This window comes from Colius striatus, chromosome 1, assembly GCF_028858725.1.
Source record: "Colius striatus isolate bColStr4 chromosome 1, bColStr4.1.hap1, whole genome shotgun sequence".
NCBI lineage: Eukaryota > Metazoa > Chordata > Aves > Coliiformes > Coliidae > Colius > Colius striatus.
The window spans coordinates 152,460,705-152,529,903 of NC_084759.1; the positions used below are offsets into that span (position 1 = coordinate 152,460,705).

General features: G+C 53.1%; 3 protein-coding genes across 5 annotated transcripts in view; 1 reads left to right on the forward strand and 2 right to left on the reverse strand.

Moving 5' to 3' along the window:
- Positions 1–18,126: 18,126 nt before the first annotated feature.
- Positions 18,127–31,452, reverse strand: MFNG (MFNG O-fucosylpeptide 3-beta-N-acetylglucosaminyltransferase). Of its 3 annotated transcripts, XR_009820095.1 has the most exons (9): positions 30,589–31,452; positions 25,451–25,499; positions 24,829–24,931; positions 24,583–24,736; positions 24,106–24,191; positions 22,544–22,709; positions 21,962–22,047; positions 20,971–21,093; positions 18,127–19,677 (listed from the first exon to the last, which is right to left on the reverse strand). XR_009820095.1 is itself a non-coding variant. In XM_010205240.2 (8 exons), the coding sequence occupies exons 1-8, from the start codon at positions 30,925–30,927 to the stop codon at positions 21,024–21,026; spliced, it is 1,050 nt and encodes a 349-aa protein (XP_010203542.2). In that variant the 5' UTR covers positions 30,928–31,452; the 3' UTR covers positions 18,127–21,023. The 3 variants fall into 3 exon arrangements, 2 of the variants coding, with proteins under 2 accessions (XP_010203542.2, XP_061868104.1); XM_010205240.2 differs by having other exon boundaries at positions 18,127–21,090; XM_062012120.1 differs by having other exon boundaries at positions 18,127–21,093.
- Positions 31,453–34,323: 2,871 nt separating this feature from the next.
- Positions 34,324–54,152, reverse strand: CARD10 (caspase recruitment domain family member 10). The gene is made up of 23 exons (XM_062014634.1): positions 54,079–54,152; positions 53,420–53,575; positions 53,313–53,368; positions 50,772–50,993; positions 50,265–50,402; positions 49,621–49,946; positions 47,236–47,418; positions 46,770–46,925; positions 46,516–46,641; positions 46,153–46,347; positions 45,565–45,702; positions 44,682–44,797; positions 44,386–44,426; positions 43,559–43,679; positions 42,924–43,104; positions 42,013–42,136; positions 41,417–41,657; positions 40,837–40,906; positions 40,412–40,511; positions 39,791–39,949; positions 37,454–37,575; positions 36,735–36,850; positions 34,324–36,516 (listed from the first exon to the last, which is right to left on the reverse strand). The coding sequence occupies exons 1-23, from the start codon at positions 54,150–54,152 to the stop codon at positions 36,309–36,311; spliced, it is 3,369 nt and encodes a 1,122-aa protein (XP_061870618.1). The 3' UTR covers positions 34,324–36,308.
- A 13,664-nt stretch (positions 54,153–67,816) lies between these two features.
- CDC42EP1 (CDC42 effector protein 1) overlaps positions 67,817–69,199 on the forward strand; it is a 7,612-nt gene continuing 6,229 nt past the window's right edge. The window contains exon 1 of the mRNA XM_062012144.1: positions 67,817–68,100. The gene's annotated coding sequence lies outside the window, so the exon portion shown is untranslated. The remainder of the gene's footprint in view (positions 68,101–69,199) is intronic.

Genomic DNA, 69,199 nt, shown 5'->3' on the forward strand with positions numbered 1-69,199 from the left:
CTCTGAAAGCCCCACTTACAGCTGAATCAAGACACCATCCGCACCCCTGCCTCACACAAACACGCATACACACGACAGCTGGGGGAAAGCATTCCCTTCAGCATAAATATCACCATGCTTGCAACAGCTTCTAGGAAAGCAGGCACCTACCCTTGCCACCCACTGCACTCACAGGCACAGATATGAAAACATGCGTAACCTCTGATGGGAAACTAATGACATTCTTCATGCAGTCCCAGAGGAATTACTATTACTAAATGCATTGCACTATGTCCAGTGGCATCTAAAGAAGCCTGTGCAGCCCACCTCCCCATCCTGCTAGTTATTGTAGAAGTACAGAGCAACGTGATTACCCCATCTATCTCACACCTTGCAGATCTGTAGGAGAGTGCACAGCTTCTCTGACCCTCCCTGCACTTTATTTTTTCTCTCTTGGGAGAGAAATAACCTCATGCAAATCAAGCAAGTACAGGACTGCCCCTAGTCTTAATGGTGGGCTTGGCAGCTTGAGGTTAGTGGTTAGACTCGATGATCTTAAAGATCTTTTCCAACCATAATGATTCTGTGATTCTCATGGACATACAACAGCCTGAGAGGGCACCAAACCCTCAGCAAGACTCCGGGCACTAATCAGCAGCCCTACAAGAATGAACTGCTTCCCTCAAAACACTGGCAACAAGTGCAAAGGGCCTATGTACAACAAGTGCAAACTAGCCCCAGACATCACACACACCACCTAGATGGTACGAAGAAATAAGTGGTTCCACCAGGTACAAAAACACACAAGCTCTGTTGAAAACAACACATAGAAGCTTGTTGTAGCTTCTTTTGCTCCAAAGCTGGAAATCTAAGTGGGAAAAAACACATAGACATGCGCAAACACACACACTCCTCAGACAGACAGGAGGTGAGCAGCTCTGAAGACACTTTTAGATGTTCCCTAGACCATCTGTAGACATCTGTTCCCAGTGGATTAAATGCCAAAGCTACTCACTCCACATGGAATGAGAGGAGAATGAAGTTTGTCTTGGCAACTACAGACTCCAACGTCCTTGCCTTTGTCACTTAGGGGAGTTATGACTGTGGGGTTTTATCTCCAAACTGTTTTGAAGCTAAAAGCTAAAGAAACAGAGTCTTGTCTCCATCTTGACCTACCTCTTCCAGGGACAGACATTATCTTATCTGTGAGGCATTGAAGTAGGAGAAAAGTTTTCCAGCCCCAAATGAATGCAGGATTGGCTCCTGCTTTTGCTCCCCCAGGATAATCATGCAGTCTGTTTGAGATGAGTCTCATAGAGGCTCTCCTTCCAGCACAGGTCCATTCCAGAGTCAGAGAATCAGCACAGATCCCTGTGCTGCCAGGGCCCATGAGGGGTCAAACGGTACTTACTCATACTCCCACTGACCCAGGAACAACATCTAAATCCAGCAGCACAGAACTGTCCCTGGGAGACAAGCAGAAGCAAGAATCGCATTCCCAGCAGTGTGGAGCATTTGGGTCCTCAATCTGTTTTGAAGCCAGGCCCCCAATGCTTATTCATCCCATTGCAGATGATCACCCAGAGGGCACAGAAGCACACCCCCAGGTTTACTTTGCAGAGGCTCTGACCTTGTCAAAAGCTCTGGAAAGACTATGCTGTTTCTTACTTCACAAGTAAAAAAAAACCAAATCAAAACCAAACCAAAAATAAAACCTTCATCAAGGAAAAAAAAACCTGCAGAGGCACCTCACTCTGTATGTCCAGCAGTACAGAAGAACCACCTTCTTTTTTGCTGATGTCTCTGAGACATGGAGATGTCTCTCCAGCCAGGCCTGGCCTCTGTGCTCCCTTAATGGGAGCCTTGAGGACCACCTTGATTTACACCTTTCTGCTCAGCTGAAGAACTCTGTGGGGCTGCTAAGAGTGGAGATGCTGTTAGGGGTGAACAAGGGAGCTGATCTTACTAGAGCAATTCCCCACTGTTATCCCAACATATGCCAGTGAGTTGTTAAGTCCCAGAATAGCCCAGAATCTGGGAGTCACAAAGGTGATGATACCCTCATTTTTTTTAACCCTCTCTGCCCAGGCTGTTCAACGTGGACAGCACCTCTAAGGGAGCAGGGGCTGGGAGTGCGGGCAGCCATCCCTCCTCCTCTCCCTCATCACCTGGTCCTTGTTTTCCTGCACGAGGAGGGAAGAGCCAGGAAGGGAAGGCAGCCGTGCAGCCTGCCTGCACTGCCTCCAGTGTATGCTGCCACGGAAGGGAGGCTCACTGGGAGCATTTCCAGCTCCTGGACCTGATGCATCAACCCTCCTCCCTCGCTGCTTTTTCCTCTGCCCGTCTGCCCAGCTCTCCCAGGGGTGCAAGTTGGTCCCACGGCTGGGGAAAACGGGCCCCGGGAGGAGGCTGGGCTCTGCTCTCGCTGCAGTCAGAATCTCTCCACTGATCTATACTGCGGTGAGCAGTGACAGATTGATTTTACAGCTCTGCTTGGAGCCAGCCGCTGGCCCTGGGCTGTGGATGAATCAGCTTTCTCTGGGCCTTGGCTTTTATTTCATTATTTTCCCGCACCTTCCCTCACAGGCAGCTAAAGAGAGAGTGAGAGGGAGAAAGATGAAGTTGGCAGACATCCTTCCCTGCTCATGTGCTCCCAGCCTCCCAGCTTGGCTTTGGGACTCCAGGAGGAGGAAGGGAAGGGATTGTTTTCCAAGGACTGACAGCTGTCAGGTATGAAGACATGAGGCTCCTTCTACACATTACAATGTGTTGCCTGCACATTGCAATGGCTGTGGGAGATGGTAAGTACTGCATAAGTGCTGTGTGGCATAAGCGGTTCCTGCACGGTTATGCCGATGCCTCAGTCTTTACTGAATGGAGGGAGGTGGCATTTTTTTTCATTACAAGGGGCAGCACCTTTGCAAGTAACATCTCATGAGTGCATTGGACATGAACCTGCTGACAGCCTCCTGAGTGGAAGCATTTGCAGCTTCTCCCCTAATAGCTGTGGACCTAGATGAGAGGGCAAGGGCTGTACGCTGCTGTCTCCAGCAGGCTGAGGGGTGTCTGAGCATGCCACAGCTAAGACATTCTCCTGGGACAAAGTGGCACCTCTCAGCATGGAATCAACCATCTTGCCTCTCCTGGATGTGGATTTTCCCAGAAGGAGCCAGGCTGACCCCTAACTCTGTTGGTGATTGTGCCACCAAGAAGAGCAACAGTGAACTCAGTTGAGGAGAGAAGGGAAATTAAAAGGCACAAGGCACTGGGTTTTCCAGTCCTGGCCTGGAACCACATGTGAGATAGTTATAGCCCTCAAAGGTCCCACTAGCAGAAGGCAATCTGGAGCAATTGGTGTCCCAAGGAAGAGCAGAGAATGGAGGAATCAACCCAAAGTGCAATAAATAGACATGTTTTCCTCCACACTTCCAACACCTTGGGAGTGAAAAGGAGCAAATCTGCTCTATTGAACTTGCTGCTGAAAAATCCCTTTGTCAGATAAGAAGATCTACTCAGAGATTCGCTGACCTGTGCCAGCACCTGCCCTGCAAGAGAAGGAATAGCCAAGGGAACCCACAGCCAGTTTGGTCTGCTCCAGCCTTCTTCCCACAGGCTCACCTCCCAAGAGGGGCTTCACATCACTGTGAGTGGTACACATTCATCACAATTGGTTCAGGATGCCTTGGAGCTTTTTGCTGCCTTGTCACAGAGCTCTCCAACAATACAGACTGCCTAGGGAAAGGAGGGTTCCTCAGAGAGGAATTGCTAGATTTACTGGAGATGGACAGCTAGGACATTATGTCAGTGGCTCCCCCAGGCTCACACATATCTTTTCTCTCTCTCCACTTGCCCTTGAGCAGGGATCAGAGAGTGGCCTTGAAGATGGCCAGGATGTCTCAAACCATCAGAAGGCAAGGGCTTTTTCATCTGTAAAGATCAAGGAGTGGGATGAAAAAAGGAGGGGAAGGGAAGGAAGATAGGAAAATCACTAGCCAGAGGTCTGTCCCAGCAAGAGGGAGGGAGGGAGGCAGCAAAGTCCATCTTATCCACTTTGTATAATCTTTTAATCTCTTGGGTTTAATCTTTTACATCAGGAATGAGAGACATCATTAGGAGTAGAAAAATCCCAGTTGGAAGGGAGATGGGGGTGATGAAGGAGACAAAAACGCCTCTTACTTCTTGGCCTTGTACTTTGTTCCTTTGCTCTAAGTCTCTCTCTCTCTCCCCTCCACCTTCCTCTTTCCTCTCTGTTTATGAGCAGTGATATAGGTAGTGACCTGACAGACTGAAATGCACTGGGGACCTCAGCACCCAGAGAAAGGTCAGTGCCATGGTCTCTGTCCTATGTAGGCTGAGCCCTCCCATGGTGACAGTCTACAGCAGCATGGTGGCACAAGGCTCAGTGCCCCAAGTCATCTTGAAAAGCTCTTTTGGAGACAGAGGAGAACAGAAAAATTGCAAGACTCTTTTTCTTAGCTTGACATGAAGAAGCCAACCTAGAGAAGAGAGACAAGTTTTTGGAGGGTGAAGGAGGACCTAGTAGCATCTGACTGGGTCACATCCTAGCCTCATGCTGGGCACTCAGCATCACCTCAGCTTCCCTCCTCTGTCCAATCCTGTGGATAATAATCCTCACCTGGGAGGGTGATTGTGAGAGGTTAATGAATTAACAATTGTAAAAGCTTTAGATAAAGGGCTAAGGATTATTACTGTTGTTGTGCATGGAAATGGCTCCTAACGAGCATTTCACACCTCCTCCCTCCATCGAGCCTGAGGGACCATCTGACACAGATCCTGCTGCACAGGAACTCCCCCAGAGATGGAATTACAGGGAGAGAAAGGGAGAGGGTTGCAGGCTGACACAGACACTAATAAGGGGAAGACAAACTGCAGACACTCCATCAGTCAGCAACCCACGATGGGCTGTGGGGCTGAGAGCTTGTCCACTCACTCTCTAACCAACGGCAGCAGGTCCATCCCACTCCCATCAAAGCTCAGCAGAAAACAAGCTGTTGGCTTTTGACCACGGCAAGCCAGCCCTTCCTCTTGCCCTTGCAAGGCTGTCGACTGACCTCATACAGTTGTGCAACATACATTTGCTTTAAGGAAAGCTTAATCCCAAAAGGAAGCTTCTATGCTGCTGGCATAGGGCAAGATTTAGAGACAACCCAGACAGACACTCCCTTCATAGGTATAGAAGGAGGCTAGCTGGTATCAGATTTTGGTGTCTTAAATCTCGTGCAAAATGTTTTCCAGGCTGTGGATGGGAACTAATTCAAAGCAGGAGTCTTAATGTTACACATCTTTTCCTTACACACGAGCATAACCTCGAGAGAGAAAAGCCCTCCTGAACTCGCCTACTATAAATACACCAAACCACTTTAAATGGCCACGTTAAAAGAGAGCTGGTAATTTGATAGTGGTCTCCACTTAATTAGATTAGGCTCTTCTTGAACTGAAGGGCTGCAAGCAGCTGATCCTCCTTTCTTTCTTAATATTATCAGCTGCCATGCTGACATGACCACTGAGCCTCCCTCCATGCTTAGTCCTTAAGGGATGCTGACAGGGAAACCCTGGGGGACCAAAAATTGTTATCAGGCAGTGACCGAGCCTGGCATTTAAGTATGTGCCCCTAACCCTGCACTGAAGAACGGGCAAAGTGTTCTCTAAGTCAGGGAGAAGTTTCAAAGCCTGCCCTACAACTGAGGTCCAGAGGATGCAACTGGAGTGAGTTTTCTGCTGAGACAACAGCTCTCATTCAATGGCCAAGCAACTGTCTTCCTGGCTTCCCTTGCCATGTTCATATGTCTTTTTGCCTTCACTTTCCAAAACCTGTTTATCCATGGCAAGGAAAAACAACCTGAGCACAACATTGACTATGAAGGTCATGAGCAGACTGGGACCAACCAGTTTTTGGCCAAGGTGACTGGCTGAGGATCTTGACAGAACCACATTTGAATGTACATTTCCATGATATCCCACAGTAATGAAGAGAACATGGACACATTAAGGGTGAATTATGTGGTCATCGATGACTGGAGATGAAACCATGATCCTCATCCATGCTCTGGGAAGTGGGATCACCAACACTGCCATGGATCACCAACCTGTGCCATACCCATGGCACAGGGCTCCAGATCCCAGAGCAGAGTAGTTCCAACCCTACAGTACCCTGCCTGAGCTGCTTAGCACTGCTGAAGATAAACAGTGCTGTGTATAGCCTGGGGACAAAGTTTTTCAATCACATCTGGGGTAAAAATCCACCTCTCTACAGTGCAATGTGTGGGAATTTGAACTTGAGATAGGCAAATAGCAAACAGCACAATTAATCCCTCCTGCAATAAGAGACCAGAGGATAGCAGTGCCTTGGACTTCTCCTCAAGAGACTCAAGCAGATGTTTAACAAACCACACATACAGCCAGAAGCTTTTTCAAAATATCTTGGGTTTCCTGATTTCTCGTCTGGGGTGAAATACATTACTTGTTTTTAGGTTACTGGGGCCAGCTGGCAGAATCGATAACCTGAGCATCATCGATAACAAGACAGAAAGTCACCTTGAAAGAAGAGATTAAGTTGTTCTGGCCTTAGGGCAGGGGACAGACTTGGTCAACTCTTGAGGGTCACGAGCACTGCAAGTACTGGTCTCCTGGGGCCTGATCCATTTCTCACTCAAATCCAGGCTAACTGTGTCACCACTCTTAAAGTACTGGATTGGACTGACACCCTCTCTACTCAGGTCATTCAATTCCTGCCCAGTGAACTTTTTTCTGTCCCTGGCAGGGCCATGTTCTGCACAAGTTGCCCCTTCCACAAAACACTCCCGGATCTGGAGAATTAAAATTCCCAGACCTTTTGCTCTCCATCAACAATGGCGAAAGTTGGCTTTAACAACAGATTATTCGCTATTCAATATGTTCTTAATTAATATTAAAATCTGTGTCAGGTTGTGGTTTTCAGTTTTATAAAATCCTCTGTCTCTCTGTTATTTATTCGTTTCGATTTTTTATTTTACCTCGTTAATGTACTGGTGATTTAGATGCAGTTTCCTCTCTCTGCTGCACTTAATGAGTCGTCAGCTTTATTCACTCTCACCCGCGTCCTCATGGGAGCATGCTTTGATTTTCTAGTGGGTGCATGAAAACACAGATTAAAGCAATTAGACAGAAATAATCTTAGGGAAAGGGGAGAGAGATCCAGAGCGCCTAATTATACCATTTTAATCAAGACACAATTATGCAGAGACTTTTATAGATTATAAATTAACCAAACTCCAAAGGCAGAAAAAAATATCATTTTAAATATGGTTCATTATGCTTGTTGTTTCTGCCTTATGATCTCTCCCACACTGGACGTCAGGGTTCATTTAGAAAAAAAGAAAAACAGAGTTCTGGATGAGGCTTTGCAGAAATGGAGGAGAAATAGACTCGGGAGACCCTGCTTACTAGGACCAGGGTCTGGAAATGGCCTCTGGGAGAAGGCAGGGAACCACAGACACATTTCTCACTCGCTGATCTCACCGGTTTGTTTTTCCCAGTGAACCAAGTGGGCCTGCTGCTAAGCCAGGCTTGACTGAAGACCTGCAGCTGCCTGCATGGGTCAGGTAAGGAGAGACCCAGCTCAGAGATCTGGGTTTTGCTTTGCCCAAACAGGCTATGCCAAGCTGCCAGTGAGGGACTGTGGGTACTGTAGTCTAAGAAGCAATTTCCCAAGCTGCAAACATTCCAATTAGAAACACAGTGAGTGGGCAAACAAAACACATCAGGCTGGATGTGTTTTCTTCTGAACCCTGGAGGAACTTAAGCCAGCTGCTCTAGATTTATAGCTGCTCCAGATTTATTGCAGCAAAACCGCAAGACACTCAGGCTGTCAGAGCACGTAGGAAGGTGCTCTGCCCCTGCTCTCTCTTCCCCCTCTCCAAGAGCTCCAGGAAATCCCCTGCAGCTCTGATACTACTTCATGATGAGGAAGGTGTCCAGAGCTCACACAGAAACAGGCAGGCTAGTTCAGGCACCTCTAATTTTGTGGCTGCAGTCCAGAGATGTCTGTGAGGCATCCCATTGCTCCTTTTTGCTGTGAGTGCAGCACTAGAGAACCCTCCTGCACTGGCATGTGGCACTCCCTGAGCAGATCACAAAGAGCTTGCAGGTGTTCAGGAGACAGGAGAGGCCTCATTGCAGCAATCCTCAGCTTCCTGGGAGGTTTGGCAGCAAGTCTCCTGAAAGGTTGTGCTGCATCATGGCCTCTCTTCTCCAAGAAGAGTCTGCTGCCAGGCATCTCTTAGAAGGATGTCTGAAGCCATGAGGGTTTCACCAGGCCCCTCTCCATTGCCTTGGCCACCCCGTTCAGCAGCAGTGCTGAAGCGACCGCTATCCTCTCCATTAAGGGCAATCCTCTCACCTGCCAAAGGACCAGCCTCAATCATCTTCCACCTGCAAGCCAGTCCTGGTGACGCTCATGCAGGCCCCCTGCACGGTGGGGATGGCTGGGATATGCCCAGGTCTGGTCTATCCAAGCAACAGGGACACCACCAGGATTTGCAGCTGGGGAAGGGGATATGCTCAGGCTCAGCAGTCCTTCCAAGCAGTGAAAGGCAGTGTCCTCCCTCAGCTGCCCTGTGCCAGAGCCATGCACCTGAGGCACTCATTGCCTCGGAGGGTTTCTGTACACTGTACCGACCACCCATGTCCAAGTGCTGGGACTGCTGTGAGCTGACGGAGGCAGGCACGGACAGTGGGGAGATTCCCGGGACATCCCTCTCTCCTCACTCGTTGTCTCCTTCCCGCGCTGAACATCCCGGGGCTGCAGGTGGCCGCCCTCGATCCCGGTTGCCTCCGACGCCGGGGGCAAAGCCGGGAAGTGCTGCAGGGCTTTGAGGGTGGCTCCGTTCCCCGTGGCAGGGCCAGGGCCGGAGGGCGAGCGGTGGTACCGGAGTGCCCTCTGCTGGCCCCGTGTGCGGACTCTTTGTGATGTCCGAGCCTCGCACACACCCCAGCACCCCTACGAATGTGAGTCTCGGCTTGCCCTCGACGGGCTCTGCCCCTCCCGCCGTGGTGAGCACCGCTCCAGCAGCGACGGGAGCCATCCCAAAAGCAGCGCGGGGGTCCTGTCAGTGGTAGGCCGCAGCCCCACAGGATGGAGGAGCACGATGGAGGAGCCGGAACCAGAAGCCACTGCAAGCCAGCGTTCCGCTCTGCCTGTGTGTGGGGGTGAGTGTGAGAGAGCAGGCATTGCTCTCGGCTTTACCAAGGGTTACTGGAGGCACTCCCGGGGGGGCTTTTTTGGATATCTCCCCGGTTCCATGGGAGGAAAAGTCCATCCTCTGCTCTGCTGCTCCAAGAGGTAAGAAAATTGGAGGTTTGGTGAAAGGGGACAAGGAGGAGCATGCTCCCTCCCTTTAAGCTTTGTGCCATTCACGTAGTTGGCCTTGTGATGGGAGAGGGTGGTCTGGCCACTTTGAACGAGTCTCCACAGAACGGAGGTAAAACACCCTGGCCACCCCAGCCACCTGCTCCAGGTGCCCGGGAGCCTCTGTCACACTGGGATGTGTGTGCCTTCACTCTTCACGCCAAAGTTTCCTCCAGAGCTCCCCTTAGATGTTTTTACTACCCAATCCTGCCATGATGAAACCAGCAGGGAAAGCTGGGATCACTCTGCCTGGACCAAGGACAGCTGGGTTCAGACCTAGCAGTGGATTCCCAGGTTGTGCTAAGAGATCTCCCAACACTAGGCACACAGAGTGGGGATCTGATGTCTTGGTGGATTTATGCTGATTTACACCAGCAGAAAACCTGACACACTGTCCCTCCAGAACCACAGAGATGACCCTCTATTGCTATCAGCAGAGGAGAGAGGAGAGAGCGAGATTACAATCCGAGGAGTTCAGGTCTCTCTGCAGAGCTGGTCACTTTGTGCTTTGGTATCTAAGTCATTCAAGCAGGAATAACACTGACCTGACAGATAAGATGTGAGCTAATTAGCAGTGCTTTCTTCAAGCTCCTTCCAAGCTCAAGTGCTGCAGAAATGCTGAATGCCAGATCTGGTTACTGTTCAAGGCAGTTGTTAGTTGGAAGGAGGAAGTGGAAACTGGATTAGCCAGGGAGATGGCTTGGGTTTGAGACTGGGGTGCTGTGTTGAAATGTTTGGGGGCCTATGAGGGAGAGATGCAATGAGGTGGGGCCTGATGGAGCAGAGAAGAGTCCCAGGAGAGCCCAGGAGGAGAATCCCTGAGGAAAAAATATCCTCCCACAGGTCACGGATAGGCAGCTGAGGCCTGCAAGCACTTCCATCAGGAACTGCCTTTTGTAAATATTACAAAACAGTGACAGAAAAAAAAACCCCTCAGACATATGCAGGGGAAGGACTGGGTTTTTTTTTTTTAAGCAGCAAAGGTGTCCTGCAGCCTCAGCAAGTGGAATACTGCCATGTTCTCTGATGAAATTGCTTGGACATGTAGTCCATCAAAAGCCTTCAGCATGGGACTAACACATCATGTAGCCACCCTCACTGGGACTGCTTGTGGTCTTGAAATGCTGTGCATGGCAGCTGTCTGCCATGAATGGATATCCTTCTTCCCTTGCCTTCATCAGAGTGATGCAAAAAGTAAGCTGATTGCATCCAAGGTGGAGTGAAAACTTCCCTTTCCCTCACCTTTTCATTAAGCACTGCTGGAACCACTGCCCTCTGACAGTCATCTAAATGTCGAGCCACAGACAATATGGAGCCAGCCTCTGCTCCTATTAACCCAAAGTGCTGGAAGAATCTCAGGCCTGAAAAACTTTGTCTGGTAAAAATGTAAATGTCACTTTACAGAAGACAACTCCACCTTGACAGAAAATCCATTCTGTCTTTCAAGCAGTTTGTTAGCTGTTCTGGATGCCATGCTGCAGCTTGTTGAGCAAGCAAGGTCAAACACAACTACTGTTTTTTGAGATCCATCTACTCAGTTTCCAGCTGCTGCAGTCCATTTACCTGTGGATGGGCCTGTCACCACCACAAGATCTCCCATCTTAAAAGGCACCAAAAAAAGGGAAAGGCAGGCAAGACTTTCTCCTCACTACTCAAATCCAGATGCCAAAGGTGTTGGCATGGATCTCATTCTCCATGGTCCCCTGGCTAAATCCAAACCAAAGTGGTGTCAGACTGGGAGTTCCCTGGGCTCCTGTAAATGAAGATTGTTTTCTGCAACTGAAATTGGGGTCACATTATCCAAAACGGAATCACTTCCAAGTAGCACTGACGCCCTCAGCCTTTTTTCTTGCCCACCAAGTACCAGGTCCTACCATATAAGTCCATCCATGGTATCCTGAAACAGTGTTGGAGACTTGCTTCATGGACATCTCAGGGTTTGCAAAGCTCCCAGGGGGAAGCCAGGGATGATTCCTGGGCCACCCAGACTGGACTCCGAGGTCAAGAGTAGAGAGAGAGAAATCCACACTGGATTCTCTGACTATAGATCTCTGCAAGCTTCTTCCCCTCGAGGGAAAGAATGCCTTCTGCCCCACTCCTAAGCCAGCTGTTCTGTGTGAGCACAGATCATGAGGAAAAGACCAGAGTTCTTCTGAGATATGGGAAATGTTTTTATTAGAGTCCTAGCCAATCCACCCATCCACCAGCCAGTGACTACAACTGTCTCCCAGGCTGTCTGTAGCTTTAATTCCTTCTCTGGGATTGCTTTCTGTCTCCACCACCCTGAAAGTTCATCCTCAGATCAACTGGAAGGCAAAGGGTAGTGTGTGAAACAGTTAAGTCCCTTGCAGAGGATGCCAAACTCCATCAGCTGTCCCAAAAAACAAGCCCATACAAGATATTTTGCACCTGATCTTAACACACAGGACTCCAGGGCAGAGAGGGCTCTCTGATAATCTCACAGAACTGTGGAAATGACCACAGAGAAACAACCAGGAGAGGGAGTGAGGAAAGGAGATTAAAAAGGAAAGCAAGTAAAATACATACATTTGGATCTTAAAGGTCTTTTCCAATGAAAACAATTCTATGAGTCGATGATTTGAGGGCAGCAGAGACACAGAGAGTAATGTGGAGGTGCATAGCAGCAGAAAGTGAGCAGATAGCATTATATTCACAGAGAGCTGGCAGTAGAGAAAAGGGGAGGGAGGCATATAGAGGGAAGAGCACAGATGCAAGGAAAGAGACCACGGGGCAGGGAAGAGGGGAGTCAGTCAGGGAGAAAGGGAGGGATCTGGAGAGATTGCCTGATGTCAAATCTGATAGAAAAGAGGATTTATCTGCAAAAAATAACCCAGATCTAAGCTACAGCTTCAGAGCAGCTGCTTGCAGAGCCACAGCAGTGTGTATTTGTTCTTTAAGCAAGAGCAAAAAAGGGCTGGTGCAGTTTGCAAGCCAAAGCTGGGTCATGCCATAAACAGGAGGCTGCCCACCAGCCTGGACCAAGACGAAAGGAAGGCAAGGGAAGGGAAGGAAGGAAAGGCAAGGGAGGGGAAGACAAGGCCGGGGGAAGGTAAAGGGAGGCAGAGAGAGGCAGGGACAGGCAGGAGGAGATAGGGACAGGGAGAGACAGGCAGAGAGAGGCAGGGACTGGCAGAAGGAGCTAGGGAGAGGCAGAGGAAGGTAGGGAGAGACATTGGAAAGGCAGGCCCGGTGGGTCGGGCCCGTCCCTGTCCAGGGTGCTGACCAGCTCCTGCCGCCTCCAGCCCCACAGCCCCTCTCCCCCTCCTGCCCCCTTCCCGGCACAGAGGGAAGGGCACATGCCGGGGGCTTCCAGCCATTACAAAAGCAGCACACTTCCTGGAGTGAGTTGAGCGAGGGAAAAAGAAACATACAGTCAACTAGATGCAAAATAGTGGTCTTTCCCCTTCCTCACTCCTGCCAAAAATCACAGCAGTGGGGCAGGGCTGGAGGACTGGTAATGAAGTGTGTGTCCATGGATGGGGAGCTGAATGAACATAAGGCATCTCTAAAGCTGCATTTCAGACCTGTCTGGATAAGCCATTGTAAAGATCAGCCATCCTCTTAGGCTCTCTGTGCAGGACAGAAGTCACTCCTCCTCGGGCTAGGTTCTCAGTATTCCTAGCCTGTGTTGCCCTGGATGTGCCTGGGTGCACTTTGTCATTGCTGATAGATTCCAGGCTCTCACCATTCACACTGGAAAAGCAGAGATGGACATGAGATGGTGGACTCAGTTGTCTCATCCGCACCTAATCCATCCAGATTGTATGACCATGAACTGCCATTCACACAAGTACTGTGTGAATTGGGCCATATTTGTCACCAGGGAGCTTTTGGTGTGGAGATTTTTCTCCACGGCCTTGAGGTGTACAAAAGTGGTCTTAAAACTATGGTCTACCCACAGGGTGCTCTGTCTCCACAGCTGCTCAAGTCCCTAACATAGACTAGCAGGTAATTTTACAAGGTGAAAGGGCTAAAAAATAACTGACCTCTTCTGTCCTCACCTCTAGTATGCATCTCTGTCTCTTTCCAAACATGTCCTGGCCTCACTAGGCTTTTCTTTCCTTCCAGAATTGCAAATCATCTGCTCTGCAGAGGAGAAAGCAATACCCAAGAGCCTAACAGAGTCACTCCATGGGCAGCTACAATTTGCTGTCAGCAGAGAGTTGTAGAACAAACCCATCTTTCAAAGACCATCCAAGAACCAGCGCTTTGTTACCAGCAACCTGGTTTTCTAACCTGCTGCCAATAGTCTGAACCAGAACCACATGTTTCAAGAGTGAGTTGCAAAAACGTCTGACAGGAGTGTAATGGGCCTCGCTCTACTGCAGGACTAGATATTCTCAGTAACACCAACTCTTACTCTCAGTGGTTGCAATATGTCACCAAGTCAGTGTGCAAACTCTCTAGTCATGCAGATCATTGTTTTGCCAGACTAATAACAGCACCAACGTTTCTTTCCAACACAGAAATCACGCTCACAATCACCATGCAGCAGGAACCCATAGTGATTCCTGCCATGACTATATGACAGCAAGCAAAACTTTATAATCGCCATTCTCCAGGTCACCATGAAAGGCAAAAATGTCCTTCAGGGATGTAGATACAATGCACTGTCTAGGCCCGAGCTTTCCTGTCAACAGAGAAAATCAGGTTCATGGGAATGTGCTGCTTAGCAGCACACCAGCCTCATCTTTTGGGATGACTGAAGCAAGGAAAATGCACCAGGAAGAGTCGGGAGAGAACAGAACAGTCCCAGGTCAGCACCTGCCTTGTGGCATCTCCCCCAGTCCTGCTCTCCTTGGCTGTGCTGTGCCAGAACAGAACAGTCCCAGGCCAGCCAGGATGAACTACCTGCCTTGTGGCATCTCCTCCAGTCCTGCCCTCCTCGGCTGTGCTGTGCCCAGCAGCTGGCTGGCTGCATAGCTGTCCCTCTCCTGTGGGCCAGTGCCACACGTCTAAGTTGGAACATTATTCTCCAGTTCTGGGAAATTGGATTAAGGGTCAGAGAATACCGACTGTTATTTACCTTTGATTAAAACCAGCCCTCCTCCCTCCCGGGCTGGAGAGGCTAATGTTGCTGTTATTTACTCTGCTGCCAAACCTGGAGCTCAATCCCTGCCCTGCGGCACTTGATAAAAGCCAACGCGGAGGGGGAGTGTACGGCTGTGTGGGTGGGAGGAAAGGGAGTGATTATCCAGGCCACTATGACCAGTTTCTTTTGCCATCAGGCTCTGGCTCAGCAATGGCAGAGGTGCTGGAGGTGCCTGCCCCTGCAGACAGGGATCCAGCCAGGGTGATCCCAGGCAAGCCCCATTTGTCCCCATGCCTGTCTCTGGTCCTCTCCCCTCACCACATCCACACTTTCACAGTTTGGTTTTTTTCTTTACTTCCTTCTCTGTGTCTCTCCCCACAGTCTCCACTCTCCTCTCCCCACAAGGCCTTCCCTGCTTCTCCTTTCTGCCTTTTCCCCTCACACTCCCCCTCCTTCCCACCCTCTGTCCCTACCTCCGTTTCTCATTCCCCTCATTCTCCTCCTTCCCTCTCCCCCCCACCCCCGCTCCAAGCCGCTATTCCAGGACAATAGAGCAGATGGCAGGCTGTTTGTTTTATATGTCCCTTTGGAAAATCAGCTCAGCTGTTGAATCTGCGACTTTGGCTAAAAACAGACCCCGTCCAACGCTAGCTGAATGCTGGGGGAAAGGGAGGGGGGTATGGAGGAGCCCTGCCCTCCCTACCAGCTGCACTGAGACTTTGTCTGTCTGTACCCAACACCATGCCTTTGGGAAACTAGCCTCTCTGAGAGCCCCTGCACAATTAAAGAAACACCATCATAAGCAGAGAGAGCTTGGCCAGCTTCTGCAGTCAGTTTTGCTCCAGCCAAGGCTGATGGTAACATGGGAAAGGTGGAGCAGTGAGGAAAGGGCAGATTCTTTTCAGCACATCCATCCTGCTCACTGCCTCTGCTGCCTCTCTGGGTGTTAACAAAAGTAGAGTTACCCCAGGCAGAAGACACACAGCACAGAGTAGAGGCTGATGCTCTTTCCAAGCCCCGCACCTCCTCCTATGCTATTGGGGTAGCCAGGAGTGAGAAGCCACAGGCCAGCGTTGAGTGTGTGCATAGGTGAAGACAGTCCTTGCTTTTTTTCTCTCCAGCTTTCCCCTCTTCTTGTTGAACCCCTAAGCCCCAAGGTTTCCTGTCCCTCAGGACAGCATTCATCAGTTGCCAAAACAGCCATGAAAAGGACGTAGATTTTGTTCTGGTTCTTTTTCTTATCCAAATCACTTTCTCCATCCCTCACCTGTCCCAAGGGTTTGTATCAGCGACCCTTCAGATGTATTTGTTAATGCTATTCCTGAGTGAAGAGATCTTTGCTCCTGAACTCTGCCCCTCCCTGTCCCAAAGACCATCTTGTTCCTCCTCCTTAGATGTGACAATAGTGTCTCATCAATCCTGTAAGCCCTCCACTCCTTCCCCATCCTGTCTCTAGCCGTAGGCGCTTCAGGGTAGGCATCATTTTTCTCTCTGTCCAGCACGAAGCACAAGCTGTCCTTGGCTTACAACCAGGGCTGCTGGACTCTCTGCAGCGCAAATGCTGCGTATTACATGGCATATCCCCCACCTGATACACCCTGGCTAAAGGCCTCAGCTGCAAGTTCTCTCCGTGCCCCACTTCTGGAGCTGGAATGGGGGGAGCAGGGCTTCAGAGGGGCACCATGTCTCCAGCCAAGCACCCCATTTAGTTGTGCTTCTTTTTCCTACATTGCTAAGATCAACACTGTCTTCCTCTCAAGCAGTGGCAGAAGGGTCAGGGCCAGCAAATCCGTGTACAAAGCACTCAGTTTAATTTGTTCTAAAAGTTCACTGTGAATCAGACTCAGCTCCCAGCAAAACTAAGGGAGGCTTGACCGAGGCACAGTGAGATGTAACATCTGAAGAGGCTCCTTAGCCTCGCAAAATCCTGGAAGGCAATTTAAACATGAGAGACAGGTGAGGAGCCCATTCTTGGGGTCTGTAATTAATCACATACAGTTCAAACAGGGAGAGAGATGAGTTCCCAGCTTTCTTGGAGTCCAAGCTGGATCAAACAAGAAGCGACAAAAATCTCAGGCTGTCAAGGAACATCCCTAAGGAGGCAATGGCTGCTGAACAACAGCTCAGCCCTGCACTTCTTTAACCTCCCAGGTAATTGGGCTGCAAGATTAGAAGGAAAAAAATCCTGTATCAGCTGGTGAGCACAGACACAGTTATTTGTAATTTTGTGGTGCTATTCTTCTTCCTGGGCTTGGTAACACTCGTAACACTCGTATGCTCTGCAGTGGACTCATAAGCTGAAAAGTATTTGGGACAGAAGAAAGCCCCAGTTAGCATGAGATCCCATCTCTGGCACCACCTGCTAGCGAGTGTCTTGAATGAGTGTAAGGATGGTCCCTGCCTCTGTGCCCATGCAGCTACCAAATGGAGCGGTGACCACCTTCCTTCATCTTTACATCCACCTCTGAATTGTGCTCAGGTGTGTAGAGTCTTGGTGGCTTGTGGTGCAACAGGGCAAGCCAGATGTCTATTGGGTTTTTCAGGGATTGAAGACAAAAAGGAAATTACATAAATGAATAAAAATAGCTGCTGATCCCACCCCTGGACTGTCTGAAGAGCCTGCATCGTTCAGGCAGAGGAAATATCAAAATTAAGAGGCCAAATCTGCTGTAAAGAATTAAATACAACTGTCAGATGAAAAGACATGGACTTATCTGGTGTGTTATGTTAAAATTTATATATAAATAAAAACTAAGAGGTTGGGGGCCAACCAACCTCATCTCATGTCTTCTGCGGTGAACTCTGACTCACAGGCTGGCACACTCTGTGGCACTGGTGGGATACAATTGTCCTGATTACAAAAACATCCAGAGCTGGAGGTCTAGGCAAGAGTCCCTTCCCCACTATTGCTGCGCAGCTCCCAGTCAGCACTTCTAATGCACAGCTGAAATTCCCAAGATCTCCTCCATGGCCTCACTCAATGGTTTCTTTCCCTCCAACCTCCTTTCCTCCCATTTCTCTTTCGCACCTCACGGCTTCTGCTTAATAAACTGCACGTCTTTTGAAGGCTGCGTCTGGGGAGAGAGCTGAAAGCTGCTATCCGGGTATGGTTGGGTAAATCCCAGAGTGGTGGATTAGAAATCCATTTTTCTCTGGCAGCAGAGCTGTTAAGAGAAGTGGGCACCGGAGACAGAAGCATTGCCTAGCATTGCTTTTCTCTCTCCTCTTCAGGTCTTTAGCAACAACTGCAGTTTCCCACCTATTTCAACTAACTTGTCTTTTCCCCCTGAAGAAAGGCTAGTCATTAGCATTTTTCTCACTGTCAAACAGGGGTTTCCTTATAAAAATTCTTCACAGCTAAGGGGAAAGTGAAAGAAGGATATTGTTAACATGAAAGCCTCACTTAATACTTTACATTTCAAATAATGTAACTGCTTCCTCCCCTCCCCCCTTCTCCTTTTTCTGACTCTTCAGTATACAGCTTAAACACCACTAATAGTGCCGGTTGCTATGGTGTTGGGCAGGTGGAGGTCTGAGTGCTTGAAACCTTGAGCTACACTTAATGTTGTACAACAGCAGGGTCATGCCAACACCTTTGACTTTGACCCCATTTTTTCCCCAGTAAAATATAAAGACCACATCTCCATCCCTTTTAATTCTTGAGAGAGTTATATTTTTTTTTTCTTCCTTGCAATGAGAAAAGGGAGCATGAGATGGAGGAAGGGAAAGAGAGAGAGGGGGGAAAAAACAAGGAGAAAAATCACATTAGACCCAGTGGAACCTTTCCAAAAACTTTAAATGTTACATCAGAAAACCATGAAGGAGAATAAAAAAAGACAGCCCTGTGAAAAGTTTCACGTGAGATTGTTTCTCATCTTCCCAAGCAGCTAAACATTTCAATAAACCAGGAAAACGAGACTGTAAAACCACAGCATCTGACAGCAAGCCCCAGGGGCAGGAACCATTCCTGAAACTAATTTTAACTCGGGTTTTAACGTTGATCAGATTTCATGTGGTGAATGTCCCCTTAAGCTGTCTCTCTGTTCTTAGAGAAAACCTGGTTTCTTTTGTCAGCTCCGAGAAGCTATTTTCTTCCCAGCGCATTGGCGTCACAGGCATGAGAGGACTCTTCTGTCATCCGTTTCTCTACAGCCCAAGAGATGTCCTGCCCCAGACATTTTCTCATCTGTTCTTGGTTTCCTTATGGGACAAGACATTTTCCACAGAAGTGGCACTGCTCCAGCAACAAAGCCCAGTCTTAAACTGGTCCCCATGCAGCCGCTCAAGGACTCAACCCATTTAAACATCCGATCTTCAGCCATGCAGAAGGTACCAGGTGAATTCTGACCAGCTGAGGCCAGGATCCAAAGTGGACTTCCAGTTTCTCTGCTTTGCTTTTTCCCAGGGAAATGAAGCTGCTTGTACTTGTTTCTCTAGGCTTTGCTTCTCCAGGCACATGACTCATGTTTTGCTTTGACTGCCACCAGAACATCTACAACATGGCTTTCTAACTCAAAGTCTCGATTAACAATAGCTGAAAGTTTGAATGAGGAAAAAAAGGAGATACCCAGGTAGCGTAGAAGTCTCTTGAAGACTCTTGTTTCTTCTCATACAAGCACTTTTCGTCTGGTGGAAGTCAAACCAAACCATTTGCCCTTTAGGGCAGGGTTTCTTCATGCTGTATCTGTCTTCCAATAGTTGAGTGTCTCTGTTTTGTGCTGCATGGTTCATAGGTTCAGTCTCTGGAGCTGCACGTTTCCTAGGTTCACGTAGCTGTGTGAGCCAAGCGTTTTGCACAACTCAAGAATGGTCATTGACATCAGCTAGCCCCTGTCCCTGCTCAGGATGAATTTCCAGTTCAAAGGCATGTTGTGAAAGAGAAGGAAGCAGGGTTCTCTGCTGCTTCACAGGCTGGTTAAATGCTGATAAGAATGATCAAGCTGGAAAACCGATCAACAGGCTCCTGCTCTCTGCTTCTCCAGAAACTAAAGTGCTCATTCATTTCTAGATCCCCTTTTGCAGAGGTGGAAGGATGCCTCCTTTAAACCCCGTGTGTGCTGTGTAGGAGGTGCTGGTGCTTGGAAGGGTGGGAGGAGGCAACAGGGTGGCCGGTTTTCAAAATGGTAGAGGCAGAGTGATAGTCACCTTTGGCTCTTCCAGCCCACCAGCAGCGGGCTTAGTAACATCAGCAGCATCAAAGCTGAGCAGCTCTTCACAGAAAAGGCATTTGTCCTTTCATCTGGAGATTACAGGAATCATTCACAGATCCCAGCAGTGTGTTTTCAAATGCTCTTTAAAGAGCAATACCTATTTGTGGCATCACCTGCCATTTAAAACCACCCCTTTGCCTTCCAGTTCTCCCTGCAACGCTCTCCCCCAGCCATTTAACCGTGCGTACAAGCACAAAATGGTGCCAAAGTTTATTGCCCAGCTTTCGTGCCAGGCTCTGTACAGAGAAAACGACTCTCCACAAACATGCCAGAAAGCTCTGCAACCTATTTGGGCCTGCTCCTTCCCCCTGTTGCGTCCAGCAGAGGCAGCAGGAAGGCAGAAAGCTGCTCTTAGCATCTGGAGGAAAGAAATGCAGAGATAAAAAGCTCTTTGCCTTGCTATTTCCATTCCTCCATGACTTTTTTTTTTGGTCAGGGCACAAGGAAGATTATAAAGTTGTAACCTCTAATCCGCTCCTGAGCACTCCTTCTCCATCTCTTCCTTTCTCCTCTCTTTCAGCTGGTTCTAATCCTTTATGTCTCCTCTCTCACAGGTAGGAGCTGGAGTCTAATCTCAGACGACAGGTTGGTAATTAGAGCAAGAGATTATCCTGACCCCATATCAAGAAGGTAAAAAGAGAGGAATAATGCAGGGCCATACAAGATCAAGCCTTCAATGTTCAGTGCAGGAATTATCCTCATCTCGGTCTGTCTCCTCCTGGCTCCCCTACCCCACACTCTCTTCTCTCTCCAGCCCGAGTGTCTTTGTATTTCCTGCTCATCTCCCCTCTGACAAGCAAGGACTACCCTTTTCCAGTGCTCATTCGGCACAGAAATGGGCATATTTTCCATTTCTATAGACCTCAACTGAGCAGAGACTCAGCCAAGGGCCTGCATCTAAGGAGAGCAGGTTGTGGGGGAAGCACAGGCAGATATAGAGGAAGAGGGCTTTCTCAGAGAGGATGAAGCCACAACACATTATCAGTTATCCTCAGTTGGGGACTGGTTACCCATACCCAGGGCCTTTCTAGCCCACCAAGATGAATCAAGGAGCAAGGAGCAGCAGCAGGACTCTGTCTCTACCCAGATGCCCAGCAGTCACTACACAATCCTTGATCTGCCCAGGCAGGCACATTGCACCCATCCCTTGTACATAGCCCAGACTATCCAAGTGTCCAGCCCACGTTATCCATCTTTGGGACAGATCTTGTCTCTTGTCCTGTGTCACTGGTATTCAGCAAGGACCAAAGAAGCCATCACACAGTCAACACAGAAAAGAGGAAATGGGGATCACCAAGTTTCTTCAGTGTCCCACTCCTTACATGAACAAGGTGAATGGATGTCCTCAGGCCTCAGTGCAGCTGAGGCTCAGCCATCACCAGCCAGCAGCCTGCAGGCACCAGGAGGTGTCTGGATAGAGATGGCAGTGGAGCGATCGAAACCTGCTGGGGAGAAAGCGAGGGAAGGTCAGGTGACACTTTTTACACCAGCACACAGCTGGAGAATAGAAGACCTCTCCTTCACCATCCCATCCCACATGAGGAGCCCACCCTCACACTACAGAGCTCCAGGACTGGTTGTTCACCTCAAAATGTCTTTTCTCAGCAAAGCCAAGCAGTCAAGTCTCCCCAAAACAATGGAATCCAGCTCCAGACCAGGTAGCTCAAGCCTACGGCTCACCCTGATCACAGACAGGGAGCCAGGCACTGCACCAGCCCCCACTACATGCTTCTGTTGATTGCTCTTTTCATTACCCATCTGCTTCCCACCCCTGCTATCTCCAGCCAGCAGCTTCCTACCCATGCTCTGCAAATAACAACTTTAGGTTTGTTCACTCAAAGCAGAGAAGGTAAATCAAAGAACGCTTTTGTTTGCAGTCAGCCTGAAGTGCACCTTCTTCTTTTTTTTTTTTCTCCCCTTCAGTTTTCTCAGCAAAACAAAGCACAAAAAAAATGACAAAAAGGGAGCAGAATTTCCTCTCCTGAGTTTAAAAGAACATTTCTGTTCCCGTCCCAGAGGTAAAAGGTTAGCGTGACCAGTCTCAAAATGTGAAATGAACAGCAATATTTTTGGCTCAGGAATTGTCCAAATAAAATGTCCAAATAATCCCTTTCTTCCCACTCATTCAAAAAAGGTTTGCAAAGTCTGTAAGCAGTCACAAACAGCTCAATGCTGGTATACCCCTCTCTCAATAAGCCACGTGACTGCAAGGTTTTCGTCACCTCCTGCACCCCTTTTGGCTGCCTTCACCCTTCCAGACTTCTGTCTGAGGGCTCCCACTGCTGCAACACCCAGAGCACTGGTGGCTCGTACCTTGAGGGATCCTCTTGGGGTGAGAAGGGGCCACTGAGTTCAATAACATTGAGCTTGTTCTCAAAGACACCGTAGCTGAGGGTGACCTGCAAAGAAAGATGGTGAGAAAGGACCAGGGAGGATGAGGTGAGTTCAGGAGCAAGGAACTTGCCTTGGGCAACAGAAGCTCCCATTCTGTTTCCTTCTCTACCTCTGCTTTCCACATCTCTCCTGTCTTCCTTTCCATGACAGTCCACTGTGCTAGTCTTTTGCCTCTCCAAGGTCCCTACACCCCTTGTTATCTCCCACACTAGGCAGATGTACCATGTCAAAGCCCCTTCCCCAATTCCCCATTCCTGCTTGTCCTTGTGCCACGTTCCCTCAGGGATGCCCTCAATCCTCCTCCCATCACTCCCCACACACGTGCTCCCCACCCCAGGGACACTGTGACTGTGTCATCTGGGCTGCAGGCAACATCTGCTCCTTATTTCAAAGGTGCATTTGTCAGAAAAGCCTCTCCTAAAGAGCAGGCAACTGGCGCAACGCTCCCTTCCACTTCCCCTTCCTCACCCACTTCTCTCTTGCTCTTTTTCCCCTCCTCACCTGCTGTGTGAGCTGAGACGGGGGGATGAGCTGCAGGTTCTCCAGGTGGGAATGGAAGAGGGCATTGGGCAGGAGATGCCCGCCAACCTTACACTCAATGATGTAACCCACGGTGCAGTCATCTGGCAAGCGGATGAGCTCTGAAGTGCTCAGGAAGTTCCTGCCACTGGAAGAGAGTAGGGCTGCATGAGTTAGGACAAAGGTAGGCATCTCCTTGGGTGGGAGATGAACAAAGGACTTCACTGAGAAGCAGAGTAAATTGGGAAGTAGGCAAGGAATCTCTGAGTTCCACCTGCAAAAATTTGGGAACGTGTTTGCTCTTTGACCACTCCCAGCGCTGCTGTCCCACTGATTGCCGTGTGCTGTCCCTGATGTCAGGCCAATGGCACCCTGACTTGGATCCAAAGTAGTGTGGCCAGTAGAAACAGGGAAGTGATTGTCCCCTGTACTCAGTACTGCTGAGGCTGCACCTTGAATACTGTGTTCAGTTCTGGGCCCCTCACTGCAAGAAGGACATTGAGGTGCTGAAGAGTGTCCAGAGATGGGCAATGAAGCTGGTGAAGGGTCTGGAGGACAAGTCTGATGAGACATGGTTGAGGGAACTGGAGGTGTTTAAGCTGGAGGAGGCTGAGGGTAGACATGATCACTTTCTGCTACTACCTGAAAGGAGGCTGTAGAAAGGTGGGGGTTGATCTCCCAAGTAAAAAGTGACAGGTCGAGAGGAAATGGCACCAAGTTGAGCCAGGGGAGGTTTAGATTGGAGATTAGGGAGAACTTTTTCACCAAGATGGTTGTCAGACACCGGCACAGGCTGCCCAGGGAGGTGATGGAGTCCCCATCCCTGGAGATATTTAAATTATGCATAGATGAGATGCTGAGGGATGTGGTTTAGTGGTTGCACCTCCCCTGGTGCAACTTGAGGCCATTTCCTCTTGTCCAATCATTCATTACTGAAGAGACCAATCCCAACCTCACTGCAACCTCCTCGCACATAGTTGTTGAAAGTGATGATGTGTCTGTCCTCTCAGCCTCCTCTTCTCCAGGCTAAACATTCCCAGTTCCCTCAGCCATACCTCATCAGACTTGTGCTCCAGACCCTTTACCAGCTTCGTTTCCCATCTCTGGACATGCTCCAGCATCTTAATGTCCTTCTCGCAGTGAGAGGCCTAAAACTCAACACAGTAAGCAATTAGGAGGTCGCAAAGAGGAAGATTAAGGCAGGAGGAGATAAGCAGACAAGGAAGAACTTGGGAGAAGAATCAGAGGAAGCTGACGACAAGGAGTGTTGGGGAACAATAAAGAGCTGAGAGGAGTTGGCAAGGGGAGAGTATGTCATCCTATGATCACGTTTGCTGACGTGCTATCTCTTGCCTCTTTATAACTAGGCCTCAGATCCACCCACTACATCCTTTCTCCACTCCCATGTGCTTGCAGACACGTGGCATGCGGCACTCTGCACCCTTGCAAACATCACACACCCAACTCCAGATCTGCTGGGAATTCATGTGTTGCCATGCTCCTCACCCCCAAAGGCTCCCATACTCACCAGCTGCACAGCTCACCTGGCCCATGGCACCATCTTGCTTGCCAGCTTGCGGCTGATGCAGAACCCAGCCCCTCCCGTGGCAAACCAGAAGTGCACAGATTTCTGGAGACAAAATCAACGGCAGAGGCTCAGATGATACAATACTCCCCGAGATAGGAATGCTGGAAACTCAGCCTTGATGCCAGGATAAACACAGCCCTATTATCATCCCAGATCCCTGACTGCTGCCCAGAAGAAAGACTTGCCAGCAGAACAGCATGGATTTTGACCTCTTCATATCTGGAGTAGCCAAATTCCTGCTGGACGCACCAGAGGGGTAGAAGCAACGTGGGGCTCTTCCCTAAGGTTCACTGTGTTCAGACAACACCAGGGACTTTTCAGCTGTTGCCTGTTGCTCTTGGGACCTGTCTCTCCTTAGGGGTACACCTAGAGCCAATGAGCCAGAGCAGTACAACCAACCCCTTGGCCCCCGCACTACCGCCGCCGGCCGTACCGTCTGGTTGTTTGGCAGTGTTTCAGATGCCTGGATGGGTCGGTTCAAGCTGGGCTTCCCCAGGTAAACATCCCACGTTGCAGAGAAGGAGGACAAAAGCTTCAGGAGGGCCTGAGGGTTCAGGTAGTTGTCATCATCCAAATGGCAAAACCAGCTGGGAGGAGACAGAAACGAAGACACAAGAGGTTTGGGGTAAGGAGGGTGCCTGTTGCTCTCAGAGGTCCCCCCATGGCAGCCCTGCCTCACCTCCGGCCACTGGCCAGGAAGGTATCGAACTCAGCAGCCATCTTGCAGGAGAGGGCCAGGTGACTGTGCTCGGCAGAGCAGTTGGTGAAGATGGCATGGTCACCTGCCAGAACAGAGAAAGATGTGACTCAGGGCTGGCCCACTTTGCACAGTCCTGGGAAAGTGGGATAGAAGTGGTTTATTCACAGCCAGCCCCCTGGCAGCACCTCTCAAACAGACACCCAAGCCCATGCTGACATGGGCTCCATTTTTGCCCCTACCAGGAGATGAAACCTGGAGGAAGCCAAGCATCTTGCCAAGCCTAGGACACCTGCCAACCACTTATCCACGCTTCTCACTGCCAGTCAGGCTGCAGGGGCTGAAGTGGCTCTCTCGTGGGCTGTTTTCACCCATGGATGGTTTAAGGCAGACAGCACCCTGCCTTCAGTTGGCTGCATGCCCTGGGGTGAGCCAGCTACACCACATTGTCACCACTGCAGCTTGGGGCCCTGCCATGGGACATGGCAAGGAGTGTGCTTCAAGAAGCAGTGCTGGAGTAGAAGACCCAGTCTTCACACTGGATCCCCTCCCATGGCCATGGCTGAAAGCTGGGGGAAGGTGGTGTTATAGGACAGGCTGTTACCCATTCTTCTTTTCAGGCCATCATCTTCTTCATCGGTGAAGACATAGGTCTGGAGAAACAAGGAAAGGAAGTTACTCTTAGGACTTGAGCTGGTACTGCTCCTGGCCACCCACCCCTTCCTCCTCACAGCTGGACACGCTCACCACGGTCACCCCACTCTGTGCCTGCGTCCTCCTCCCAGGCAGCAGCTGAGCAGAGGGCTGGCCATGCTCCCTTTTCCTGCATGGCACAATCCTCAGCGCTTGTGTGACTTCATTAACCATGCCCCGCTCCCTGCCACCTGGGGATGTGGGAGAAAGGGCCTCACAACACTGAGTGACAGAGCAAAGGAACACCCTGGCTTAGGTGTCAGAGGCAGAAAAAAGAAAGCAGGGTGGTTGAAAGATGCTCTGGGTTAAAAGGATGCTAAGTGTGCACAGCCCCCTGCCATTTCCCGCCTCCTCCTCTTCCTCCACCCTCTAATCCCCCTCAATGCCATTATGTGGCACATCTCCCCCCCTTCAAGGCCAGGCAGGGATCAGGGTCTGTGGAGAAAAGCTTTCCTCAGGCAGAAAATGGGCTTTCAAGAAATCAAAAGGGAGTCGTGAGCCGTAAACAGTTTCTCCACCAGCTGCCCACAGGCTGGTTAAGCACAGCACCTGGCCAGGGACAAAGGAGACAAGGCAGGCAGACAACAGCTCCAGGAGCCCTCATTGCTCCCAAAGGCTCTGATAAGGAGAAAAGAATCTCCCCACACCCACCCCTACCTCTGCTCTGCACGTGAAAAGAAAGCAATGCAGGACCCTCAGAGCCCACCTGGCTCAGGCAGAGACAGCAGGATGGTTTCATGATCTCAGATGTATGTGCTACATTGACTTGACTTAAACTACCCTCCAAGGGCTGAGCCGCAGCAATGGGCCATGTACGCATTCCCACCCCACTGGTAATGTCTCTTATTAAAACCACTTTCAAAGTGATCATGAGACAAGAAGCAATTAGGTAGCATTGCTCTGGGTCAGGGGACCACATCACAACTTCCAGGCGAGACAGGGATTGTCATCGGCACGGGATTTCCCTTGCCAGCGTGTCAGAGACAGAAATTTCCACTATGACAAATCTTTCATCCAAAGAAAAGAATTAAATTCTCAAACCACTGAAACTTTCTGACATGGAAAAAAAAAAAACCAAGAAATCAAACCAAACAAACCAGAAACGTTTCTGCTGGAAATTACTTGCTTACCTATACAAACCTGACTAGAAACCACATGTCTAACATCCGATTGAATTCAAATAGGAATCTGCATCTTTTCCCAGATTTTTGTGCTGTGAAAGTTATTCCAATGTTACCAGTTTTCTCTTGATGCAAGGAAGCAAATGCTCACAACATGTTTCTGTGGGAATCCAAGGATGAAGGAATATTGTCACTACCAGACTGTCCAAAACAACTGGAAACGGGAGGCTCTCAGTGTGTGGACTAGGCAAATTTGATTTCTCTGGCTCTCCCAAACTCTGATCTCCAGATCATGGAGCATGTGCCCTGGTCCTGTCCTAAAGGAAACTGCAATAGCAAAGGCAGCTGCCTGCATCCCTATCAATCCATCCCTCACGCCCCTGAGAGTGGGCAACCTAGAAGAGCAGCTGCTGTCGGCACCCGAGTGACCGCTGCCATGTGTCCCTCAGCAAAGCCACACACCATAGCTGGGATGCAGGAGACAGAGAAAAGAGCCCCAGCTAAAAACCTGCCAGAGGACCACTTGGCCCAGTTACACAGGTCTTTCTCAAGGAAAAGCCATTGTTGTCCATGCTAATGAAGCCTGGAAGAGGTTCAGAAGGTCTCTCTGGCCACAACAGACCTACTTTCTGCGCTTGAAGACATGCAAGCAGGGGAAGATCCAGTATCACTTGTATCCCTGCAGGCAAACAGGGTAGACAGAAGCAGCCTTCCCACCATACCCACCCACCTCCACCGGACCAGGCCATGGAGGATCTCCCATCATGGTGCCTCAGCACACTGAGATTGGGTCAGGATGCCTGTCAGCGCTACTGTGGGGCAGCCGATCCGGGCCTGTGGAGGGATGCAGCCCTAAAAGCATCCTTCCATGCTGGAGTGGAAAAGATGGCTGGTTGGGAAAGGACGTCTGCTGGATGGCAGTGCAAGCAGTGATATGGAGCCACCAGTGTCAAATTGCTTTGCCTGACAGCTTTCTATGAACTTAAGAGCCCACGCAATGCATAAACAGTAGACTTCCAGACCTCTTCATCCTGAACTGGGAAAGCAAGGGAAAACTAGGAAAAGGGAATAAAGATGGAGAACCTGACAATCCAGGGACATGTTCATGCCCCAGGTTCCCAAGGTATCTTTCCTCTGGGCAGAAATGCCCTCCAAAATGCAAACTCCACAGCAAGGTTACTGTTGTGTCCTGCCCAGGAAACAGATTCAAAATCTATGGTATGCTCACAACACTGAAAACGTAAAAGCCAGCTCAGGATGGGTCACTCAAAGGTTTCATTTCAATCAGTTTGATGTCTGGGTTTCTGAAAGGAGGGGAAGTGCTAGAATTATTTATGTCACCAAACAAAATGTCATTTCAGACCAGAAACCTAGACCTATCTCCAGCAGAACCACTAGGATCGAGATCATAAGCTACTCCAAGATGCCATCCAGCCTAAACAGTCATTAAAACCAACACTTCTGTTTAGCCAAAACCTTTTCTGAGGAAAAGGTTTTCACTTCCACATCTAGCTCCAGTGGAAAGTTTATCATGGCTCAGTTCTCAAGAGGCAGAGCATGGTCCAGCAAAGACTGCTCACTTCACATTTCCCCTTCTCTGTCCCACCAAGTGCTTTCTGTTTAAATGGCGCAGCTTCAGATAAAATCTCTCCCTCTCTTATTGTCTACCCTGACCTGGTCCAACACAGAGGACTTTTAATTTGGCTCCTGTACACTCTGTCCTAGCCATAAACACCACAGCTGTTCCTGCCTCCTGTTCCAGTCACCTAAGCCTGACCTGTGAGGTCTGGGTTGCTTCCTCCGGGAGGACACCATGCAAGTAATCAGCCCTGAAACCAAGCTTGGCATCAGCAGCATGGCCACCTGAAGCAAAGGACCCACTGAATCAGTCTCCATCCATTAGTTAGGGTGAGTGAGACAGCAAGATGGTGGGCCAGCCCTAGGAGGAGGCAGTCTCTGCACATCAGGGCTTCTGAGACCTGGATGTCTCTGAGACTGGCTCTTACAGGCTATGCTTCTCCACAAAGACTTGCTAACAGGAGGTTTGGTGCCTTATCCTCAGCCTCACAACAATTAAACATCCTTTGCAAATTGAGAGCGCTACTTTGCTGAGCAAGGTTTCTATATTGTCAAGCTTTCAAATCTAACCCTTCACCACACCCTCAAAAAAATACCCCTCCAGCAGCAGTATTTTTCCTAATAAATAAAAAGGCTTTTGATTTTCATGTACTTCTCTTTACCTCCCTCCCCGCCCCCACTCCTCTGCCCTCAAGGCCATTTAGTAAAAGACATTAAAAAAAAAGCAGAAGAAAAACATGGACAATTGAGGAGGGGCAAGGAAAACACTGAACTTGTAACAACAACAAAAAATTATAGCCATGAAAAAAACCCACCGTTTAAAAATTACTGATATGCTCTACCCTTCCTTCCTATTCTCCTGCTCAGCCTGTGAAGCTTTCCCTGAGGCTGGCAGCAGCATGGAAAATTCAACACCTCTCCCCAGGTTTGGACATTGTCTGTCTGCCAAACAGAGGGGGTCAGGTGAATGTGGGGAAATAGTGCCTAACCCCTCTTAACAGTGGCACGGCCAGGAGGCTGTTTGTCTACCTCATGAGGAGGGAAAGGTGAGCTGCTCCTTAAAAACCCCACTCCAACGGACCCAGGCCCTCAATGCCAGTGCAGCCCGGTGGTTGGGGTTTGGTTTCTCCAAGAAACCTGCTGAGCTGAGAAGCGCATCTGGAGGAGGAAGCAGGGCATCTCAGATGCTGGGGGGTACACGCAGGCAGGAGAGGAAGCGTGCTCAAAATAGGACACGGCTTCCTGTGACGACCGCAGCAGACCAGACAGTTGCAGCACCATGAAGTGGAAAACCAGCCTTACCCAGAAAACCCTGCACTGCTTCAAGCACTCTCCTCCTCAGTACCTCCGCCCCCGGTCCCCCTTTCCTCACTGGGGCCTGAATTTGTCTTCTAAGGCACCCATCATACACAGGCAGAGGCAAAAAAACCCCACTCTTTAGGGTCTGCCAGAGGATTTCTTTCTCAAGGAAGAGCTCTGTGAGGGAGGGAGGGGGAGAAGTACCCGGGCTCTGGGGAGCACTTCTGCCCACCAGTAAGCCGGGCTGCACGGCACCACCGCCATGCTGCCCCACATCAGTTCCTCTAGCAGGAAGGAAGCTCTCTAAACTCTGCTTTAGCAAAGGGTGCAAACATCAGATCCCCAGTTAAAAAAAAACAAATAAAACAAAAAATAGCCAAAAAAACCTTTAAAAAATCAAATACATGCTCGCATCACTTCAAGGTCATGCACGTGAGGGGATCTTCACCAGAAAGCAAGGCATGGACTGTGCTGATGTGCTGGGGAGGGAACAGGGCTGCAAACATCCCTCCTGCACTCCAGGGGATCCTCCAGGCCCTCCTGCCTCTCTCCCCTGCCCGCTGCACCACACCAATGCAATGCAGGGCACTGATGGAGGGCTAAGAGAAGCCACTCAGCTCGAAAGCTAACAAACTCATGGCACGAGGAGCTGGAAAACCACCATCATACACAGATCCTGGACAGTCCGTGCTCTCAGGCTACTGTGGCCCAGGCAGTCTGTGGCTCCCAGTTAGAAAAAAAAGTTGAATCCCTTCCACCTCAAGCTAAAACAATCAGGCTTAGGTTAGGGGCAGGTGTTGCGTGCTAAGAGCAAGCTCCATATCCGCTCCACCAGCCTTTCCCATGAAGCAACTTCCAGTAACTCGTTCACTCGGTAGCATCCCCCCCTCAACGTGCACAGAACTGAGAACTGGGGGAATGGAGGCTCAGTGCTGGATGGGACTGCAGCGCCCAGCTTCCCCTTCCTTTGGGCTTTATTGCTCCCCTCCCGACACTCCAACCCTGCTCTGTTCCCAAACACCCCCTCTCTAGTCCAAACCCACACGCTCACCTGCTCTCTGACCCGGGATATCCACGTGTCCAGGAGCAGCTCCATCCTGCTCTGGTGAAACCTTTTGGTTGTCTTCACAGCTATAAAAATGTCCCCAAGGGTGAGGGTCCCCTCAGTGCTGTATCCCTCCGGAGGATGGACTCGCGGGTCCCTCTGCCCCCTCTCACCACCTCCCTCTGGGCTCGCTTTGCTCTGTTGCTCTGACTCCTCCAAGGTCCCCTCCTGGAGCCCTGGGTACCGAGCTGTTTCCTGAGCCCCTCGGTGCCGCGCAGAGAGGAGAGCCACGCTGACCAGGAAGGCTGCAGCTCCAGAGAGACCACGGATCAGCCGACGGCCCATGGCTCCCAAGCTGTTCCTGCAGCAGCCAGGATCCTGCTGAGGGAGGACAACCTCTGCCTGTGCCTCCACGTGAAGCTCTCTGCCCTTCTCGAAGCCTCCGAAGGGGCAGGACCAGACAAAAGTGAGGTCTGAGGAGGATGTGGCCAAGGAATAGGCTGGGTGAAGACCAGAAAGCCAAAGAAACAGCAGCCCCAGAGGATACTGGTGAAGCGGGAGGGCAGATTTTTACAGACTAAGAGAGCTCGAGGACCCAGTGAGGCGGGGGCAAGGGATGGGAAAATACCCCGAGGAGCCTTGCGGGCGGCTGGCACAGCCTGCCAGAAGGAAAGCAGGCATCCCACTCTCGGAGGCGAGCCTGAGGGTCCCAGGCTGCGCGTCGTCGGGGCGGCAAAGGAGATCAGAACCATCGGTGAGAAGTCTGGACCGAAGGCATGAGGCGCCCAGAAGGCAGCGGCCCCGGCAGCCAGGCCAGGGGCCGCGGGGCCGAGGCGAGCGGCGGGCGCGGGGCTGCAGGGCACGCAGCGGCTGCTGCCATCCCTGCGGCGCCGCTCCCTCGCCACCTGCGCCTCTTGCTCCCGTCCGGCCCTGGCCCCGGCCCCGGCCCCGGTCCCGCCTCCGGGCGTGGGGCGGGGCGACAGCCCCGGGGGAGGAAGGGGATGGAGGATGGAGAGCGGGGAGCCCCGGGGTCTGGCCCGGGGAGTTGCGTCCCCAGCCCATCGCCAGGCTTAGACACCTCCGAGGTGACAAACAGCTGAGCCGGGAGAACAAACCTGTTGGTTGACGGTTTTCCCCGCGCCTCTGCGACAGCCCAGCCCTGCTCAGCCCCGCGCTCCTGCGGGGGAAGGAGGAGGGGACGGTGGCACGCGTGTGGGCTCTGCACAAGCTAAGATGCGGGGTCCTATATATTGCTCTTGGGAATCTCCCAGGGAATGTTTCCCCGGGAATTCTCCCAGCCCGGCTTTTCCCTTGGGCACTGCTCTGGATGTCTGCTCTCGCCCTTCAAACCCACCCTGCCTCTCCAAAGCGGGACTGTGTGTTGCACCTCCTCCCACCCCACGTGCCCCAGAGTCTCAAACTAGGGTGTGACCCCCACTTCTGACACCCACCTCCCCAGACTCTCTGCTCTTGAAGGTGCCTTTCCCTCTGCCTCCAGCCACATGCCTACCCCATCTCACATCCCCACCAGGGATGCTCAGGGGCAGTCTGCTGCCCAGATGAGTCAGTGATACAGGAACTGATAGAGCAGCACCAGAAAGCATGAGTGAGTGAGCAAGGGCCTTCCACCTCCCCTTCAACATCCCTGCCTCAGCATCATCACCGAGCTCATACCCCATCCAGGTCCTTGTCCCTGCAGCAGGGCTGAACTCGGAAACTTGTCCCTTATGGCTCTTGTGCCATCCAGGATGATGCTTCCTCTTCACCTTCCCCAGGGCAAGGGAGTGTCCTCTCTCTCCCTCTATGGAGAACCCCAGAGAGTCCCACAGGCACAGCAGGAAAACGGCACCTCCAGCTCTTTTAGCCTCCACTGCCACTGGTCATGGCTTTACATCTCCCCTACGTCACCTTCACACCAGCCCTCCCGCTGCCAGCAAGGCCAAGGAGGTCAGGAGGGCAGTCTGGTGCCGTGACACAGAACATGCTGAGCAAGTCCTGCATGGAGAAGGCTTTCTCCTGGGACATCAGAGACCACGAGAAGGCGTGAGAGCCCTCCCAAGGCACAGACCACCGCAGACAGGAAATGTTGAGGTCAGCAGCACAGATTGCTACATGCTGCATGCTGCTGGTTCAGCTGGAGATAGCATGGATGACCACGAAGGTTCCCTTCATGCTACCTCCTGGCCACTTTACAGAGCAGCTAGGGAGTACAGGGAGGCACCTAGCCCAGGGAGGGGATGACACCAGCACCCCCACCCCAGCTTTCCCATGCAGCAAGCGTGGGGACAGCAGGATGAGAGTGCTCCACATAAGCTGCCAAAATCAGAGCACCTCCTCAGGGAGCTGCAAGCTGTGGGCATCCAATCTCAGCATACCAAAAAGAATTAAAAGTAATAAGAAGGGGACCCTGGGGTAAATGGCAGGGTGGGGGGGCACATGGCTTCACGTAGCAAAGGGCCCCCCCATGTACATCTTATCATGGGACTTAGAAAAGAGAGTCAGGGCAGGGTCCTTCTGTTCCATACTCCCCCTATGCATGCAGACACAGACACTTTGAAGGCTCACAGGGAAGACCTCTCTGCAGGGCTAAACCCATGTGCTCTTTACTCAGGCCCTGCACACACACTTTGACCCCAGTCCTGCAACTTTCTTCTTTTCTGTAAGGAAGAGACCGTTGAATCCACTTCTCCTCCCTCCTCCCATGTATGTCTCCAAGACTCCTAGCCTTCCTCTGAAGTAGGAACATCTCCAGAGCATCTCCCTTTTGGAGGGTCCTCGCGGGTTGTGTTTGTGATGCTTTCTGAGGCTGATTTGGGGAAGGGGGAAAGTCATTCACCTTCAGGCTTTACATTACCGCAGGGATGTGAAGCTGGTATGACTGATCCACTGCCTCTGAGATTCATACACATTCTGAGATCGCTGCCATCGCTAACCATTGCTCCTGAACCAGAAATTAACCTCCCCTTGAGTGCTTCAGCCACAGGCCAGCAGCCCCAGGCAGCTGTAAAGGCATCTTCCATGGCTCCCAGGCATCCTGCAGCACCTCCTAGCCCCGGGCCAGGAGATCAGCTGGGAGTGAAAGGAACACAGGCAGAGGATCTTTAGGGATGTGCTCTGAGACATGTCTTTCTTCTGGGGTGCCAGGGATGGCGTGCATTCGGTGCCTAATCCTGCCCCTGCTGTAGCTCGGCTGAGGCTGAGGGACAGCACGGGAAGGAGTCGTGGCTTCCCAGGGTGACACATATGCCACCTTGCTGATCCCCTCCCTGGAGGGTGAAATCTTGCTCTGGGTGACTCGTTACAGGGGCTTGCACAAGGCTGTTACAGCTGGTAATTGGTGCCCAGGGCTGCTAATTGCATTCTGCCTGTTACCTAACCCGTGACTCATTCCTCAGAGCAGGCAGCCAACCCCCCAGAGGTACAAAGAAGGTGGGCTGGGGTGTGCAGGGTCATTTATGTTTGCCTTGGAGCCTTCTGCCCTGCTCCTCACCCGTGTCCAGAACAAGTTGAAGCTGGAGTTTGAAAGCCTCAGGGGAGACAAGAGGGATAAAGCAAGGGCCTGGGAGAAGCCTGGGAGCAGGTGAGGCAGTGCTGGCTGCTGCTTCTTTTGCTTTCCTTTCCCTCCAGCTGACAACACTGATGGTCCGAGGAGGTGCTGGGGGGCACACTGAATCACAGAATCATTTCAGTTGGAAAAGACCTTTAAGATCATCAAGTCCAAAATCTGTTTATTTGGGGGGGAGGAGAGGGAAGTACCAAGCTGGGAGTGGAGCTGGACTACCCAAAATGGGGAAGGGCTTGCTTTTACCCACCCTCATCCTCAGCCCTAGGTCTGGAGCTGGTTCCCAGTGCAGGAGGGGCAGGGGGAGCTGTCAAGCCCTGAACCAGAGTGCCTCAACACCGAGTGTTTTCCCTGGGTACTCGTGCACTACTTTTTTTTTTTTCCCCTGCAAAGATGCAAACTCTAATCTTCAAATCCATGCTCATGCCAGGGGGGATGGGAGCTTGCTTTGGGACTTGTCTTCTCATCAGCTCAACAAGAGTCCCACTTTGTTTGCCTGCAGGGTAAGCACCCTCCCAGGGGACTGGCTGTGGCGGGGGATGCTCGGGCTGAATCCCCTGGAGGGGATGCCATTTGGGAGCTTTCATCTTGGAGCCATGTGGTACACCGGTTCCCCCTTCCCTGGGAGGAGAGCTGCATCGCTCCAGGGCAGAGCTGGGACTTTGCTCTACATTTTAGTGACTGCAGGTTAAAAATCTTTTCGTTTGCTTTCCTCCCCCATTCACTGTCGTCCTCATAAAAGACAGAGGCAACTGGTTTAGAGACTGAAATAACACCTCACAGGGGACCCGTGAAGATCAGCAAGTTAATCTTTGCTCAGAGCTTTGAAAGTGCGTGGGCCCTAGCAGGGGCAAGGAGGACACAGAGAGAGGACTGGACTCTGGTGCTGGTTGCTCGCCTTCTCTCCCAGGATGAGTGGGCTCAGCCCTCTGCCTCGCCTCATGCCCCACACAGCCTCCTGGAGCCACAGACTCTATTTTGTTCTTGCCTGCCCCAGGAAAGACTACCTCCCACCACAACCACCACCTCTCCATGGCACTTGTCAGCGACTGATTAGGAGTCAGGACTGTGCTAAGGTGGGTGAACATGGCTGCTTCTACCCAGACCCTCCACCTTCCTCATGCCAGGGTCTGAACCAGCACCCAGCCCCACACTGCAGGGGCACTTTCCCCACCCTCCTGGCAGCTTGGCTGGGGTTAGCATCGCTGCTGTCTCCTGAGAAGGTGAGGTAGCTGTCTTCTCACCTCAGGAGAACCAGACTACGGAGAATGTGAAGCTCTGAGGACCTCAGCCAGACACATCAAGTGAGCTTTTCCCTGGCCAACATCAGTGCTGAGAGGAAACAAGGGATTGAAAAGCAGGGGGCAAGTAGAAATGGGAAGAGGCTCGGTCTGTGGCATGCTCAGCCTATCCTCTCCCCACACCTCTTGCAGCAGCAGTGCTCCCTCCTTCCCCTGGAGGGCTGGGCAGTCGGGTCTCAGCTAAAAGAGGAGAAAAACACCTCTCTGTGCATCACCCAAAGCTTCCCAGTAACGCGCAAGCCCACAGCCCGCCGCCCATTCCCATTATGAATGGCATTTAATTCTCCTTTATATGCGGTTTGCCCATAAAAGGCTCCATTAATAATTTACAAGCCATAAAGAGTACAGCTCCTATAAAACGAGGGTTTGTTGCAAGCTTAGTGTCACTCCAGCTGCCGCGGGGTTGTTGGCACAGGAGCCCTCGCTCCCCACGCCGCGGGGCCGGAGGTGAGGTAGACAGGGGACGAGGGGACCCCAGAGCAGGGGAGAGGGAGGTGATGGGAGGAAAGGCTTCAAACGTGTGTGAGAGGCACTCCTAACACAGCCTGATTCCCCGCTACGTTCCCCAGCTGGCAAATCTGGCCACGTCCCAGAGACAAGGGCAGCCCAAGGTGATGGTGAACAGCCCACGAGGGTGGTTTCCACCATGACAGTGGATAAAATACAGAAAACTCCAGTGCAGGAGGCAGCACGGGTTACCCCCCAGAGCTCTTGGCGGCCTCGAGGAGACCAGAAAGGCTCACCCTGGGTGCCTTTGCTGCTGGGCTCCCCTCGGGGAGGAAGGAGGAGCTTGGAGAGGCAGGGACCTCCGAGGACACCTCTCGAGAACGGTGGCTGGCAGCGCCCGCACTGCTACCCCCAACTCAGCCCTCGCCTTCCTCGATCCACAGCGGGCGGGTTTGCTCCTGGAAGATGCAGCCCCGCACCACCTTGGGCAGCTCCTCGGCGTGGGTCCAGGCGTGGGGCTCCACACGGGCCCAGGAGCACGGCAGGGCACGGAGAGCCCGCTCGGCACCGCGGCACGCCTTCAGCACCTCCGAGTCCCGCTGGCCCGCCTTCCCCAGCAGGCTCCTGGGGAAAACACAGCGACAAGCATCACCCACGGCCTAAAGACAGGGTGGCAAAACCCCCAGGAACTCCTTCACACCTACGCAAAGCCGGTTTTCTGGCCCTTGTTTCCCCTCACAGCGGCCAACCGCAACGCCCCTAGTCTCTCCCTCTGAACAGAGACAAGGGCTCCTCTCTCCTCCCAGGATACCCTTCCTCCACGCCACTCCCTCTTTTCTTACCTGAGTCCTCTAACATTCTTCTCGGTGACCTCGACATGGATAACGATGGGGTATATTTCACTTTTAATTAGATGCCTCACACTCTGAACTCCCAGCTCTAGCAGGCAGTGTTTATTCTGGAAGGGAAATTGAATAGATTTACTGATTTAAATGGAGAAAAAATAACCCCAGCCCTTGACAGTGACGTTAAATCAAACCCCGTACTGTCAAATATCATTGCTTTTCCAATGGTAATTCCATTAAATGGGGGATTTATGGACAGTGCCAAGAGGGAAGGGGACAATTAAAGAGCAGGGTCACCCACTCCATCACCTCCATCCCAACCCGAGAGCCACACCGGACCTCTTGCTCAGCCACAGCCCGTCTTCACATCCCCCCTTGTCATCAGTCACTCACAGCCCCACGTTTCTCCATCTGCCCTGAGAAGAGTTGCTGCCCCTTTGGCAAAGATGAGGAATGTGAGAGCAGAGAGGTCACTCCTGCATGTGGCATTTCCCACCACCTCCCCACAAATCCCCAGTTGCCATTTCTTTCACTTCAGCTCAACAGAGACTCGGGGAAAAGTCAGTACCTGCAGCTCCGTAACCCCACAAGCCTCCACCCAAGCAGGCAGCTCCTCTATCATCACACCACCCTTCCTATTCCCTTGCTCAGCTGTCCCCTCCTCCAACCTGAATGGGGTGTCCCATCCTGTCTCCCCACAGCCAACGGCTCAGCACCTTTTCCATCACCTCCCGGATCAGGCGGATTCTCCCGCTCTCCCTCTGGTCCCGGGGGGCAGTTCTAGACACAGGGTTCTCCTGAGTGTGGGCTGCACTGGGATCCCCTCCTGCCAGCTTCTCTGTGAGCCAAGGAGAGATATGAAAAGGGAGACGTCAGCCCTTTCTCCCTCTCGCACATCCTTTCTACCTCAGACCCCACGTGTTTGCTGCCTGGCTGACGCTTGCTGAGTTCGGTTGTTTATGGATTCTGGAGAGGGAGTCTAATTATACAACATTACACGTTAGCACCGATCTCCTGCAGCTTCCTGCGTAGGGAACAAGCGAGATATCACAGCTGAAGACACCTTGTAGGACAAGAGCAGCGCTCATGTTGCAGTACCGCCGCAGCCCAAGCCATCTCACAGCCATTATCCCCCCTTCCCCGCTGCCACGCTGGCCCACCTCCTCTGTAACAGAGCACGGCAGAACAAAAAAGGAATCATTTTCTTTTGCCAGGTAGGCTTTCTGTGGGGTCTGAGAGCTGTGTGGGCTCAAAGATGGCTCCAGTGAGCAGCAGGGATGGGGAAATGAGAGGAATGTGTGTCTTGGTGTGGGAGAGCAGGAGGAAGACAGAGGCAAGTTGAACCTCCTTTTGTTGGTGGCATCCTAAGCCATCTCTTCCCTGCTGGGAAGCAGAAGGACAGTACCCAGCAGCCAAGTCAATGCCAGGCAGCAGAGCGGCAGAGAACTGGTGCTGAGAGAGAGAACTGGGGGCAGAGCTCTGGTGTGGATGAAATAACAACTGCCAGGTGCCCCCAGTAACTCCCAGGAGAAGATGTTGAATAGATTTACTGATTTAAATGGAGAAAAAATAACGCCAATGCACACACACACACACACAGAGGCCTCAAGCTGCAGGCTCCACAGCCTGGCATGGCTGGAGCAGACACTGGGCTCTACCTGCTGCCCTTGGCAGCTGCCCACACTGCTGCTGAAACACAAGCAGGGAACCCAAGGAGGCCCTTAGTTGCTGCTCACCCCAAAGACAAAGTTGGGTATTTAGGAGAAGGCATGTTTGGTCCAGAGCATGTTCCAGCTCTCACAAGCTGCAGGCTGGCTGGGCATCCTCTGGTACCTTTGTCTGGTGGCACAGGTACTTGCCAGACAGAGCTGGATCCTGCAAAGCCATCTGTTTCTTTTGGGGCCAGGAAGCTCCTGTGGAACATCAGCTGGCTTACACAAACTTTGCACTGGCTGGGGAGCTCTCTGAAGGGAAGTACATGCAGTGAAAAGAAACAGCTTGGGGCTCTCGGATCCATCTTCCTTCCCTCGCAGCAGGCAAAACTGACAGGGGAGACAGAGGTGGTTTTGCCCTCCGTGTTAACTCCCAGACGCAGTAACGGCTTAAAGTCCCCATGCAATGTGAGGAGGACCCTGTAGAGGGCTCAGTAGGACAGGATATATGTCCCAGCTACTCGGATAGGAAGCCCAGTGGCTAAGATTTGCAGAACTACCTTTCTTCAGGAAACCAGAGGTTTTTCACTAACTCCAACCCCCTCTCCCCCCTCTCAAAAAAAAAAAAACCCAACTTAGTCATTTTTCAGTCCAGCAGCTGGCAAAGACAGAACTCAACTCTAAACACTGAGAAAGGAGAGAGATGGAGAAGGGAGGAGGAAAAAAAGAACTGTCTTCCCTAATAATCCCCTATGGGAGAAAAGCCCTTTCCCCAGCAGCCTCTGCAGTGGTGTGACAGCCTCACACTGCCAGGAGAAGGAAGGGAACAACAGAACTAAGGCTGGCTCCTCTAATTCCTGGGAGGAAGAGCTGGTATGAAGCCAACCTGCAGATCCCACCTCATCCAGGGGCTTCACCTCTGGGAAGAGCCACCCTGAGCCCCAAGGCAATGCCAATAGAAGAGAGAGGATCCCCATGCCCCAGAAGACCAGAAGGGAGGGCTGGCTTCATTGTGGGCCAAAGAGATAGGACACAGCTAAAAATAGGAAGGAACAGCTTGCAGACACTCAGTCTAAAAAAGTAATCAGTCAACAGGCATTTTCTGGGAAGACTTGAGAGACCCTCACGCTGATGAGATACTTCACGTGCTTTCCAAGAGTCCCACAAGACCATCTCTCACACTTTAAAGATTAAGAGCACATCTTCCCTGAATTGGGCTGCCCAAGGCCTCCACAGAAGTGACCTCTTTGAGCAACATCTCAGCTTCCCAGTGTATGGCAAAGAAGTGGCAGGAGGTAAAAGGGGAGACCAGCCCTCAGAAGCAGGAGACTTTACCTCACTCAGGCAACCAAGCTCCTAAACCAGCCCTGGAACGTGTCAGCTGCTCTTCCTGCTGCCTACCTGCCGGGCACACGTGGAAGTCCAGGCGAGAGGTGGGCAAGTCCAGCAGGTTCCTGATGAGCCGCGGCACAATGCAGTTGGGCGACAGCACCACGGGACGAGGCGCCTTGACCACCACAGGACGCACCAGGCTGTAAGGCTTCAGGTTGGTGTCTGGCTCTGGAAGACAGGAATGATGGAGAGAAAGACAAAGTTGAAAACGTGGGACACCAGCCTGGCACTGATCTATTCTTCCTGTACTATTCCGTCATCTTGACCCATGGAGGCACCAACCAGCCATCCTACATCCCGGGAGAGATCCCACCCTGGTTACAACACTCACTCACGGGCAGACTACCGTAACTATAGCCCCCTCTCCCCCATTTCCTGGGACTCACTCAAGTTATGCACCAGTTTATTGTCCACAAAAAGTGAGATGACCCCAAGAACCACAGAAGCGATGGAAAGCCCCGGAAAACCACAGAAAAGGAGCAGGGGCTTTAAATACACACAGGCTTCCCAAAAACCCTTCAGCAGAGTCATAAGAAGGATTCTGGGCAGAGAGGCTGAGGCATTCCCAGATGCTAATGGCACTGAAGGTGCTCAAAGGACGATGGGGCAGGCATGAGGGTAAGAGCTCACCTGAGCAGGGGTCCAGCCACAGCTGCTGAGGGGGCTGTTCTGGGCTCCTCTGTGGTCTGGGTTTCACCAGGCGCAGTTGGTCCAAGGCCCGTTTCTTTAGCTGAGGAGAAAGTGAAGGCAATAAGACTGAGAGCATACACCATTTCTCACACATCCCAACGCCCCCCCTACACACACACACGGCAAAGGGGATGGAGCACACCTCCAGAAAGCATAGAACCAGGTCTGCCACCCAACAGTTTCAGCCTGGAAAGCAGGGAGGAGTAGGACAGCAGCCACAGAGCAAGAACACTGCCTGAGCTATAAGGCTCTGCTCTATATGACTCTGTTTATCACGAGTGTGGGGCAGGCTGCATGCTGAGGTGGTGGGGTGGCCATAGGCACACACACACACAGACCTCTCAACGCTGGTTTCTTTGGCTTACGTTATTTCTGTGGCCTTTCTGCTGCCCAGGCATTTGGCCCTTCTCCTGGATCTTCAAAAGCTGGTGAGCCCTGAAAAGACAGAGAGCTTCCACTCAAGCAACTCTAGAGACCCCAGGGACTGTAGCCTGATCACAGAATCCCAGAGTGGTAGTGGTTGGAAGGGACCTCTAGACATCATCCAGACCAAGTACCCTGCTAAAGCAGGTTCACCTCCATCAGGTCACACGGGAACACATTCAGGCAAGTTTGGAAACCTCCAGAGCAGGAGACTCCACACCCTCCCTGAGCAGCCTGGGCCAGGGTTCCCTCGCCTGAACACCAAAGAAGTTTTCCCTTGTGCTCAAGTGGAACGTTTCATGTTCCAAGATGTCATCCCCTTTGCCAAACCCCACGGAACTGCATATCCAAGCCCTCGCTCAACCTCCCAGCCTCCCAAGGGCACCCTAACACTACCCCACTGGTCACCCAACTACAGCTTGGGCTGCCCACACTCTCAAGAGGCAAGTCTGCACCCTGCAGGACATCTTAAGGGACGCTCACCACCGAGGGATGCGGCAGGTACCTCCTCCCCCTGGTTACCTGCTGTAGTTGGGCACCGTCCCCTTGTCCAGGTCCCGCATGGTGAAGGGGTCGACGCGTGAGCAGTACCACTCCAGCCGCCCTTTGTGCATGGTGTCGGTGACGTGCAGGATCTCGCGGCGCTGCACGCACAGCGCGTACGGGTCCGACGGCTCCAGCAGCGACACGTTGGTGCGCACGTAGAACGAGTCTCCGCAAAACTTCCTCCCTTCCTCCACCGCGTCCCGCACAGCCTGGTATCCTGTGGAGCAGGAGATACGGGTCAGCTCGGGTGGGGACACGGGAGGCAACCGCCAGCCAGGAGATAGCCAAGTCCCCAGCACTGCCGCGATGCTACGGGCCGGGAAGGCGGGTGCAGAGGAGGCAAACAGACAGAAGGTCTGTACCTCCGTCCCATAACTCAGAGGATGCACAAGTCACACCAGACAGGGAAAGCTACCGGTGCTACGGCCAACCCCTGTGTCACACATGGTGGCCTAGGACCAAACAGGAGAGGAGAGAGAATAACTACGATTTACCTCCAGGGCTGGGTGGAGGGTCTGGAAAGGGAGGCAGAGAGCTCAGGCTCAAAGGAGACCCAGCTGCCAGGGCCTTACCTTCCAGGTCCAGCTGAAAGACGAGACTAGAAGGCTCATCCCAGTGCAGCAGGCTCAGGTAGGCGACCTCCCGCGTGCAGTTCTCCAGGGAAAGCACCTCTTCCTTCACAGATGGCACCCTCAGCTAGCAAGGACCCGATGCTGTTAGACTCACGGGCTGCAAGAGCAGGCTCCCCCCTGGCTCCCTCATCCATCAGGGTTACACAAGAGATGTCGTCACAGAGCGAGGCAGGCCCATGGAAAGCTCTGCTTGAGGGTAAGGCATCCTCAGTCTGCCTCTGGTTTCCTCCTCTACCTCTCAAATATCTGCTGCCTGCCACCACGCTGTCCAGATGCTGGGAAACCAAATGTGTGTGCACAAATGCATGTGGGAGTAGGGCCAGGAGGGCTGGTTTATTTTCAGTTACAGGTGGGATATTAATTCAAGCAGTGTAGTTGTATTTCAAGTGGTGTCATTCTTGCTGAAACAAATGACCTTCCCTCCCTCCAGGAGCTTTCTTCAGAGCAATTACTCTCTATAGCTCAGTGGGGTTACAAAGGCCTGAGAAATCTTGCTCCACAATTGATTGCTTTGCAACAGGCATGTGCAGGATGCAGGATGCTAACTGCTCTGAAATACAACAAGGTGACACTCAACTCCAGGGACATACAGCTCTGAAATTCTGTGACAGCCACATTGCTGTCTTAACTGTGAGACTCCTTTTTGTTTCCCTCCTCCCACAGCTGAAGGAAGCCTTTCAGAGGGTCTCAGCATTTTTACATGCACACCTACTCTCAAGAGCCAGGAGACTCGGATGGGTGTTTGTGCTGCATAAAGCTCTAGGTAAGGAGCAGCCCTGGGAAACGTGAGAAATGGAGGTGGACTGGAAGCTGGGTAGAAAACCACAAAGTGAGCCCTTTCCCAGACTTACCTCAATGAGCCGGCACCCTTCCCTGAGCCCTGCATCCTCGACCCGCGAGCCTGGCTTGACCCACTGGACGTAAATCCCTGTCCTGTTCCCTCCAAGGATGGAGATGTCTGCTCCGAGCCTCTTCTCCTGGGGCGAGGGGTTGCTGGGGTGACCCATGCTAGTGAGCTGTACCACCAGTGACCTGGCAAGCAGAAACCTCAAGTCCAATAACCAAAGTCTGCTGCCTCTTCTAAGAGCTGGTACCCCGTGCCTTGTGCCCAGCTGCAGGGTGTTTATTATGGTGAGCACTGTGGTATAGAGCTCGTGACTCTGAGTCGTCACTCAGGCTTACAAAACCCCCGCAGCCCCTTCCATCCCACCAGCCCCAACACCAAGGGCAAGGTGGGCTCCCACAGTCCTGACACTACTGAGATGTATGTGTCCAGCCCAGGGCAACATCCCAACCCCTGCCATAACAAATGGGACCCTGGAGTCCTGCTAGGAAGCAAGGACCAGAGGATCTTCATTTCTCTCCTCTCCCACCAGCGAGAAAGAGCCCACAAGGGGGGAGGCAAAAAGGAGGAGTCCCCTAGCACCACGAAACGTCCCCCCCAGGCAGCTGTCTCAGAGTGTCTAGCTCAGAAAGCAGCAGTCACCTCCTGGTGACCTCCTCACGGCTGGGAAGTGTGGACAGGCAGATCTCCGACTTCACCCTGGTGTAGGTACTGCTGGAAGGAGAGGAGAAGGCCCCAAGCAAGGTGCTACCAAAACCACTGCCTAGGAAAAGAGGGAGAGAGGGGGCACATAAACTCTCCAAGCACTGCAGGGAGCTCACATTCTCAGGGGAAGCAAGGATCTGTCAGCTCCTCCTGGTCCTTTTCTAGCACCTGACTGGGAAATGGAGGCTGCAGGGAGGCTCTGAATGGACACCCTCCTGGAAAGGGCTTCCTGAGAAGAAGCACACCTTTGCTCCCTTCAAAAGCACTGAGGTGAGAAGGCAGGAGCAGCCAGGGCCACCTGCATGTGCTCAGAGATCAGCCACCAGCACCCAGCGCAGGACCTACCAGCAGCAGAAGCTTCACTTCAGGAGATACACCGTCCATCACCCAGGCAGTAGCAGGGGAAAGGACTATCCAACAACACCCCAGGGCAAAGGCATTTCTTTCTGTTACCTAATCTCCCAACTCCACATCATGCTCTCCATCCACACATTTCTCCGTGAACTCAACAGAGCTGATGTGAATAGCTACGTGCTCTGCAGAGGAAGAGCCAGCTGCTCCAGCTGTTCCAACTGCTGTGCCTGGCAATGCCTGGGGGGATGTGTGGGTCCACAGCACCCTGCTATGGCTGCAGAGCCCTCACAGGGAGCTGTGCAAACCAAAGGCATGAGGGAAGGTCAGCTGGCCGACCTCTTCTCTCTACAGCCACCCTTCTTTTTAGCTAAGCCCTTTGGGGAAAGCCAGACCAGCCTCCACCCTGGTACCTGTTGCATCTTCAATGCTGCTAAAGGAGCCACAGGACAAGCTACAGAGGAAACACAAAAGGGAGCTGTGAGGCAGCAGCTTTACCAAAAGCCTGTGTGCATCCCATCCTCAACCCCATCCCCACAGCCTCGCCCCATTCCCCAGAAGCAACTCCCCAGCCAGTATGTAGCTTCCTGACAGCCTTCCCACTCTCAGTCCCCATTCCAGGTTCCCTCCTCCCCTGCCACTCAGCTCTTCTCTGACCCCCACAAGCCCCACAGAGGAGACACAGAGTCAAGCAGCCCCTGGCAATCACCTTTTGTAGGGCATGCACCTCTCTTCCCGCTGCCGACGGAGGATGGAGCCGATGCAAGGCGGGAAAGGGAAGGTGGACAGGCGGTTGATATCCTTCTCATTGTCAGCAGTCACCTCCTTGGGCAGAGTGAGAGAGACATGCCTGCTAACACCAAGGCCCAGCACAGCACCACATCTCCCCTCCCTTTGGGCCAGGTTGCAGACACTTCCCTGGGTGCCACGTGCCTCTTCAGGGACCATCCACATCCCTCCAAACACCCAGGGGCAGCTTGTTTTCCCCAAGGAGAGAGCACAGAGGGAGGAGACACACGTCACTGCGACTCTATCCTTTTGCAATGTACAATCTATGGGAGCGGTGTCAGATGAAGGGAAGATCCAGCTTTGTTTTCCTTTCTCACTTTCAGCCACCACACACCCAGAGGTGTGAGTAACCTATGAGACTGCTCACTTTAGGCTGCTCTAGGATGAGGACTCAAAGAGTTAAAGGAAAGAACCTGACTCTCTCAAAACCAATACGATGCTGCTAGAGGATTCAAAAGAGCTAGGATTTCTCCCCTGGTACCTGTAGATTAAACAGTTTTTTGGGGGAGGGTAAGACCTTACCACGAGGCTGCTGATTTCTAGGGTGCCATGTGGCATCAAGAGAGTTTTCCTTGCTCCTCTTTCCCACCCAGCTGAGTGCTGTACGCTTGGGTGCAATGTTTGTCAGAGACTGAGAGAACAAAGCTCTATACCTGGGATCTGCTCTCACCTCACACGCTACTCCACACCCAGTCTTCCACTAAATCACACCAACCACCTCCAATGCCTCCATGCCCTTCCTAAGCAGCGTGGGTCCCCACTGCCCTCAGCCAAGGGTCAGTCTGTCATGATCAAGTGCTCACCATGCTCTGAAGGGCCAAATCCCCTGGGAATGGGATATCAGAAACCCCCAGCGCATCCACAAGTCCAGTAGTAGGGTTGTCTACGAGGCTCCAAGTGCTGCTGAGGTTGGAGCAGAGAGAGTAGGAAGAGCTGCACATCTGGGAGAAAAGGGACTCCGTCAAGTAAAGATTGAAAAGGGACTTTATCAATGCTTAGAAATGTCTAAAGAGTGAATGTCAAGAGGATGGGGCCAGTCTTCTTTCTGTAGTGCCCAGTGACAGAACAAGGGGTAATGGGCACAAGCTGGAACACAGGAAGTTCCACTTGAACATGAGGAGAAACTCCTTTCCTGTTCAGGTGAGGGAGCCCTGGCACAGGCTGCCCAGGGAGGGTGTGGAGACTCCAGCTCTGGAGGTGTCCAAACCCGCCTGGACACGTTCCTATGTGACCTGATCGAAGTGAACCTGCTTTAGAAGTGGATGTTGCACTGGATGATCTCCAGAGGTCCCTTCCAACCATTCCGTGACTCTGTGATAATCTGTGATTGCACTGTGTCCCTCATAAATCAGCCCTGAACCCTCTGCCTTCTCCGTTCCAGCCACCCTCACCTTGCTCAGGCTGCTGCTGCCTCGGCAGCGCTGCAGCTGTGCCTCCAGCGTGCTGCTGAGCCCTTCTGCCTGGCTCAGCTTGCTCAGGAGCTCGTCCCGCTCTTCCTCCAAGGCCCGCACGCGCTTGCGGTACTGGTCCTTCTCGATCAGGCTCTGGGAGTACTGCAGCTGCACCCCGTCGCGGCTCTGGATCGCCTGCAACAAGCCGGGCTGAGACTGAGAAGAGGCAGGGGACTGTAATACTAAACCCCACCTCCCACCCTGGCATGAATGGAGAAGATCCACTGGGGAAAGAGAAGGTATCCAGAGCACAAACTTGTGTTGCTGCGGGGAGGCGGGGAGCCTGGGAAGAGGGCAACTTACCTGGTCCCGCTCTTTTTCAATCTCCTCCAGCTGCAGCAGCACCGTGTTCATACGATGCTTGTAGAGATCACAGTCCTTCTGCAGCGTCCGGTATTTCAGCTGCAGATCTTCCACCTCCTGGAGGTACTGGCAACAGCGAGCAGTAAGCATTAGCCCTCCTGGAATCAACTGCTGTGGCTTCCCAGCCCCTTTCCTCTCCTTTCTCCCAGGCCCTGCTTGATATGAGGGGACAGGGGTGGTGATGGATGCTCTACCTTATCCCTCAGCTCTTCAGCCCACTGCAACTCATTCTGCAGGGAGTTGAGCTTCTGGCAGAGATCCTGACGGTCATCTTGGGCTTCCTTCCAGTCATGTTCCAGGATATCCAGCAGGATCTGCTCAGATCCCGGCACTGGACCCTCTCCAGGCTTCTAGGAGGTGAGAGGTCACCGTCACCGCACCACAAGCACTGAGGGGGCACCAGACCAGGGCAGTGACAGGCAGCCTGCCATCACTGCCACCATCACTTCAGCATTAATGTGTCACACCTGTGAGCAAATCCAAGAGTCCCAGAGCTGGAAATAAGAACCCATCCCTACCCAAACCCAGAAGCAACGGCAGTCACCACAGTCAAGCGGTATGCTCAGAGGAAGGGACAGCAATTTCCCCCATCTTTCCAGCTCCCTGCTGATGCCCCGGGGAGGGAAGTGACCTGGAGCCTGCCTTTGTCCCACTAGGTACCTGCAGCATGGCCTGCAGCTCCTGCAGCGATGCAGTGAGCCGCTGGTTCTCAGCCCAGAGCTCGGACATGGCGTCGGGGGGGCCCCGCTCCTCTGCCTCTCGCTGGGGCGGCGCGGACGCCTGCTTCCGCAGCAGGCTGCACTCCTCCTCCAGGCCCGTCACTTTGCATTTCAACTGGTCCACCTGCAAGCCAGGGAAGCAAAAGCAGGCTGCCACGCACAGCCTTGCACCTCTGCCTTAGGGGAAGAGTGAAGCAGAGAGAGCGTCACACATGAAAAGGGGCTGGAGGCGAGGAAAGCGAGGGCTAGGGAATCACATGAAGCAGTATCCTGCCGCTGTGCCAAGGTTAGCACAGCTGCACACACAAGTTTCTCCCTGCAGGGCAAAGGAGGAAGATGCACTTGCGTAAGAGCATTCAGTTTCAGGATCCTCCATCCATAGGGAAGGCCACCTCTGGCCTAGGAAGCATTTGAGGCTGCAGGGTGGCACAGATGAATCACAGATGCATCACCCTGGCTGCACCTCACACTTCACCACCACCATGTCACTGGAGACAAGGGAGTCCCTTTAGGACTAAAGGAGGTCCTCACAGACTTGTAACAACTGATGAGGCTGATCAGAGGAGGAGAATTTCACAGCCAAGTAAGGCAAACAGGGCAGGGGAAACCTCTCAAAGCCACAGAGCACTAAGCAGCACTGCCAAAACTGTCAAGCAGGGAGTTGGGAACTGGCTTATTACTTCTGCAAATCTGTCCAAAATACCTAAAATGACTTTTTGGTGACTGGTTGCTTCTGGATTTTGGAGGCAGCAAGGGAGGGCAGGCTGGAACTTAGTGGCCCACTCTGCTTCCAAGGGGATTTCTACACCCCGGAGTCACCCTCAAGCGATTCGTCTCCCTGCTCAGAGGAGGCTTGTGAGAACCAGAATTGGCAGCAATACTGGATAAAAGGTCGAGGAGGATCACGGGGGCTGCCAGAGCAGGGTGAGGAATGAAAGGGAACTGGGAGGCTGTGTGAAAGGTCCAAGCCCAGACTGGTGTAGGGGAATGCCAGAAAGCAGCAGAGCACCGAGTAAACTGGGTTATTAAAATGTTGAAGGTAGGGCTGTCCTTGCCCAGGCAGGAAATGGGTGCGTGTTTGCAAGAGGTGAGAACCTGGCAGCTGGAGTGCAGTGTCACAAATTCCTTCAGGTACGCAGCATGAGTCTCCCAAACGTCATGAGAGAAGCGAGGAGGCAGTGGTGAGCGGCAGGGGCGGGGAATGGAGTCTGGCCCAAAACACTGCTGTGAGCAGCAAGGCAAGCTGGGCAGCTACAGATAGCACCCATGCACCTCGAGGCCACTGTCCTCATTAGGAAGAGGAAAACACAAGTCCTTTCCCAGGGCAGGAGTGAATGCCAACCTGTCTTTTGCCCGGACACAGCCCATCAGCAGAGCAGTCAGCATGGGGCAGCGAGCGTGTGCAGAAGCAGACAGGGCATGACGGTACCAACGGCCAGGCTGAGAGATACTCCTCTATGTTGTGGCTCTCTAGCTATGGCAGGAGCTGGTGATCTATCTCCAGCTACTCTGTCAAGCAGTGAGTGTCTCGCGACTTGGTTGCTCTGCCCCGCTCAGGGCACGCACTCCAACACACACCACATCCTGCCTGCCGTCAGCTGCAGGCCATGACACGCAGACATCCAATGTCCGTGACAGCAGTGTGCCCTCGTGGCCAAGGAGGCCAACGGCATCCTGGGGTGTATTGAAAAGAGAATGGCCAGCAGGTCAAGGAAGGGTCTCCTCCCCTTCCCCTATGGCCTGGTAAGGCCTCATCTGGAGTCCCATGTGCAGTTCTGGGCTCTCCAGCTCAAGAGGGACAGGGAACTGCACAGGGCCACCAAGACGATCAGGGGGCTGGAGTATCTTCCTTATGAGGAAAGGCTGCAGGAACTGGGATGGTTTAGCCTAGAGAAGAGGAGACTGCGGGGGGACCTCATCAATACCTAACAGTACCTAAAGGGTGGGTGTTGAGAGGATGGGGCGACACTTCTTTCTGTAATACCCAGAGGCAGGACAAAGAGTGATTGACATAAGCTGGAACACAAAAAGTTCCAGTGAAACACAAGGGAAAACTTCTTTGGTGTTCAGGTGAGGGAGCCCTGGTAAAGGCTGCCCGGGGAGGGTGTGGAGTGTCCTGCTCTGGAGGTTTCCAAACCCACCTGGATGCATTCCTGTGTGGCCTGATTGAGGTGAACCTGCTTTAGCACGTGGTTGGACTGGATAATCTCTAGAGGTCCCTTCCAACCCCTGCCATTCTGTGGTTCTAAAATCCGCATGCACCCCTCCCAGCTGTCAGACCACTGCTGCCTCCCACTGCCCACCCCCGTGTTCCCTGGGGCCGTACCACCAGCTGCAGGTCTCGGCTCCTCAGCACGGCCATGTTCTTCTCCTCGCAGAGCTGTGCATAGCGCATGGCCATCATGTAGTTCTCGTCCTTCAGCCTCAGCAGCTCCACGCTGTTGGTGTCCCACTCCTCTCTCAGCCGCTGGCAACGCTCCTGCACCTTGAGGAGCTCCTGCAGCCGCTGCTCCAGCCGGGCCTGCTCTTGCTCCAATGCCTGGTTTTTCACCTGGAGCTGGTGCTCCTTCAGTAGGTGTTCTTTCCGCTGAGCCCTCACCTTCTTCACCTCCATCATCAGGAACTGAGTGAGTCCCTCAGGGCCTTCCTCATCTAGGGGGAGGCAGAGGAGAATCAGGTCGTGGTTGATGGAGTAACCCCTAAAAAAAGCAACCCAATGCTGTGCTTTCCATCAGGGGGTGCCAAGCTCTCCTGTGGGTTTGCAACCCTTCTTGTCTCAGGCTTACAGCTCCACGCTCCATCACACACTCGTGTGTGGCCCCTTCCCTTCCAGATGCAGAGCACAGAGCTGTCAAGGTTCCTTGCACACCAGTAGCACAAACCAGAGCTTTATACATGCACATGCACAGATTTCTGGCCCTTCCCATACGAGCATAGCAGCTGAAGCAGGGAGGAAGCACCTGCCCCTACCCAGGATCATGGAGCAGCGCTGGACTGGCTCCTTCCCTGTTAGCCGGGTGTAGTGCTCTGGGTAGTAAAACTCTAAAGACTCCAGGAAGGCTTCGTAGCCTCGCTTCCCCCGGCGCCGCAGGATGTCCATCAGGTAACCTGGAAGAAGGGATAAAGAGCTAGGATGAATTCCCTGCAAATCAGAGAGAAACCAGCTTTGTGACACGAAATAGCACCTCCAGCATCTCTGCTTCCGCCCACAAGAACAGTAACGGCTGGAGGAGGGAATAGAGTGGGAAAACTTCCCAGATCTGTGTGCACTCAGATCTGTGTGCACTCAGGGGGAGGCCCACCGAGGATGAGAGGGAGGTTTCGCTGCAGAGCATCTCAGAGAACAAAGCCAGCGCTGCAGCACAAGGGACCAGCAGGCCACACCACCACATGCCAGGTAGCACCCACTGTGTGTCAAAATCAGGTTGTCCCCCACAAACCAGGCCCATCTAAGTGCAAGGTTGTGCCTTCTCCTACCTGTCTGGTTGCTTTTGCAAGGGAACCGGCATGAATTCAGCACCTCTTCCTCATCCTGCTCATCTATCACACGGCACTGGCGCAGGTACGGGGTGAGCTTCGCAGGGTTCAGGGAGCGGGTCAGCTGGTGCCGGGCGCTCTCAATCTTCTCCCAGATGGTGTCTTCTTCTTCTTCCTCCTGCTCCGAGAGGCTGCAGGCATGGAGAGAGGCATTCTCCAGGGCTGGGAGGATAAAAGGAACGAGAGGAATGATGGAGGAGTATAAATGCGTAAGTAGGCATGGGAGAACATGCATCGAGGAATGACCCTGTGAAGGATTTGATAGTCTCACAAATGGGACTCAGATACATCAGAAGCCATTTAACACACAAATTGGTCCAGCAGGATCTTGAGTATCCACCCAAAGTCTTTGGTATACTGGAGGCAGAATGTAGTGCACAAAGGAGTTAGAAAGTATCACAGAATCACAGAATGGCAGGGGTTTGGAAGGGACCTTTTGAGATCATCCAGTCCAATCCCCTGCTAAAGCAGGTTCACCTCAATTGGGTCACACAGGAACACATTCAGGTGGGTTTTGAAGACCTCCAGAGCTGGAGACTCCACACCCTCCCTGGGCAGCCTGTGCCAGGGCACCGTCACGCTCACAGTAAAATAGTTTTTTCTTATGTTTTCTTAAGTACAGTAGGTAGTGTAGGGAAGACATCATCTTTACCCCTGAAGCACTCTTGAATCCCCTCAACCCTCACACATCTTCTTCCTCGTCCCTGAAAACATGAAACTCTCAGTACCAAGAGTTTTCACAGCCTGGGACATGGTCTCTCATGGTCAGGTTGGAGAGGAGGGTCTCCCCCAGGACCCGTTTGTTCTGTGTACGCCCCAAGCACCAGTGCATCAAACTGAAGTTCTCAAGAGCACTGTTCCAATGGAACACCTAGGCTTCAGGTACCGGAGCCAAAGGGGAATGGCAGAAGCACATTTTCCGTGTATACTCCACACACACGAGGAGCCCTGGAAATCCGTAGCAAGAAGGCAATCTCTTTGTCAACCCAGTAAAGCAAAAGAAACGCCCTGAAGTCAAAGAAAGTGATGAACTTGCTCCATTAAGTCCTGTAAGCTGTGATGGAGCAGATATGTGCAAGGAGCTCTCTTCCCAGTGGTGTACCAACTCAGCCAGCATTATCTTATTTTCACATGAGAAATAGAACGCGCTTCCCAGGCCAGCACAAATCGTTTTTGCTGTGCGCTGCATTGCCAGCTAAGGCCTTCCAAAACCTCGAAGCTATCTCTCCTCCCCAGTGTGCATGGATACCTGCTGCTTTGCTGCTGGCATCATCCCACCCCAGCCATGCAAACATGCCCAGAGGCAGTGCACGAGGCACGAAGGCAGGGGGAAGGAAATCTTCCGCTCTATTTTCTTTTCATTGGGTTTTGTTGTTTGCTTTGTTGGATGGGGGTTTTTTTTCTCTCTCTCTTGTGGTGAGAATGATATCATACAATTTCAGACAGCCAACTAGCACAGCAAGGAGGATGTCTGAGAGAGCCGTGCAGAAGTTAATCTTCCAAGTAGAAATACCAGAGTCTCAGGGTCTGCTGGATGAAGGATAACAGGAACAGAGACTTGTTGAATCCACAAAAAGGTACTCAAGTGTCTCATTTCCACAACCAAAGGGCTTAGGAGCCCGAATACCGATACAGATCTGGATTATCCCGGGTTGAATAAAGAAAACAAAGAGCTTCTTGCAGAAAGCGATCTCTCTCGCTCGCGACAGGCTCTCTTGCCACAGCACACAAGTATGCAGAAGCAGGAGGCAACAGCGGGTCACAGAAGTTGCGCCGATTTGAGCTCCGCTCCTCGGCAGCAGATTTATGCCTTGAAATCAGTGTTTCGTCCAAGAAACCCAAGCCGACTGTGCAAGAAGCGACCGGCTTCTCGGCAGAGACACAAGAGGGAGGAGAGGTCTGGGAGCCGGCACCCCTTCTCCTGCCCGGGGCACCCCTCCTCCCGCCCACCGCGGGCCCTGCACGACGAGGGGCCAACGCTTCCCTCTCGACCAGCCCGAAATCGAGGAATGGCGAGGGCTGGGAAAGAGGAGAAGAGGAGCAAACACCTCACCACCACCGCCTCCCATCAAGAAACGGCAAAACCTCCGCGCCTGGCCGCCCCGGCGAGAGAGGGGGCAGAGCAGGGCTGCGCCGCTCCCGAGAGCTCCGAAAGGCCCAGGGAGAAGCCCCCGTTCCCCGTTACCGGCCGGGGGAGCCCCTTACCCGCCATCCCCGCCGCCGGTCGGGCTGCCCCCGGCTCCGCTCCGCGCCGCCGCCGCCCGTCTCACCGCCCCGCAGGTGTGTCTCTCCCCACCCGCTGCACCTTCCTTCCCTCCCTCCCTCCCTCCTTCCCTCCCTCCTCCAGCCGCCTCTGAGGGAATCCGCACTGCCCCGGGCGATGCACAAGCCCAGCCTAGCCCTGCCCTGCCCGCCCTTGGGGGTCACTCAGCGCTACCCCGTCCTCCATCTCTTCTGAGACTCTCCGGCCGCTCTCCTCACCTGGACGAGCCGAGGAAAGGGGTTTTTCTCTGCCTGTGTCCCGCCGTTTTTTAGCCCTCACTCCCCAGCCCCAGGCTGGAGCTGCTCCCCGGAAGGATGTGGCTCACCAGCCACTTCTCTTCCGAAACTCGCCCGGCTTCACCTCCCGACAGACCGGCGGGGGAAGCCGGTGCTCGGCCTCGCCTCCCAGCCGGGACCCTGCCCGGGGCAGAGGTGACAGGGGCTGGGAGGCTTTCCGCTGGCAAGGCACAGCCTCTCCAGCTCTGCCAGGTGCATAAGGAGGAGGGAGAGGGTTGGTTTTTTTTGTTCAAGGACTTCTGAAATAGCTGCCCGGGCAGCCCAGGTGTAGGGCTGGTTGTGAATTTTTGGGTGGTTTAAGCAAAGGGATAAAAATCCAGGGAGGGTGGTGGAATTTTGGCCCACCATCGGGCTTAATTTTGGCCCACCAGTCCTCAGTAGTGTCTGGGTAGAGCTGTGAGTGGAGGCACCCCAGGGCAGTACGACTGAGCTGCACCCCAGGGCATGCAGGGGCTTGCACCAGCCACCTGACCAAGCACCTAGTCCCCCCAGTCACAGGCAGATGCTGAGAAACCCTCCTCCCACTGGTCCAAGTGGCCACAGCAATCCCAGGAGTGGATCTGTGTGTCCACACAGCATCCCAAAGATCCCACGCAGGGCAATCTCCACCCCTGCCACGTACCCAGTTGCCCAAATCTGTGCATGCTGCTGAGATGAGGAAGGGTCTGAGGCAGATGGAATTGCTCACCGTAGTTTGGTGCCAGCATCATATGCCTCCCCCTTGAAGGCTAAGGTGTTGTTCATCTTCTCCAGCAACCCCATTTCACTCTCATTGCGTCATCCTCAGCCGTGTCAAACCTCAGACCTCAGTGGCCAGGACAGACAGCATAGGCTCTGTGTAAGGTAGTCCCAATGTAATATGAAGCTCATATGAAATAAAAGTTCACTTGATTTCTCCCAGACTCAGGATCAGCCCATGGGGTAGCCCAGGGTAGTGCTGTGCATCCCTCCAGGGTTCTGGACACAACACGAAGGAGCCCTACATTACTCCTGCCTCGGCCAACACATCCCCAAAAGGGGTCATGCCCTCAGCATCCCACCACCCCGCAGCTTCTAGACCCCACCTCTGCATGGAAACCTTTCTCTCCTTCCTCAGATGAGTGAAGAAACCAAAGTGGGAAGAGTATGAAGCAACCCTGAAGGATGAACTGGGCCCCCTGCCCTAAAGGATTCCCACTACTGCACCAAAAACTAACATCTTCGTTTGTTTCTCCTCCAGGGGCCATGGCAGACACATCCCTTCTGGTCTCCACAGGGCTTCTGCACCAGCTTCAGCGAGGTGGTTTGAGGGAAAGAGGGGGCTTTAGCAAGGCCATTTCCCTGTGTTGCTACTCTCTTTTCAAGATCAAGCACAAGCACCACCATCTGGAAACTGAGACTGTATCTCTGTGATGCACAGAGCATCACAAGGACACACAGCCTTCTTGTTGCAAAACACACAGTTAGTGAGCAGACAGCAGGCACACACGTGCACACAGGGCTTGCAGCAACCACCTCCTCTCACACTGCAACTGTCCCAACAGGCACCGCTTGACACTCCCAGTGTACGAATTTGCTGTCCCTGAGAGGGGTCCCAGGTGCCTTCGTTCCCTTTCTTGCACCCCCAGGGCTGCACAGCTGCCCCCTCAAAGGGTTCCTGCTGTCTGGGGACCACCGGCAGCAGGGCACAGCTCCGCCTCCAGCCTTTACCTCCCTCCGGCCAGAGAGCCCGATTGAGTGATCAAAGGCAAGTAGGAGCAAGGCTGCCTGCAAGGAAGCAGTGCTGACTCAAGCCATGTCAATTTTTGCCTGCTTGCTATTGTCTCCCAAATAACCCAGGTCTCTCCCTCTCTGTCTCTCTAGTGAAAAGCTTCCCTGAACGAGATATTGTATGGGGATGGAAGATAAGATCTTCACAGTCATGATAAAAGCCCTGAAACAGGGTTGGTTTCTCTCATTCACCCAGAGAGATGGCTGATGGCAAGGAAACCATTCCCCTCCACCCGCCCTGACCCCACGGGCAGTGGCTTTGTGACTCAGAGCAGGCAGACATCAAACAAAGCAGGTCCCACATCAAGCACCATCAGTCACTCTCCTTCATGGAGGTGGTGGGTGGGGGGAGGTGCCTCTTCTGAGCTCAGCAGGTACCCCAGGAGCAGGCAGACAACCCCTGAAGGCTCTGTGCTGGGCAGATGATCCCAACAGATCTTACTGAAAGGAGGGAGGTGGTCTGTCCCTGTTGTGGTTTTTTTGGCCGAGGTGTTGAGGCACAGAAATGCCCTTTGTAGGGAAGTTGTGGTTGTACAAGACACCCCCAGTCTGTCCTAGATGCGTGGTCCCATACTCACAGACAAGATTTCAACAGTTCCAAAACAGCTTTACCACTAGCAACAACTTTTGTGCAGGCACCCTTGAGTTCACACCGGGCATGACATTGGGTGGGTTTTGTTGGTTGGATGGTCAGGGTTGGCTGGGGTTTTTTTTTTGGAGTTTTTTTTCTTTTTTTTTCAAATCCTAACCAAAATAGTCTCACTGGTAAAACTTTCCAAGCCACACCGCCTCACACAGGAAATCTATGACAAGGCAGCAAATGATGACCCACGTGTTGTTTCCATTGCCAGAGGAAGGGCTTAGCACACGTGGCCTGTGGAGCGTGAGGGGGTCTTCTACAGGCACCCAGAGGTCAGTGGGATCCCTCAGAGCCCATGCTGAGGGGAGCAGAGCTGGGCTTACACCATACCACTGCCCTCACTGCATACCAGTTTCCCCCCTCCTGCAAACAGTTTTCAGGAAAGGCTGAGGTGGGGAAGGAATTCATTAAATTCCCAGTTGTGTGGCTGAAAGCTCGAGCTGCGATTACAGGTGGTGAACTTAGATGCTTTGTGAAGTCCCGCCCTGTGTTTTGGGAGCAGTATCATCTTCACAAACCTGCCCTGAAACCTCCTACCCATGCAGTGCTCATAATGCAACCTGGTCAGAACATCTTTAATAATGTATCTCCTGCTTGGTCCTTTTCTTCCCCCTAGCCCCCCTAAAATAAAAAAGCACTATTCTTCTCACAGCCTTACAAAGACCTCCAGCTTCCAATGAAGTTTGCAGGGGAAGGCTTGCTGAGGTCCAGGGTGATCTCTCTAGTGAAGCTGCCCCAACGCAATTTGGTGGTGTGCAGTTTTTCTTCCTGTGTGGAACAAAAACAGATGCAAAGAATTCTGTTGTCAAACAGAATTATCCACTCCAGCCTGACCTAATCAGCTAATACGCTGGTTCACACAGGATTAGTTAACGCACACGGGTTAAAAAAAACCCGAACCCACAACCTTTTCTCTTCCTAATGACACTCATCCAAGTCGGCGCTTAGTTTAACAACCTTTGCAGGGACTCAGACTACCTGCCTGTCTCCCCGGTGCTTTTCATAGCTGATGTAAGAATGCCCCAGCACGGTGACAGCGGTTTGTTCCTTCACAGTGGTGGTGGCGAATGCAGAAGGGGAGGAGGAATAAGTTGTGTGTCTCCCTCCCGCCCCTGCCTCCCCCAAAAAAGAGACGGGTGGCCTTCATGACAGGAAGGAAATGCATGTATCTGTGTGTGGAGATAGCAAAACAAGCGAGTATTTCCTTCAGCATTCCTTCCTCTCACCAACACACCCATTGCCTGGAGCTACAGGAGGCAAAAGCTGTGTGGGAGTCTTTCAGTAAAGTATTGACAACACGTATTAGGGCACAGAGGTGTGCAGGGTGTCAAGGAAGACCTGAATTAGAGCAGGCTGAGGGGATTTGAGTCACCATGATGAGCTTCTTCACTCCAAAGCTGCCCAACTGCACCCAGCAAAGAGGTTCCACCTCACCAGGGCCAAGCCTGGAAACCTCCTCACACTTGGCTCTCACCTCAGCCTTGCTCACAGTTGCTTTATTCTGAAAGCACTATCCCTGGGGTCTCTGATTTGGGATTTTTTCCTCTCTCTCCAGAAAATGCCCCAACCGAGAATCCATCTGACTGTGTTGTGAATGCAATCTGGCTTGCTGCTTCTGCATCAAGCACTGCAAGGGGACCACTAAAATGACTTTGCAAGAGAACCATTCAAGTCTGCCCTGACACTGCACAAGAGAAGTCCAAACACTGGTCACGCAGAGGTTACAGTGAATTCAGAGGAGCAGTACCTGCTCTCTCCAGGTATGACTCACACTGTCTGGAAACTGGGAGTGAATTCAGGCTCTCCAACAAAGGATACACCTTTTGTTTTTTACTGCTGTGTTTGCAAACAGAATCTGATTCCTACAGGATGCACACACACACACACACAGGGTGTGGATCACACCTGCTTCGGGCACAAAAGAAAGGACTGCCCAGCAGGCAAGGTGATGCAGGATGGGGCTCAGAGAAGGAGCAAACCCAACTGCATTTTAATTACAGCACGCAACAGCTCACCAAACCCACCCACTTTTCCTGAGTTGTACACCAAGGCTGCGGCCACCAGAGGTCAATGTAGCCACGTCAACCTCAACCAGCCGTTGTTGGATGCTGCACGGAGCCCTTTTGACACTGGGATGGCAAACAAACATGAAGTAGGGAGTGTTTTTCACTTCTTAGGGGTAAACCGACTTTCAAAGCATTTATTACAACATGATCTCAGCACTATCCTGGGGAAAAAAACCAAACGGGCTTGAGAAAAACAATGTCCTCAATTAGCATCCTGCTAATACTCTGAACTGAGACCCTGGTACTTGCCTTCGGACCTACGGGACCCCACAAGTGCTCCAGTCACTCTAGGCATGTCTCATACCACTGGTTTCAGTGTCACTTGGGTGTTTGTACCAGTCTCAGACCTGCCTTGTTAGCAACAGGTGGAGATGAGCTACCTGTCCTCCCCTGAGTCTCACTTCTGCTCCCTGGGCCATAAGGTCTGTCACAGCGATGGAGGTCTGCCACAAATCCAGGCTGACTGGGTAAAACAAGTAGCTGACCTTGACCTGCAGCCAGAGGAAGGCAAATGAGTTAAACCAGTAGGATCATCAGTCCAGATTAGAAAAAGTCAGACAGGGAAGATGTGACTGTGCAGAACAAGAACCAATACGCCTAGATAGCTTTGCAACAGCCAGTGTTCCTTTGCACTGTCATGTGTCCTAGATACCTCCTCTCCATCTCACTCATGTCCTCCCCTAGACCTCCTCAAACAGACACTGAAGTGCCCTTTCCATCCTGGCATCCCAACCCCTTCATCATCTATGTAGACACTCACCTAGTCAGATCAAACAAAACACTCCAATCCCCCCTCCAGCAGAGCTCCAGCCTCATCTCCAGCCTTGTGGGATGTCAGGTTTCCCTGGACAAGAGACATCTCCTCCAAGAAGACTCTACTGACTGGAGGATCATCAGTGGTGCTTTGCCTAAAGCTAGCCAGATGCCCAGACCAAGCATTCTCCTGACATCTCAAATGAGCACGAGCTTAGGATGGGAGCAAAGAGAGACCACAAGGCAAACATCACCTTGTGTTTGCAGGGCAGCTGAAGTCACAGACAGTGAGTGTGAGTCACCTGCACCAGCTCAAATACCATCATATGTATGAGCAAACTTATCAGTGAGCAGTCTGAATTCAGAAGAATAAGTTGCCACCAAGAGATTAGCTACTTAGCTGGGACTTCTGCTCAGCCTGCTCAGCCTACTTCCGAAATGCTCAGGTCCCTCATGCAGCTTCCAACAGGAGGGAAGAAGCATAGATGGAAAACACTGCTTCCATCTTCCCTTCCTCCTCCCTGAGATGATCAACATCCCGTATGGCTCTTCTCCTGAGCTAGTACACAAACATGCTCCAGGGTCTTTGGCAGCCAGAGTCCCTAAGAGTCAGGCTGAGACTGGCCAGATGTTGATGGAGGAGAGGCAGGAGGGGCTGATACCATCCTGTAACACCCATGACACTAAAACACGTCATATCAGGGAAAGGAGCGTGGTTCATGTATCAGAGAAGGAAAATGCTGCTTTTTCAGACCTACCAGCAAATTTGCTCCATAAAGCAACAGACAATATCAGTGAAGTCCCAGAAGACTCCCTTATGCTACAATAGCTGGAGCTGTGAGGACACAGGTTGGGATGTACGTGGGAAGAAGGCATGTTGGCTTTTTAGCCTGCAGCCCATCAAGAGTGCCAGCAGGAACTGGCAGAGGGGCAGATTCTGGTTCACTTGCCCTTGCAGTTCACAGTTTGGGCAACAAACACCAGCTCAGTGGTTTTCTAGCTGCAGGAACACTTGACTGCCTTAGGGAGGGCAATGCAACTGCAAGAGAGGAAGAGAGGCATACTGAGACTTTGCCATTATATTTTTCCAGTAGGACAGGACCGGGTCAGGACCATTTCCCCTTGTGTGAAGAGCAAAGCCGTCCAGGACACAGGCAGGGAAAAGAGCTGAGCTCGTTCTAACGTGGGCAAAGTCTGTCTGGAGCAGGTGAAGAAGAGCCAAGTGCCACAGCACTTGTAACAGTGCTCTGGAGCCATGTGGTGGCACCACCCCACCATCTGATCCCTTGGGAAAGGAGGTGGCTGGGCAAAGCCCAAAAGTTTGGGGTCAGCATGGCCTTATGCAGGAGCCCTTGCAAAGGGAAGGATGTGGGGAGCCAAGGGCTGTTCCTGCCATGCAGACCTGCCAGGGCTTCTACAACTACCTGAAAGGAGGTTGTAGCAACGTGGGAGTTGGTCTCTTCTCTCCAGTAAGGAATGACATGGCAAGAGGAAATGGACTCTTGTTGTGGCAGGGGAGGTTTATATTGGAGATGAGGAAGAACTCTTTAAGTGAGAGGGTTGTCAGACACTGGCCCAGGCTGCCCAGGGAGGTCTTGGAGTCCCCATCCCTGGAGATACTGCAAAGCCACGTAGCTGAGGTGCCACGGGACGTGGTTCAGTGTTGGGTTTGGCAATATGAGGTGAGTGGTTGGACTGCATGATCTTAAAGGTGTTTTGCAACCAAAATGATTCTATGATTCTTGCTCCTGACTGCTGAGGCCTTTTCCAAGAATGTCCACTCCAAAGATGCTGCAACCAAAGCAACAGTCACCCACTCCCCTCTGCCAGTGCCCTGATCTACACTGGGCCCAACTATCCTCATCTACAGCTGTTAGGAGATGGTTGCTGCACCAAGCCAGGCCCAGGCTTACCTGTGGGCTCGCAAAGGGCTCTCTGCTCCTGTTAAAGCTGCCTAATGGCTTGTGCTTCAAGGCATCTCCCAGAGGTGGGTCTGCACTGGCCACCCCTCCACCACAAACCAAAGCTGAGAGCTGACAAAAGGTTTGTACAGATGTGACCTCAGCTGGAGTGGTTTGGTGCCAGCGGTGAGGGCGACAGCCTAACATCTTGGATCTCATTTCCTCCTCCGCATACCACCACGGCCACATCAGATGCCCCACAGGATGTGACCCCAGATAAGGCAGGAGGTCTTGCAGCCCTTCTGCCTGCCGCACAGGCTCTGTGCTGAAGCCGTTGCAGCTGGATGTGGTGGGATTTGGAACCTTCCCCTAAGCACTCCTCCACACCTGGCGTTCCCAGAGCTCCCCATTCCCATGTATACCCCAATATACCCAGCTACCTCCTTGTCTTGGCTGGAGCGGCTCTGCCCTTCAGACTATCCTGCAAGAGACCAGCCAGAGGGTCGAAACAAAGCCTGGGCTGCGGCAGGAGCCATGTCTCACTTCCAGAGAGGCCAAACACAGCCTCCCTGCTAGGCCAGAACTTTGCAAGGCCCAGGAATGTAACCCCAGCCCCCCCTGGGAGCTGGATGCCCCTGTCCCCTGGGAAGGAGTCATGCGACGATCCCTGGGCTGAGAGCCGCAGACAGACGCTGGCTGGAGCCTGCCCAAGAGCAACGAGCTCTCCAAGTCCTTTCCCTTTCTTGGGGGTCTGGTAGTCACATAAACAGGAAAAGCCAGGCCCTCTCTCCCCCCTGCTTGCCTTCCACAGCTCTGCCTCCCTCCCCTCCTCTCTGCTGGGCGCCGGCATGATCTGAGCCCCAGCGCTGGGCTGCTCAGCCCCTACGGGAGTTGCTGCTGGCTGGCCCCTGACCTCTGGGCTCCACGTTTCCTGTGGCAGCCCAGGAGGGAGACCAGGCCCCCTTCTTCCAGACACTGGGGCTGGGTGTAAAGGGGCCTCTGCGGGCCAGCCCGAGGAGGGGAGGAAAGGTTGTGGTGGTCCTTTGCCAGCAGGCTGAGGTCCGAGGAGGCAAAGACGCCAGCGGCCCCGGGGAGGGGCGGGAGCATCGCTGGGACAGGGAGCCTCCAGACAAAATGACAGGGCGAGAGCCACGCTCCCACCCCAGCCCTTCAGCCAGCTCTCCAAACCCTTCTTTATCTCCTGGTGCTTATTTTTAAAAGTTTTGTGGCCTTCCCTCCTAAAACCAAAGGCAGCCACGCCAGGTCAGGGCAGCAGCCCAGGAAGGACAGGAGCAATTGCCCTTACAGAGCCCAGCTGCAGGAATAGATGCCCGTTCAAAGATGAAAAAGCTGCAACTGCTGCCTAGAAGGATGTTACCCCTTTCCCCCAGGTCCCTCTAGGGAGGACTGAGCTAAGACAGGCATCTCCTACCCCTCGGCACAGCTCCCATGGGTCACTCACGGGGGAGCGGGACCGAGGTCTCCTGAGGGGAGCGAGGAGGAGATCCGAGGCTCACTGCAGGCATTCAGCTTGAAAGGCAGCTTCCTGTCCACAGGGTCCTACTCCATGCTTGGGCTCTGTGCCAGCCCTGGCTCTTAAAAGCCCAGGACACTGGCCAGATGTGATGCCTGCTGTTCACAGCCTGGCAGGAGGTGCCAATGCCCGGGAAGAGAGCGGGGAGAGGGGAATGGCATCCCGGATGGAAACCTCTGGCATGCCTCTGCGCTGATCTCCACTCTGCCCTGGAATGCGCCCGCCAGCAGCATGTGGGAAAGTGGAGTCAGCAGAGACCTTGGATGTGTCAGCTCCCCGGCTGAGTAAACAAGAGGAGCCCTGGCAATTATTCAGCCCCAAGCATCCGAGACCTTGAAAAATGGGGGCTGGAGACAGGGAGGTCCTTCTGTCCCCTCTTTGCTAAACCCCTGTAAAATGTCTCCTCACCTCAGGTGTTAAGGCCACCTCGTCTCACCCCTGCCATGTCTGGAGAAGTGTGGGGACAGACTCTCCCTGAGGCATTTCCAGCACACCCAGCTGTCAGATCTAACATCCCGGGAGGAAACAGCCCCTGGGAGAGTTGGTGACAGAAGAAAAGGGGATCTGTAGAAGAAAGAGGTGGGATAAAAGGATTTATCACCCTCCTCCATGCCCCTCAGCCATCTCCCTCACAGCAGGGAGCACAGAGCACTGAGAGAGCTTCCACCAGCAGTATTGCCCCTGACTCAGTACACACGGTGACGGCAGAGGCAGAGCAGCACGCTACAGCTCCCAAAGAAATACCTCCCTGACCCCAGCTGGGAACGTTCCCACTGGCAGGTGGCAGCTCCAGCCACCTTTCCTGCAGCTTCCACAGGCCCAAGGAGAGGCTGTGAAAAAAGGGGTTTCCCCAGACCAGGTTGGAGACGCGGTCCCAGCCACTCTTGAGGCTGTCGGTGTTGCCTCCCTTGTCTGCACCCATGTGAGACAGCCCCTCATCCTCCCTCCGCCCAGACATGGAAGCCAAGTTTGGGGCCTGCCAAAGTGGGATGTGCTGGGGGAGATTCCCCCCTCACCCCACACCAGTAGACCCCATGGTCTGTAGTGGGGCGAGCTCAACAGCAGGCCTGCCTCCTGGCCACCGTCCCGCCGGCCCTATCGCTCCTCGGCAGGCGCGGGCTCCCAGAGAATGAGCCATTGTTCCAGGCCCCGCAGCCTCTTCCTGTCCCCATAGGGTTGCGAGACAAACAAAAGCAGAGCCAGACGCCATGGGGAGGAGGCCGGGCCTGCTCCCCTCCTCCAGATCCCGCAGCAACCCCGCAGGCAGGCAGGCAGGCAGGCAGGCAGACGGATGCCCGCCTTGGGGGAATGGGCAGGGACACCCCTATTTTTAGCTGCCTCTGCATCCCCACCCCCTTCCTTCCGTGGGCCAAAAATACATGAGCTGGGTGGACAGGCAAAATCATTACGGTTAAAGAGTTGTCCAGGCCTTGTGTCCAACTGCTCCCCTGGCTTTCACCTTTTCCCTTTGACCAGGACAGGTTCCCCACACATTGTCTCCCTCTCCCACCAAGGATGACTTACCTCTTCATCCACATCCCTCATGCCCTATATCCCCACATCCTTTCTCCACACACTGCACCCCTCCTCATCCCTGCACCCTGCTCCCTGCCAGCTCATGGATGCATCCCCCATCCCTTGATGGTCCCCTCTCCCACAACGCACCAACCCTGAGGACCTAATCTCTTCTTTTGAGATCCTTCCAGCTCTTCCTTTCCCCAAAACACCTTCCCCCGCCTCCTCATACAACTCATCTCCAAAGGTTTTTTGCCCCCAGAGTCTCTCCAGTTTCTTGCTCCTCACTCCCAACCTCTGTGCACCTTCCCTCCCCGACGCATCTACCCTAACTCTCACTAACTCCCTCTTTCTCTCCCCACCCCAGCAACCTCCATTCTAGCTCCTTCCCACCTGCACAGGCTTTAAACTCCTGCAGCTGTGCTCCCCTTCCTTATCCTGCCAAGGGAACATATTTAGGGGAGGGCAAAGGGACTCATAGATGCCCTCACACACAAAGAGAAAGCTGCTTCTCCAAGCAGCAAGTTAAATATCTGAGCACCGCCCCCACCCTCCGCTCCAAGGAACCAGAGAATCAAGTGTTGTTTGGGGGTTTGTTCTGGGGAGACGTAATGCACATGCATAAATATACATATATGTATATATTTACATCTCTTATCCCAGTACCCAGAATCACAGAGGTGTTTCCAGGCCATAAGCAGCTGTTCCCGGATTGCTTCTGGTTTATGCAACATCCTCCCTCCCCTCCCAGCCCTGTCCCAAACCACCCCCCTTCCCTCTCCTCTGCGCCTGGGGGAAAGCCGGAGGGAAAGCACAGATCAGGGTCTGTCCTGGAGTCTGTCCCTCCATCCTCCCTCCCCTAACATCCCCCAGCATCCCCACAACACCCCACATCCCCAGCCAGTAAACAGGATTAATGTACAAGGAGGAAGCTGGGAAGGGTGGGAAGGAGGAGAAGGATGAAAACATTTGAGATAGGAGGAGATGGGCAGAGGGAGGGAGGCAGCCTGCCAGCAAGCCTGGGAACTCATCCCTACCTCCTCCTGGGCTTTGGCAAACCCCGAGGCTTTGAGTTCCCAGCTCAGCTCCCTGGGGAGAAGCACACACACACAGTCCCCTCTGCAAACCCCACAAGTGAGACTTGGTCAACCCCATTCCTTCAGGCTCCCGCTGCTCCAGGGGAGGGGAGCTGGAGGAACTGGTGAGGCAAATCAGAAATGTGCTTTTACAGGGGTCAGTCCACCCTCTCCTAGTAGCAGTGGGCCTAACCCAATGCTGCTGCCTGCCTGTTGGTGCTCACCGCAACTCTCCCACATTCTTTCCCTAGTGCAGCATGAGGATGCTGGGAACCACACCAGTCTGATCCCTTTCCCTCACTATCACAAAGGCTACGGGCACAGAGGGTAGACAGGGTAGACTCACAGAACAGCAAGGAAAATGAGCTGAGCCTGGTCTAGCACATTGCTGCCAGAGGAGAAATCATCCCGGTGAGGAAATCACAGGGCACGAGGGAGTTAGTGCCCAGGAAGCCAGTGCTGAGACCAGACCATGGATGCTCTGGGCAAGACGCTGGGTGCCTCACACCTATCCTTTGCCCCAGGGTGTCACCTCCCGCCGCCACCCCATCTCGCTCACCCTCAAACCGGCTCTGCCTCCAGCTCATCCCCAGAGCAACGAGACGCGGGCTGGAGGCAGCGCCGAGGGCCAGGGGCCAGGAGCAGGGAGGAGGGAGCTGGATGCAGCCACAGTGGGATGCGTGTTGGGGCAGGGGGCCCTATGGACCTCCCTCCCTGCGATGGCAGGGCCTACTCCCACCCCGCTTCCAGTGGTGGTTCCCATACCCGTGCGCTGCGTGCCCTCGCGGCCACCCTGAGCAGAATGAAACATCTGGAAGTCCCCCGCAAACGAGCAGTGCTCCCGGTTAATGAGGAAATATGAGCCGGAGACCCCGGGCAGCAACAGGATATCTGCTTCTTGTGTGCCTGAGAGAGGCATCCCCTTCCCAACGAGCCCCCCGCCTGCCCTCCTTCCCCAGGAAACTTCCAGGAGATGGGGCTCCGGCAGTGTGGGGAACAGAAATGGCAGGGAGCAGAAACCCAGTGGCCAACATGCCACCCACAAGCTGGGATGCCCCTGCCATCCTCCCCTGGCTCCCCTCAGGCACTGGGGGAAAAGGAAAAGGGATATTTCTTCTCTGGAAGGGAGTCCTGCACCAGCCTCCTTTGGGAGTCAGGCACACAAGCAGCAGGGGCTGCAAAAGCAGATGGGAGGAAGCACTCAGTACCTGGAGGTGTGGGGCAGAAAACTCAGCCCCTCCCCACCCCAGCCTCCCCCCAGCATGCCTCCATCCCCAATCAACCACCATTAAGACCTCGGCCCCAAAGCAGAGGGACAAGCACTGGGAAGGAGGGGGGATGCGTTTTGCACAGCCCTGTCTTTGAAGTTGCGGGAATCAAAGCAAATCCTCATCTGGGAAAGCTGCGGGTACACTTGTCTCCTGCCATAATAAGCCCAATGGCTGGTCTGTCTGTCACAGTGAGACTGGTGCTGCTGTTCCCTGGGGCACAGCGTTACAGATGGAATGAAAGGCTGGGGTGACAGAAGGTAAATGAGGTAGCCAAGCTGGGAGGGTTCTGGGCATTAGCTCCTGCCCAGCACACCCATGGGTGGTATGATGGCTCTGCAGCACCATCCATCCTCACAGCCGTTTATCAGACAAACTAGATGAGCAGGATTGTGTGGATTCTCTTTACAGGCAGCTGTGTATGAAAGAAAGGGGTCTCAAGAGGGTGCAACCCCTGCTAGGGGTACAGTCAGAGGGGCCATACCACCTCTGCTCTACCCAGGCAGCCAGAGGCCAGGATGGGCTGGAGCTGGCACAGACCCTGGAGGTCCCCAAAGCCCTTCAGGGCCAGCCCCAAGAGGACAAAAGTCACAGCCTGGCTGGCATGGTTGCGAGACCATGAGGGTTGGGGAGGGCTGTTGAAGGGGGGGGATTTCCAGCTGCTTTCCTAGAAACAAAGCCCATCCTGACCCTGAGTGCAGAGATGCTTGGAGCAGGGGCAAGGAGGAGGAGGAGGCAGTGGAGAGGCGACCGCCCCACAAGCAGCGGAACGTGGCCCCAGTCCCATCTGGAAGAGATTTGTTCTGCATTCCCCGTCAGAGGCGGCTGCCGTCGCCCGGGCTCTGATCCCTGCCGCAGCCCCCACCGCAGGGCACGGGGATGGGGGTGAGGGGAGCCAGGGGGAGCCCCGCAGCCTGGGCAGGGAGGATGCCCTGGCAGGCCATGCAGAGGGAGGACACTCAAAGAAAGCATCTTGTACTGCCTCTCCCACCACCCCTGTTGGCTTCCTCTGAGTGGGAAGCTCAAGGTGCTGCTGCCTGGGCACTCAAGCACGAGATCCTTGAGCCTTGCAAGAGGCCAGACTCCATTTTGACATCTCTGCAGACATCTTGTCATCCCTTCAGCCAGGCCCTGCTTCACCCCAACAAGTCTCGTCTCGCCTTTGCCAGCGGAGACACCTCCCTTTTCCTCCAAAGGGCCCCGAATAGGTGCTTGTGCCTGGCCGGGTGCTCCTCAAGTCTTGCCTGGAGGCCATGAGGGTCACCGATGGCACTGGTTGCCCCTCATTGGCACTGATGAGGTCTTCTACCCTGTGACCATCAAGGGACAAATCAACACAGCAGATGCTCGAGGGATGTATCCCACATGTGGGCAGAAACCCTTCCTGGTGCCACCAAAGAGCGGCACCTCCTTGAATTTACGTACTGCCACCCTGGTCTGACCCCGTAGTGCTTGTGCTGCCCGAATAAGGAATGCTGACCTGGCCCACGCGGACTTTGGGGAGGCTGTTACTTTGCTAAAGCTCAACTCAACACTACCCACAGGTCCTGGCATGACCACCCACCCCCAGATTCCATTCCCGGTTGGCAGCGCGACATCTTGGGCACTGAGAACTTCTCATCCAAGATGGGATGGAGTAGCCCTATGTGACAGCCGAGTAGTCACATACGCACACACAATACACACACACAGAGGGGACAAATTCCTTTCCTTTGCCCCCTGCCAGGCTCTCCTAACCGGGTTATCCAGCAACCTGGGCTTCTCACTTCCCCCAAATCCACGGGAGCGAGACGCAGCCGATGCCCGAGGACGGGAAGCGGGATGGGGGGGAGGGCGGGAGGGGGAGCGGCAGAGAAGTTCCTGAAGTTTTCTGTCCTGGATAGTTGGAATAAATCTCATTTTCTCTGGTCTCCTTGCCGAGGCGAGGATTGGCTCGGCGCTGCAGCAGCCCGCCCTCCTCCTTCCCACATCCCCTCCCCGCCAGCTTCGCTCCCTCTCTCCCCTGGCACTGGGGCGTCAGCCGGGGAGAGCCAGCCTTGAGGGGGACAGCCGTGGGAAAAGGGACTCCCCTTTCCCCCCTTCTCTGCTCCGGGACACGGGGCCGGTAACCCTCGGAGAAACTTACAGGGGGCCCAAGGAGAGTGTGTTCTAACTTTTCGGCCGCAGGACGGCGAAGAAAAAACAAATAACAACCCGGTTTCGGAAGAGGTACGTCCTGAAAGCTTTGCTTCCTCAGTTTGTGGTGGGGGGAGAGAGGGGAGGGAGCAGAAGGAAAAGAGTGGAGAGGGTGGTCGGAGAGGGAAGGGGAGGAAGATGGCAAGAAAAGAAAGGGAGAAGAAGGCAGGAATGCAACAGGAAACCGGGAGGAAGGAAAGCGGGAGCGAGACCAGCCGGCGGGGGGGAGCCAGGAGAAGAAGGGGGCAGGCAGGGGGTCCCGAGGATGGGAGAAGGCAGCAGGACATCTCCCTCCCACACTCTGCTCTGGCTGCCCCTCAAAGCCCCGCAGGCTCTCAATGCCTGGATTTGAGACTGGGGTTGGAGGTAGAAGGAGAGTTCTTTTGGGCAAAGAAACAGAGGATGGCTGGAAACTGCCTGCCATTGGAGCCCCGGCCTCCCTCCACATCCCAGCACATCTGCTTGGGAAAATACCCTTGTTACACGGAGAGATACAACTATATATACATATATAGAGAGAGTGATATCTCAGCCAGCAGCACGGGAGTCAGACTAGGGCTTGTCCGCCTACTGCCCGGCACTGCTCCAGGGGAGCTGGGGGAGGCCCAGCCCAGCCAGCCGAGCCCCTTTCCCTCTTCCCCTAAAAGCCTGGCCCTGCCAGCTTTCCCCATCCCACATCAGTGACCCAATGTGGGAGCCTCTGCCTCCCTTCCTCCAGGGAAAGGGAGGGTTTTCATCAACTCGGGAAGGCTGGGAAAGCCTTCCTGGCCGCCCACAGCCATTTCCACACGCTCTTTCCCCAGCTGAGACCACCCCAAACATCTCCTCACCCTCTCTTGAGTCTGTCCTCTTTGGGGGGTGGTATGTAAGGAGGAGAGGAGGAGGGAAGAGGCTGCTTTCAGCAGCTCCAGCCAAACAGACATCTGGATTATTTTCCCCCCCTTTCTGGTTTCCGCTCTTCCCAGCGAGCAGAACAGCTCTGGCCATTCCTGGCGAGTAGGAAACCAGTGGAAACCAGCTGAACTCGGGAGGGAAACGGGGGAGGCCAGGCTGGGAGGAGGAGATGCCGGCGGTTGGTCTTGGAGGGCAGGGGCTTCCCAGAGGAGGAAAGGGAATCAGGGAGAGAATGGCG

Coding starts and splice junctions, on each gene's coding strand:
- MFNG (XM_062012120.1), bottom strand. CDS start 30,927: ATGGGCCGTCGGCTGATCCGTGGTCTCTCTGGAGCTGCAGCCTTCCTG. Junction 24,737..24,828: donor TTCCTGGCCAGTGGCCGGAG/GTGAGGCAGGGC, acceptor GTCTCCTCCCAG/CTGGTTTTGCCATTTGGATG. Junction 22,710..24,105: donor AAGATGGTGCCATGGGCCAG/GTGAGCTGTGCA, acceptor ACTCTCTTCCAG/TGGCAGGAACTTCCTGAGCA.
- CARD10 (XM_062014634.1), bottom strand. CDS start 54,152: ATGGGGTTGCTGGAGAAGATGAACAACACCTTAGCCTTCAAGGGGGAG. Junction 53,369..53,419: donor TTTCGGAAGAGAAGTGGCTG/GTGAGCCACATC, acceptor CTGGGGAGTGAG/GGCTAAAAAACGGCGGGACA. Junction 40,512..40,836: donor AGAAAGGCCACAGAAATAAC/GTAAGCCAAAGA, acceptor CTTTCTCCTCAG/CTAAAGAAACGGGCCTTGGA.